This window comes from Antechinus flavipes, chromosome 3 (genome assembly GCF_016432865.1).
Source record: "Antechinus flavipes isolate AdamAnt ecotype Samford, QLD, Australia chromosome 3, AdamAnt_v2, whole genome shotgun sequence".
In the NCBI taxonomy this organism is placed as follows: domain Eukaryota; kingdom Metazoa; phylum Chordata; class Mammalia; order Dasyuromorphia; family Dasyuridae; genus Antechinus; species Antechinus flavipes.
In genome coordinates, this window is record NC_067400.1 from 323,223,661 (window position 1) to 323,292,674 (window position 69,014).

The 69,014-nt window shown below is 35.1% G+C and overlaps 1 protein-coding gene and 1 long non-coding RNA gene across 2 annotated transcripts; both read right to left on the bottom strand.

The window, feature by feature from the left end:
* Positions 1–1,144: 1,144 nt before the first annotated feature.
* Positions 1,145–54,166, bottom strand: UBXN7 (UBX domain protein 7). The gene is made up of 11 exons (XM_051985531.1): positions 54,009–54,166; positions 34,092–34,239; positions 24,477–24,544; positions 22,692–22,757; positions 21,409–21,521; positions 20,065–20,211; positions 18,949–19,039; positions 16,518–16,645; positions 14,936–15,329; positions 12,999–13,078; positions 1,145–9,788 (listed from the first exon to the last, which is right to left on the bottom strand). The coding sequence occupies exons 1-11, from the start codon at positions 54,079–54,081 to the stop codon at positions 9,627–9,629; spliced, it is 1,470 nt and encodes a 489-aa protein (XP_051841491.1). The 5' UTR covers positions 54,082–54,166; the 3' UTR covers positions 1,145–9,626.
* Positions 54,167–57,273: 3,107 nt separating this feature from the next.
* On the bottom strand, positions 57,274–58,852 carry LOC127557945 (uncharacterized). The gene is made up of 2 exons (XR_007952672.1): positions 58,486–58,852; positions 57,274–57,856 (listed from the first exon to the last, which is right to left on the bottom strand). It is a non-coding gene; the product is annotated as an uncharacterized LOC127557945 (long non-coding RNA).
* Positions 58,853–69,014: the final 10,162 nt, after the last annotated feature.

The window sequence follows — 69,014 nt, forward strand, 5'->3', positions numbered from 1 at the left end:
CAGCCAGAGTGAAGTGCAAACTCTGCAGAACCAACAAATAAGCCCTGGGGCAGTTGGGTTGAGAGGCAGCCTTAGAAACTTTCATTTTGCAATAGATATAATTGAGTAGATTGTAATGGGGGGAGTAGAAGTAATAGAGGGACCTTCCACTGTCCACAGCAGATCTGACCAGACACTTCCTGGGCTGTGGCTGCATGGAAAACTAGCATACAGCAAGTGAGCCTCAGAGTGAGGGAAGGGGACTCAGTTGTCTGGGGGCCCTTACAGGAAGGCAAAATTCTTAGTTTCAGGTGCAGGGCAGAGGATAGTTGTGGTTTGCAGCCACCTGAAGGACCTCAGAGAGCAAGATTATCTATGGGTCAGTGTGGCTGGGGGTCCTAATGGTGGCTTAGAAAGAGAGAAGAGAGCCCAGGTTGGGTCCTGAGATAGATCTCTTTCAGAAAATAACAGGAAGTAGTATATGAGACTTGGGGCATCATTCTCCATCCCTTGGGGTTACAACTTAATTACACAAAGAGCTGCTAAAAACAAAAATAAAAATGAGTAAGCAAGGGAGAAAGAATCCAGAGATCTGGATTCATTTTCAAAGGACGATAATGGAACTAAAAACAGCCATTTCTTTTTTTTAATGAGAAATGTCAAATGGATCCTAGCACAAAGAATTCTTGAAAGAACTTTAAAGACTTTTAAAGTTGAATAATGGACACATTAGTAGATGTTACTCATTTTGAAAACTGAGAAACAGAAAATATGTATGACCTTAAACAAATCACTTGACATGTGTAGGTTTTGGCTGGGACGTGACTTTTTTTTTTTTGGCCCAGGATCACACAGCAAGGAAGTGTGTCTGAGAGGAGATTTGAACTCAGGTCCTCCTGACTTCAGGGCTGGTGCTCTTATCTACTGTGACAACTAGCTGCCCCAAACATATGGTTTCTATGATTCCCACTCACCACCAGTTCTGAGGATACATATAAAGTAGATGTGAATTTTGTGGAACAGTCCACATGTTGAGGGTACTCAAAAAATAATATTGCAAATAGTATGTACTAATTCAGAAGCTATATACCCTTGATTCAATTTAAAACTGAATTAATGAAAAAACTCAATAATTTTTATCCCACAAAAACAAAACACAAGTGAATACTGAAAACAGTTTTTGTTTTTATTTCCAAGATCAAATATTACAACAGGACATTTACATGTATTTATAAAAAAAATGCAGCAGTTGTGTTTATAGATCAGAGGTTTCCTTGAGTTTGGTCCCTCTCTCAGCACAGTGAGCTGATGTCTAAAGAAGACTTTCCTACCCCCTCCCCCAACCCCCCCAGCTTCAAGTTGCAGTATCAGTATAAAGCAACTGGGTACAACATAGTAGGAATATTCACAATTTGGTATGGCCAAAGCTAGATCACCACCAACTGGAAAGAGAGCCTAATTTAGAAATTATAGATATAAGCAAACATCCAATAATCTAAAAATTCTGTGGGCTTAAATGTTCCACAACTGGAACTATGAATCGGATTTAAAGATGTCTTAACCAATGTCATCCTTTTCTGCCTCATTAAGATTTCCTGCCACATTCTTGTGCCTTCTCAGTACCTTAAAGACCACTTACTAGAAATATACGAAGTTTTTTTGTTTTGAAAAAATGACACTAACGTTCTTTCCGTGCCCTTCATTCACTAGTCCCAGAACTTTATAGCACTAGGAATAGCCACAAAAAGGAATACCACCACTTAGCACCATGGGATAAAAGGCCCAGAAAAAATCAAATGTTCATCTTAGCATAGGGGACAAGCTAGAAATACTTTTATGAAACTCTTTCTTTCGTCTGCTAACAGGTTGGGTTTAACAATATGACAGGGTTTAACCTAGGAATCAAATCCAGAAGCCTCTCCTTGAACAATGTTGGTAACACTACTGGTAACACAAGTTCCTTTGTTAGAATAATGGAATTTACAACTTCCTAAGAAAATTCTAAATTTTGTTAGTAATTTCTCAATTAAATGTTCATCTTGGTTTTATTATTTTTAAAAAATCAAATTGTTGAAAATTTCCATTTCTTGATTGTGTCAGAATAACATGGAAAGTAGGATAGGGGAAATAAAAACATGAAAATAAATTAAACAACTGGTAAAAAGCATGCTAGAATTTTACACCCCAGATGACTCAACTGAACACAAAGTGTCCATAAGCATGACTTTTCTATGGAACTTACACATATTTATGACAATTTCTTTGTATGATTTTAAAAAAAAATGACTACACAGTATTTTACAAGAGTCAAAGGGTAAGCAGTTAGCTCTAGAAAAAGTCCTTTTAAGGAACTAAATAAGCACTTTATCTAATGAATGAGGACTAAAGCACTAGTTGTCAATCTCTTTGTTCCTCACATTCATAGCTCTTAGAACTGTTAAACTTAACAGATTATCCAGTGCTGTATACCTAAAGGAAAAGGAACCAAATGAAAATTATGACAAAGCATTAACACTTGTTTCCCAGCAAGTATTTTACGTTTTCCTAAACCTATTTACCAACATGGGAAAATGAGGAGGTTTAAGACTCCAAGGCCCTAAACAGATTATATCACAAGCTTTAAAAAGTGAAGGGCACAAATCACTCTCATCCTGATAAATCAAAATATAAAGAAATTCTTTGGTGGTATAAAATTCACTATATGTGGAGTTAATCTATGGGAGAAAAACTCAGAAAAGTCAAAGAGCAGTTAAGAAAACACAGATTAAGGTGACACATCTATTCATGTTTTGAGCCATACCTGTTTATTGAACTGACAGTTTTCCATTTTAAAAACTGAGAAAGGCATATTTGTCTGATCTTGTCACACACTACCAGCAAGGTACCCCAAAAGAATTTAGATTCCAATGCCACTCAAAGACAAATACTCATAACTCACACCAGACACTTTAAATATGAAAAGATGCATGAAGGGATAAAAATAATAACAAATCACATCTATCTCCTGAAAGTTGCTTGCTACTTGATCCCCTGCCCAATGGGAGACTGTCAGAAAGCAAAGAAAGAATTTTGCCATTAGGAGAATTCTATTTCAAGACCACACGGGTATTTGAATTACGAAGTCGATCATATTCACTAAATACTGAATCCCTTTACGTGCAAAGTACTGTGTGAGATAACTTCATTTTTACTTAGCATTGGTTAAATGTGGCAAGGAAAAATAGTCCAATAAACTTTTTTCTTTTTAAAAACCAATTAACATTCATATTTAGTTCTACTTTTTAAAAGACTGAGTCCTCAACAAGGATATCAATTTTTTGGTGGAATTTAGCAAGAATTATTTTTTTTTGCAATAATATTTTTGTAGAAGTGACTAATTGCTGCTCTTAACTATGGCCCAAATTCAACACAGCAAGCTGTAATATTCATAAATTAATATATTAACCTATATTGCATAGGCAAGATCACCATAGATGTTTCTTCTTCTGACTTTATTATTTTAAGTCTTACCATTAGTTCCCAGGTATGATAAACTTCTGACTAAAGTAGATCACCATTAACTCAATTTCACTTCAAACAGTATCATTTGGCAAAAAAAAAAAAAAAAAAAAAAAGCCTGAATCACAAATTATAATAGCTATCACTTTGACTAAGTGAGCCAGGCACTGCAATGGCATTCTGTGACACATACCACACAAGTTTCAGAGTTTATCCCTCCTACATGTAAAGAAAAAATAAGCAAAGATTTTGACAAATGAGTTAAGAGGGAAATGCTAGTCTGCTTATTTTACAGGCTTTCAGTAATGTAGTAATTATAGTATCTGCTTCTCCCTTCTGAGGCCAACAGAACTCTACAGAGCAAAAAAGACCCAACAAGGAGCACAGGGAGGACACTCGCCTCCGATTTGTTTCTGGAAAAAGATTTTCTTAGCTACTTTTCCAAAAGTGACATAAATAGGTCAGATACTAAGTTTTAGAAAATGAGCTCCCTTAAACACAACTCAATGCAACAATCAAATTTTCAAGGAATGTTTTTTTTTTAAATTGACAACAGAGAAAACAGCATGTTTCAAGGAAAGTGTCACAGCAAATATAAACTCTCATAATCAATAAATATGAATTCAATGGCAGAAGACCTTCAAATCATTCATCTTGAAACTGTACTTGACAGCAAGTTATCTTAGCAGTGCTGTCTCACAGGATAGAAAGTTATTGTTGAAAAGGCAAAAAATCCTGTAGGACAGTAGGTCAACACATTCGTTTGTTAAAAATTCAATCAATACCGTTAGCATTGAAAAGCCATTCCTCTGTTGGGGAATGCTAAGGCTTTTATATATAGTTGATAAAAATATAAAAAATAAAAATAAAATAAACTCCACTACTTAAGGAACAGGACAAACCAGAGAATGTGTTCCCAATAGCTGAAGGAATACTTTTCCATTTGTGTTCAACTTTATAAACTTAATCCTTTTTAACACTGAAGGTAATAAAGGAGGTGAACACCTAACATGATAAGTGCTTCTAAGACACAAAGTGCAAAATATGGGGAAAATATGACAAAAACGAACATAGGGAAATGCCTTTATCAGTTTTTCTTTTCACAGGTCAATTTAATAGGATGGGGGGGAAAGAGATGGAGAATAAGTGGGCCTATGATAAAAGGAACTCCTGGAAAAATAAACTCTCTCTACTACTGCAAGTAAGAAATATTTTTATAACTTGTAGCCTAGGGGAATCTTGGAAAGTTTCTTAAAAAAACAAACAAACAAAACACTCAAAAAGACAGATCTAGATTCTAAAAACCAATCTTCACAAAATTACCCAGGCTGTTTCAGCAAAAAGAATAGCCAACAAAACAAAAAAAGTTCAATGTCATTATACCAATGGGGCTTGATTATTTTTTATTTGGAGACAATGTTGATCAGGAATAAAGGACTAAAGCGTTACATCACTGGACCATTATTGAATTTTAGCAGGCAGGGACTGATTATTGGTCAAAAAACCATTTCTTGAACAGAGGGCAAAAAGAAGACTCCAAAGTCTTCTGGGACAACCTATAATAAAATGAGAGGGCGTCTAGGAATGACTTGACATGTGACAAGAAGCTTGATTCCAAGTTGTATTAAGTACTAGAGGTTCTTTCAATTAATCTTAAGTGTCTACATATGGGATATTCACTGAGTAAGCTATAGTCTCACAGCTAAACCTAGAAATCTAATCCAGTTGTTGGCAATCTTGATAAAAGTGACATTAAAATTTAAAAAAGGATCCAATCATGCCATAAACTGTGGCAAGAAAAGGAGTAAAGGAACTTGTCACTGTATTAAAATCTCTAATCACTATAGTCCACACTGCTCTTTATTTTCTCTGAACTTCTAATACATTTTTCAAGCTAATTGCTTCATTGTGTTGTGTCCCCCTAACTAGGTTTCAAGATCTTTGAAAATCAGGATTCTATACTAAGCTTTTTTGTTTATTTTAAATATTCTATTAAGGAGTTCATCATGAGTCTCTCCTGGGTCACAGAACAGTCAGGATTCAACAAACATGGAACAAATGAGAGGCAGAATATAGTAGTGCTGAACCTGGGAGTTAGGAAGATCTGACTATGACACTTGTGTAATCATAAAAATGTTTAGCTTAACTGAGGAAAATAAGATAAGTGATACCCAAATGAGATGTTATAGATAAAAGCCTTAAACAACAGATAGTGAGACTACTGATATTTGAAGACTTAAAGAGACTCTTTCCTTTCCTAAAGATGTAAAAGTACATTGACAAGAGTAATTATGTGTTTTTCTTTTTATTCCTGGCAAACAATTTAATAACTGAAGTATTTTTTTTCCCTTTCAAAAAAACAATTTCTTAATTAGTATTAAAAGCTAGCTCTTCAAAACAGCCAATTAGGAACTTTCTATGCTTAAGCTAAGTTCTTTTCAAAATTTGCTACCATCTTTCCCTTTTTCCTTCCTTTATTTTAATAGAGCCAAATTAAAGTCCAACAATTTTAAACTTTAAGTTTTGTTAATAAAGGGAGAAATGTACCTTTGAAATAGAACTGACTACCATAACTAAAAACAATCTTTTTTCCCAAGTTATAAAAATCTTGTCTTTCAGTGGGTCTTTCCTAGGTCAAATTTTAAAGTAACTCTTTATCTTAAATTCTCCTGAACTCACTTTTCCCTATCAGTTTTCAAATAACTCCTCTGACCTGGCTTATTTCTCAGGTAATGTACCCTTCCCACCATTCCCCCCTCCCCCCAAGCCTTCCCACCTATTAAACACCCTCCCATCTTGCCCTAGTGTACTGAAGAAAATAACCATTGCTGTCAAAGTAGTTGAATTGTTGTGTAAAATTATACTTTTGTGTATATGGATGCTGACCCTAGAGATGTTTTCTCTTGAAGATCAAATCAGGTTAGGAAAAAGCATCGAACTAGAGGAAATAAATACTGTAAGAGGACTGTGCTCACACATTCTTGTCTTCAGATGACAATAGTTTCTTTATCTTTGACTCCCTTACTTCCAGTTACCACTTAGACCAGTAACGCAACCATTTAGTGTAGTTCATTTAAACCATTTCTTCTCAACAATCTTCCTCCTGAAACAGTACTTTCATAAACTAGGGCAAGACAAGGGCTTTTACAATCACAGTATTCTCTCCCTTTACTTAGTCGAGAGAGAGACTCAAATGCAAGAGAAATATTGAAAGAAGCCAAAATGTACAACCAATGTGCTTCTTTCTCAACCTACTTAAAAGAACTCCACCATAGCTAAACCACAGCACTTTGCTCTTTGCCTCCAAAATAGCCAAAAATCACTGTTTAAAGATTTTCTGAAGACAAAAAAGGTATTTAAAAAGGAAGTGAATTAATTTTAAGTAGAGCAGCAACAAAATTTTCTGGGATTGGAGAATGTTAAGATAAAGTACCCACTCCATTGAGAGAATGGTAGCTTACAGGGCCTTAACCACATTAAAATAGTTATATTTCTATTGTGAAATAAAGTAATTCAATAAACACATTCTGAACTTCAAGGCCAAAGCATACTTAGAATGGGAGAATCCTTGCTCTCTTTCCATATGCCTGTTTTTCAGTTTTCAGTCCTCAATCCTCTCTTCTGCCCTCAAGATTCACTATACTAAATAGAAAAATCACCCAATAAAGACTGGGCTTTATCAGAAAGAATGGAATCCACATTTGAAAAGACTACATCTGAATTTGGCTACTTTTCCTAAAAAGGAGACTACCAAAGGAACTGGGCATAGAGTTCAATGAGTGATTTACCAGAGAATATTTCACACACTCAGCTGTCAGATCTGTACCTCACAAGCTGACCTACTTCATTGGTCTTTCCCCTACTCCTAGAAAACACCCTGACCTTATGCCACCTGGAAACTCAAGGTTTCTGAAACCTTCTAATCCAAATCCACCATTTCTTCCTGTGTACTGATAATACACGGTGTTTCTCCTTAATTAAGTGCTCATATCTAAGGCCTTCCAATATTGTTTGCAGAGATTACCAAGAAAGTTGTGTTTTTGCAAGGCATCAGAAGCTGCTGGCAAATCTGTGGACCCTGTGCAAAAACACCAAAGTGATGCTGTTTAGTCACCAATCTGGATAGATAACTCTGACTCAATGCATACAGGAAACTGTAATTATATAAATATATTTATAAATATTTATACAATTATATACTTATACATAAGCACTTACACAGACTTAGGAAAATGTAAGGACATTCATTTGTAAAGATCCATTAAAGAATAAACAGACTTTCCCATGATTTTCCTATAGAAGACATATATTTCATTCTTTAGTGAGGTTACCTCACCAATCAATCATTAGAAATCACATTCCACAATTGTGTACTAACAAAAGATAATCCCCTCCTCCTTTAATTCTTGGGTGCTAAAATGTTAGATCTCTTAAAATAGGAAGCCTAAAAGTCTCTGAAAATATATTTGAATTTGAGTTACAAGTTAAAGTTTTTACTTTATTTCCAACATTAGCAATTTGCTTTTCCTCTAAGGTACAGAAATGAACCAGTCTAAATAGCAATGACAAAACTGGGTATATGCTATATAGTATGATCTCTACATAGTTTTAGTTTTATTGTCATTTTTACCCCAGTCTCTACTTTCCTGCTAGCTCATAATAAGGAAGAGGTAAGTGAATAGTGTTGCTTTTTTCTTTGGAGCTAAAATATCAAATTCTCACTTTACCTACATGTAATTTAAATGAGGTTTTTGGTGGCAGGGAAAAATACAACTGTTGAAGATTACGAAGAGCAGCTTTTCTCACTCCAATTATTAAATGCTGCTTTATGGACTGAGTTTAAAAGTGTTTTCTTAAGATGCTTTCAGTTCTGATGCCACTGCTTTGGCTGCAATAGTGAAGACAGAACCAAAATCTTAAAGTAGCGGTTTATTTAGTCAGGATAAACCTCTTAAAAACTATTTTACCCTGGAGTTAAAATGAATTTGCATTATTTCTAACTAAAGAAATCCACCATTCAGAGTTACTTTTTTCTTTCCTCTGAGGCAGTCCTACAGCACCATAGATAAAAATCAACAGTAAGACCAATTTCTAATTTACAGTTACCACTTTACTGCATGATTGTTAAAACTATAACTTAAAAAAAAAAAAAAAAGACAAAACCAAAAAATCTCCTGCCATTTTTAAACCTTTTGTTGGACCCAGAAAACAAAGAGGCCAGGAAACGCTATGCTGTCCTAAAAGTAAACACATTCCTTTTCCCAAACACAGTAAAAGTTTTTGAAATTATGGAAAATCTTAAAATATCAATAGCTTGAAAATGGATATAAAGGATTCAGTAATTTCACTGAATTATTATTCACTCCTACTATGTTGGTATCAATGGTTTCCATAAAATAATTTTGAATAATAGCAACAGAAAAACTGTCTAAGACGGGAGTGTTGAAAGCCATTCTAATCTATATCATCTCATATTTGACAATCAGTTTCCCAATAGCATATGTACCATGGAACTATTCTTCTACAGGAGAGATGAGGGAAAGAGAAATTTAAATTTTGTGTGTGTGTGACAAACTATCATAAGGAGTGCTTTTCTCCACATAAGCCAAAGCCTGGGTATTTTGTTACATGATATTTCTTACATGAAACTAAAAAATAAAATAAAATAAAATCGAAGAAACCGGTTTGGGTTTTTTTTTTTTTCCCCTCCCAAGAGTAAAGAATAAATTGGGGGTGGGAGGTGGTTCTTTTTTTTCCCTTTTTTGGAGGGGGAATCTGGCCCTTCCTCTGAGGCTACAGGAAAATGAGGTTATGTTATTTTTCTTATTTCTAGAGAATGATGTGCAAGACAGCATCCCTCTTTCCCAAATAGAACAAGCATTTCCTGCTGTCAGTATTAGGACAGATGGTATATACTTAGGTTTTCATTTGGTCACCAGATAAAGGGGCACAAGGAAGAAAGAGGAGAGAGAAGGAAGGACAGAAGAGAGAGGGAAAAATGCTGAGAAGAGCCCAGACAAAGAGGAGAGTGGGTGGGGGCCGCTTGCCCAGTTTGGCTCTGTGGTCCTAGGAGCCAAACTGCATACTCAGGGACGAAGTTATCCCAAGTAAAAGGTCGAGGGGCAGCTGAGAGAGGTCAGGCCACGGTGCTAATTTCTTTCCTGTACAAAGACAGTCTCTTGAGGACAGAGGCCTGCCTCTTGTAATGTAATGTCATAGTCAAGGTGAGAAAGCTTCCTTCGAGGGAAGTTGGTGAGAAGTTCAAAACGTTCATTTGGATATCCTTTTGACTGCACATGCTTCACCAGAGCCTAGAACAGAGTGAGAGAGTGTATAAGCAACTGATGAGGACAGCAACAACATTTAACATGTAGTAAATCAGATACGATAATGTTTTATTTAGATAGTACTATTAAGAAATTTGTTGATGTCCATATAAGGCAATATTCTTGGTAACAAACTATTCTAAGTACCAAAATTACAAAAAAAACAAAAAAACAAAAAAACAAAACTATTACTATTCTGTATTATAATATAAATAATGACTTGACTGGCACTGAGGAATAAGGGTACCTATAGTAAATAATCCCATTCTGCTGTGCATTCAGTTTTTGCATATGTTAGAAAACATTTTATTGTTCTCTTTTCTGTCTGCCCAAAATTTCTTGCTGTTCTCAGTAGGCCACTTTGTAACAGCCGCTCCCCTTTCAAAAAACAAAAAAATCAACCCACTGTTCTAATTATGCGTTCACTATTTAGGCATATATTCTCTAGGGCAGATATACTAAGTGCCAAAGTTATACTGAGGTATCTTAAAAGAGGAGAGTCAATGAAAATTCATTTCTACCGGAACTTCCTAGGATTTATACTTATATCTGAAGATGAAAAAAATCAGTCATATGATCTCTTGACAAATCTATGTACTGGATTACAGTAAACTATGATTGCTTTAGATAAACTAGCTAAAATAGTATTTGGATAATTACTACCTCAGTTTCATGTGCCTCAGCCATTCTTCTATTAGCCATAGAGGTAGCTTAAAAGAAGAGCTAACATCTATGTTCTTTTCTAACAAGTAATGGTATCTGGAGATTGTTTTAAAAGGTATACTGGATAACTGTCAATAAAAGCAAACTGAATTAAGATTCTAGGAAGTAATGAAGTATAGTAGAATACACTGGACTATGAGTCTGAAAATAGGTATTGTGGGTATGGATCTACTATGTACTACTAGTTGGATCTTGAACAGGTCATCAGCTACCTTTGAGTCTCAATAAAAGTAAAAGGATAGTACTTACCTGTCTATCTCATAGAGTTGTTATGAAGATTATGTGAGAATGTATCTGAAAACCATCAAGTTATATCAACACATGGTGTTAAATAGAATTAGGGATTAAAAAGCTGATGCCAAAAATAACTCCCAGAAGAGAACCTCAATTTTATTGTAAAGAAGAGCTAGGTTTCATTTCTCAAAGACTTGAGATAATATGGAGGAAGGCTGTAGTCAGAGATACAAAGATAAAAATAGTTCTGGTCCTCTGAGAGTCTCCCTTATTGAAGATAGTAAATTTAATATTTCTTTTCAGTTTTCCTTCTGTTCTTCTACTTCAAGGGCTACTTGTGATGGTGAAATAATAATAACAATAATAATAAATAACACATTTCAGAAAGTAGGAAGTAGTGATTTTCCTATTGAAAATTGTACAATATATTGTACCTAAACTAAAAGCACCATAAGGAAATCAAAGGGAAGATCATGAGATTTTTAAAAAGATCAAGAGATTTCAGTAGTAATTAATAATAGTTCATGTTTACATAATATTTTACAAAATGCTTTTACATATATTATCTCATTTGAGCCTCACAACCACTTTTTGTAGTAGGTATGGCTGTTTTTAACATTTTCTCCACTTTTAAAGGTTAAGTGTCCTACCAACATCATCAAAAGTTCTTGTGCCATTCTAGGGGTCTGACTCTTCCTCCTGATGTCACTACCACTTGTGTCATCCTCTTCCAGGTCTATCATCACAGTACCAATTTCTTTTTTGCCCATCTTTCTGCTAATATTTTATGTTCCTGCTCCCAAGCTGAGAGATCTCAATAAGAGACCTGAAAGCTTTGATTCTGAATAGGAAAACTCTTAGGATTAACTCTAATTCTCCATCTAACAATAATACTCTACCATTTTCCCAAAGGTATAGTACTCCAAGAGCCTGAGATCCTGATGAATAAGGCAAGGTTCCCAAGTTTCTATTGTAGGTCTCAGAAGTTGCCTTGTCTTTGAGTCAGGAAACTCAAAAAGACACAATACAATCCACCAAAGTTGCTGAAATGGGGATAGGTTGGGATTACATCTGCACCCAACAAAGTATGGGTTTCAATGTGCTTTTATTAGGGAAACTGTACAGAACCATCTGTTCTACCTAAGTTTTCCTTTGTATCAAGAGTTGGGGTCAGGTAAGCTCTTAAAAGCTTCTCTGGAAAAAAAAAAAAAATTAAAAGCTTCTCTGGATTTCGGCTTCAGGGACAATAGGACTATGTGGCAGTAGGAGTGGGGGAAAAAGGGGGAGAGGGAAAGCAACAGAAGGGCCATGGCAGTGTCACAATCTAGAAATGGAAGAAAATAACAAGAGTGGCAGATACTGGAAAGTACCCCAAATTATAAAATGAAAGTCAATGGAAAAGTACCCTTTAACAAATCAGGACATTATGATACCTAAAAAGGAATGTCTTCAGGATTTATTCATGGAACAAAACCTACATAATTTTCACTTTTACAAAATAGATATATTTTAGGAATCTTTAAAATTCCTTGCTAATAATTTCTTATTCTCCACTTGAGAAGTACCTTTTGATGAGCTAAAAGCAACTAAGCTTCCATGTTTCTTAAGTTCATCATTTTGATAAGTAATTTTCATGAAAACCTTACTTCAATTTTAAATTTCCAATCTAAAATCTTTTCTGAGATTCTAATGAGTGAAATAGACTTGGTAAGAGGTTATATACATATATGGTAAAAAAATAAAGTGAACAGAAAGAATGGCTCTCTTTAGATAATTGTAGGTTAGAATGCAAAATATACATAGAAGAAAATAATATAGAAGAAAATAACCCCAGCTCCTCTAGAATGGAAAGAAAAACCTAGATTTGTCCCTAAAATTAGTCTGTTCTTCCCCAACAAGAGATTAAATGAGTGATTTAAGGTTCACTTTTATGAAGGTCTATGTTAACAAGGTGGTGTTGGTTTTGGCTCTTTGATAGGTCAGAAAATGGCACATCAAATGATTTGACACAATTCTTTAGCAACTCAATGGGAATGCCAGAGTTAGGATTTACTATTTCGGCTTTCAGCCCACAGGATAGATTGCTTCAAGTGCCTAGAATAGTACTACGAACATATACCATTTACTATTGCTTCTTTAAATTAGATTAAGGCTATTTCAGAGAAATATCAAAAAACTATTCTTCTCATTATGTAACTTGTGTGTTCCACGTAAAAAGTTCAAGTTAATTCTACTTACTAGAAGTTTAGCTTGTTCTGGAAGAGTGATCTGTTCCCTCTTTCCATCTGGATATCTCAGCATCAGCTGTGCTTTTGGTCCTAAATAAATTTTAAAAAGATATAAAAATTACAGAGGGAGAATTTTTAGATATGAAGACAAATGAATTATTGTCAAAGCTAGCATTTCTAATACAGTATTGAATAGTAATTGTGATAGTGGACAACCTTGTTTCACCCTTGATATTACTGAGAATGTTTCTAGTTAGTCTCTATCACAGATGATGCTTCCTGATGGTTTTAGATAAATGCTACTGATCATTTTAAGAAAAACTCCATTTATTCCTATACACTCTAGGGTTTTTTAATAGGAATGGGGCTGTTGGATTTTATCAAATGTTTTTTCTGCATCTATAGAGATAATCATATGATTTTTGTCAGTTTGGTTATTTGATATAGTCAATTATGCTAACAATTTTCCTAATATTGAATCAGTCTTGCATTCCTGGGTGATGACCTTCTGTAATCTCTTCACTGATATTTTATTTAATATTTTTACATCAAAATTCATTAGGGAAATTGGTCTATAACTCTTTCTCTGTTTTCACACTATTTGGTTTAGGTATCAGCACCATTATCTGTGTCATAAAAGGAATTCCTTAATTCCCTATGTTTTCCCTAATATATTTTATATATTCCCTATTTTTTCAAATAGTTTGTATAGGATTGGAATTAATTGCTCTTTAAATGTTTGATAGAATTCACATGTAAATTCATTTGGGCCCTCGAGATTTTTTCTTAGGGAGCTGATTAATACCTTGTTCTATTTCTTTTTTTTCTAAAATGGGACTATTTAAATAATTTATTTCCTCTTCTGTTAATCTGGACAATCTATATTTTTGTAGACATTCCTCCATTTCACTTATTCAATTTATTGACATATAGTTGGGCAAATAACTTAATTATTGCTCTAATTTTCTCTTCATTGGAGGAAAGTTTCCTCTTTTCATTTTTGAGACTAACAACTTGATTTTCTTCTTTCTTTTCTCTAAAAAAATTAACTACTAAAGGCTTATCTATTTTATTGCTTTTTTCATAGAATCAACTCTTTGGTTTTATTAATTTAATAGTTTTATTACTTTCAATTTTATTAATCTCCCCTTTTATTTCAGAATTTCAAATTTGGTATTTAATTGGGGTTTTAAAATTTGTTCTTTTTCTAGCTTTTTTAGTTGCAAACCCAATTCATTGATCTTCTCTTTCTCTGTTTTATCTAGAGATATAAAAATTTCCATAATGCTTTGGCTGCATCCCACATATTTTGGTATGTTGTCTCATTCTCTTGGATGAAATTACTGATTGTGTCTATGATTTGTTGTTTCACCCATTCATTCTCTAGGGTTAGATTAGTTTCCAATTAATTTTTGGTTTATTTTCCCTTGGCCTTTTATTGCAATATGATCTGGAAAAAAAAAAAAAGCATTTACTATTTCTGCATTTGATTATGAGGTCTTTATGCCCTAAAAATGGTCAATTTTTACATAGTGTTCATGAATTACCAAGAAAGAGAGTAAGTTTGAGATCCCCACTAGTATAATTTTGCTGTCTATTTCTTCTTGCAGCTCTCTTGACTTCTCTAGGAATTTGGATGCTATACCCCTTAGTACATATGCTTAGTATTATTTATGGTATCCTTTACCAAGATAGTTTCCTTCCTTATCTCTTTTAATTAGATCTACTTTGAATACAAATGATTTATCATAAGTTTTTCTTTTTTTAATTTTTAATAACTTTTTATTTACAAGTTATATGCATGGGTAATTTTACAGCATTAACAACTGACAAACCTTTTGTTACAATTTTTCCCCTCCTTCCCCCCACCTCCTCCCCTAGATGTCAGGATGACCAATACATGTTAAATATTTAGCATAAGTTTTTAAGAAAGTTAAATTAACTCACCATTCATTTCTAGCCCTTCTGAAAGTCCATCTGACTTCTCAGGTAACACCTCCAATATTTCAGAATCCATGCCTGACAGTACTTGGTGATTTGTTGCAGTTCCAGGCTCAGTCCTAGCTGAGGGCTCAGTCTGAGGCCTCCGGCTCTCCTCTTTCCTATGCAATAAGTCTTTGTGGGGAGACTTCCTAGATTTGGCAGGATTTTCTACCTCCTCTTCCTCATCAGAACCACAAACTGATATGAACTCCTCACTTCCAGAAAAAAGTTCAGATTCAGATTCTTCATCTGAGCGGTTGTCCTGTTTTGCCTGTGTAGAATCAAAATGTGTCTCTTGCAAAGAGGCTCTGATAGCAGCTTCTAGCTGGCTGTCTTCACTTGCATCTATGAGGCTCTCCTAACAGGTACAGAGATGAGAAATAAGTGAAGGGAAAAACACAATTAGCAAACCCTAAAATAGCCACTCAAACTCAAAAAATATGAAAAATATTTTACTCTAGAACAAGAGAACAACCTTTGCCTATATCCTTTGAATGAGTTCCCATACCAAAGGAACATTTTCATGTCAACATTCCCCTCCCAGATCCTTTTCCCAGTGGAAAGAAACTCGATTACAAAGGGGAAGTTATATATCTTGACAGAAGAGAACACTTAGTTAACTGTCTCAATTCTTGATGCTAGCAAGCCATTCTGTGAGTATTTTTTTTAACAAATTAAAGTTTAATATTCTAAAACAAGACAACTAAATCCTCTGCTTAAATATCAAACTGAATTCCTTAAGCACAATTAAGCTGATCTGAAGAATTGATGTAACTATCCCCACAATTTCTTGTAGCTATTGATTGATCAACTTAAGAACAGTAATTTCCTGGTATTTTGTACCTTCCTCTATGATTTCAACTACAAGGCAAAAAACTCACTACTTTTTGGGGTAATAATCCAGTAAAACTTTTGAAAATCTGGTATGTTAAGGGGATGAAGAGAGCCATTTATTCCAAAAAGGAGTCATTTTTAGGTAGTCACTGAGATAGGAAGTCTTCTAATTTTTCTTCTGAAGTCTTATAATTGAAAAGGAATTAGATTTATAAATTCTTCATTACTGTTTGTCTTAATCTCCACTACACCACCCATATATTTTTTAAGAGGGTGTTGGTTTTGAAGAGGATAACAAACTTCTAACAAGTCTAGTCCCAATGAATATTTGTATTTCTATTATCAGAAATGAAGGTTTCTATAGTTTTGATAGTACTGATGACAGAATTTTTAATATGGCTATGAGTAAAACGTGGTCAACCACCCCCACCCAGCAAAAAAAACCATAAAACAGAACAGACAAAAAACTGAGGTTAGTCACCTCATAGTGACTGGTACCAGTCGTGATCTTTTCCCTAAGACTCACATTGCTTCTTGCTGACAAGGTAAGAATTTTTTTTTTTTAAAGGATAGAATCACTCTGGACACATTACAAAACATTGGTTTAATAGAGCATAATTTCATAATTTCATCTATGGCAACATATGACAATCTTCTTACATATTATATTAAATAGAACTATGCTTAGAATTCCTTGAACCCTTATACTTACCGAGCGGCCACATTTTTTGGGGGGATTGCTGGAGAGTCCATCCAGTTGACCATGCTCACCCAGAAATCCTGTCACTTGATCCAAGAAAGAAGTCACATCTAGCTGGTGCCACTCCACTAGCTTCTGACCTGAAGAAGAAAATGAAACAGCATTTATGTTCAACATCTTTCCATGTGAACAATTTCACAACATTAGATCTTTGCAGAAAATAAACTGATGCTAAAGTATAATTTCTTAGTAGAGCACTATAAAGGGTTACAAAAGTATGAGGCATTAATTACTATTACAACTAGATCATATGGGCCACAGCAGACAGATGCAAGCACTGTATCAGAAACCAGTAGGTATATTAACTGATTGACCACCACTACCACGTCAGATTCATTACCTGCTACCATTTAGCCATCTGGAGCTGGAGACAAAAGACATCACCTTTCCTCCATTCATCTTTAGCCAGGAAAGTGGTCCCCAATGAGTCACACTGACCGAGCTGAGGAAGTATCTATTCATTAATAGGACAAAGACCTATTTGGTTCAAAAATTACTTTTTTCGTTGGGAAAGGAGGAACTGACCTCCACTGACCTTCAGATAGGGCAGAGCTGTGAATGTAGAAAATAAGACATTTGCTTCTAATCTTCCAGGGAAGGAACTGAAGAGCAATGGAATATGTCTGGAGGTCCATATTACCTGCCTAGAGTTTCAAGACACAGGTCTTTTGCTCTCTTTTCTGGATCTTTTGTTCTTACTGATCTTGAATCCTAGCAAGCCAAGTGAGCCAAGCTATTTCTCCCTGTGTCTTCTTTTTTTGATCTTCTGGAGGATGTACCAACTTATTTCGGTGTCTCATTTCTTTGAGGGCTGTAGCAAAGAGAAGGTTGCTCTTCTAGTGGGCAAATCAAGAAGCAGGGATTTTTCTCTCTCAGTTGAAGTTGAAAAGTCTGTGTGGCCTCATGTCAAGGGAGGCTCAATGGGGTCCAGGAAAGGTATTCATTGCCATCTTCCTTTCAAAAGGAATTATGAATTATGTATATATAATGTTTTTAGAATTATTGTTAAGGAGTTTATCTTCACAGGAGCCATTTTTAATGGATTTAATCATTTACACTGAAATAGGAATTTCACACCTGATAGTCATACAAGCATGGTAGTATGTGTTAAATATCTTTCTTGAGCAAAACTATATTTATTTAGACTAGGTAATCTAGCCGTTGCCAGCAAAGACCACAGGTGGAAAAGTACATGCTCTTTATTTATTTAGGATGCTGATGCAGCACTAATAGTTTCTGAAAGAAGAGCGCAGGTAGTTATATTAACTAGTTCAGAAAATGGAGCAGTATGGTAACATAAGACAGTATGTCACACAGAAAACAAATAGGTTTCTAGTAATAAAATTTTAAGTGCACTTTGCAACTAATAAAACTTGTAAGCAGAATGTACAATCTAGCTTCTAATTCCATTAAATTCAAACTGCTCTCTCTCTCAAAGGTCACCATTTACCCCTTTGTTGGCTAAATCTGGGAGCCCTCATCCTTCTTTATCTTTCTGTCACATCTGATTCACTACCCATCAGTATATTTTTCTTAATTTACCCTCTTCTCCAGGTTCTATGACCCTGCTCTTTCTTGGTTCTTCTATCTTATTCCTCCTCTTGAAACTCAAGTATGGTCTCTGTCCTAATCCTTCTCTATGCATTCTCTAATCTTGATGGACGCAAATGCTATCATTATTTGTTATCTTCCTAAATCTATACATCCACTACCACTAAGTATCCTAATTTCCCATCCTATTATTCTACTGTCTAGCAGGACCCTCTACTTGGATATTTTACCGGCACCAGCTTCAGTATGTCGAACACTGAAATTATCATTTTCCTTTTAATGTTTCCTTTCTTTACCTTCATCCTCATTCACTCAGACTCAAAAGCATTATATCCCTGATCTGATTGTTATTTTTTCCTACTTCAACATTATCTAACCAAATATTAATTGTTATCTCTATGTATCTCTTATATCTATCCTCCTTTTCCACTTATATAACCATTTTTCATTACAATTTAAAATCTCATCATTTCCTCTCTGGACTATCACAAGCTTCCTGATGTGTTTAAGAATCATTCCTCAACTTTGAGTCACCTAATGAGTATACACTCCATTCTAATAAATTTCTAAAACTTTCTAATACTTTCTCTGGGGTTGTCTTTTGTATCATCACTGTTCATTTCATATTACACCTGAATACAAGGCATATTCCTCTCTCAGTCCCCAGCCCACTCCCATCACATTCTATAGGACACAAACTACTTAAGGACAGGAACCATATCCATTTTAATCTTTATTTCTGAGCACCTGAGAGTATCATGCATGTACAAGGCATGTAATAAATGTTTGTTGAACTGACCTGAATGACTTGATAAATTTATGTTTATCTTACCTGTCCGTGGATCCAAGATGGAGACATAGGGAAAATCTCCTAATTTATAAAATTGTATATATCTCTGTCCTTCCTCACTGTCATGATATACCTGTCAAGTTATAAGATATTAAACAGCTGACTAATCTCAAAAAACAAATTACCAATTGCTACTTTAACATAAAATGACAATCAGCAATTTTCAAAGAAGGAAAATACAGATAAGATTTAAGATAGAATTGAAAAATTCAAGGTACTCCCAATCAAACTGGGCAAAGGTATGGGGAGGATGATATTAAGTAGCACTAAGACACTCTAAATTAACATTTAGATTAAGGTTAAAAAACTTTTTTATGTAATTTATTTAAAATCAATTAAGGGATTATAAAGCTGGCAAAGACCTTGCTTTTAAGAAAAAGCAGTAGTGTCAAACTCAGATCCTTGCAATCTACATGTTAATATAGAAAACCATAAATTAACATTGCTATTGTTTAGTCTTTCCAGTTGTGTCTGACTGTGACCTCTCTTTGGGGTTATGGCAGACATAAGTAGACTGGTTTGCCATTTCCTTCTTCAACTCATTTTATCCATGAGAAAACTGAGGTAAACAAGGTTAAGTGACTTGCCCAGGGTCACATAGCTAGTGAGGCCACACATGAACTCAGGTTTATGACCAAGGGCCCAGCACTATTTACTGCATTAACTAACTGTCCTGTTAATTTATTAAATTTTTGTATTTACTTCATTATACATTTTTGAATTACATTTTATTCTAGTTCTGGCTGCCCTTAGAAGTGGGGCAGTGGTCTTGAGTCAGACAGCTCTGATCTTGTTTAGTACATATGAAGTGATTGTGCTGGGCCACAAAGTTACTAAAAGAGATGGGACTAGAAATAAAGCTCTCCTGATTTCTGATTTAGTGTTCTTTAAATCAAGAGAGTAAGGCAATTTTAGTGGATAACTTGGTTTTCTCTTTTGTATCCCCTCTCCCAACAGTCTAAATTTTATTTTGATCATAGTAACAGGGTTGGTTTTAGTTTATAAAATGACAACAGTTAATTCAAAATCAATTTTTGCATTTCCTTTCCTCTAAACATAAGGGGCTTTTCTAACTCTTCTTGAGCCTTGTTCTTTTACCTGCCAAAAAATGAAGTGTTCCCGGATAATGTTCTTCACAGCTTCATTGCTCCAGACATCCCGGTTGAGGCACTGGCAAGCAAAGTCTTGCACATTCTGGATGTTGATCATGAGCCACTTGTTCTGCATCTGACCACACTCTTTGGCCTGTGGAGGAAAGAATTCCACAATATAAATTAGAAGTAGAATTCAAACAATATCTGTAATGAGAGCAAGCAGGATATTTTGGCACTTAAGGTCTGGATATTTCCTAGTGTTCCCAATCAGAAGACATCTAGAGAGATTTTTTCAAGAACCATATTTAGGTGAAGGAGATTTTTAAGATTTATTTAATAATCTGAGGGAAGTTTACACCCAACTATAAAACCATGAAATTTGTTTTTTGAAGAATGACTTCTCTACATGTCCCAGTAATGAAGTTTTTTCTCTTATTTACCCATTTATAATAAGCACCATCATCAGAGCAAGGAAAGATTTAGCAATGGTAAATAAATGGAGACAAGGAAAAAGCTCTTGGCAATCTTGGTCTAAGTCACCAAGAGTACATGAGTAAAAGAGAACACTGAGCCCAATCTTCTCCAAACCATCTGCTGGCAATGAGAGGGGAAAAATCCAGACAGTGAAGGGCCTTCAAATCATGAATGGATCATAAGATAGTATCATATGAAGATCAAGTGAAGAAACTAGATGTATTTAGCCTGGAAACAAGAAGATTTAAGGAGAAAGTAGTAATTTGGTTCAGGTATTTGATAATGTGTAAAATCACTCTGAAAAATTAGGCGAAGGCTTGATTTATGGGGAAATCATCTAACTAGAGCTACTAAAAGGTAGAATAGGTGAGCTAAGTTAAGAAAAGATTCTGTCTTCGCAAGAGGTTTTTAAGTAAAGATTGGGCTGACCATTCCCTGCTCAGCTATGTTGTAGAAAGAATTCTTACTTAGGCAGAGATTAAAATGTGTCTTTCCAATTCTGAGATGGTTTTCTTCATTGGAGAAGGAAGATGAATCTACTAGAAAAAATGAGCTTTGGGAACTACTATCTATGGCCTCCTTCCATTATTATTGTTATCTCCTGATGAATTTTTCTACAAAAACAAACAAATAAATAAAATAAAAAACTTCTATAAATGTTGATCTTCAAAAGAATTTGGGTACATCACCTAATAATGATCACTGACAATTACTTCCAAACATATTAACAAAATAATATGTACTCAAAAAAAAAAAAAAAAAAAAAGGCAGAATGGTCTAATAATCAATAGATAAAGGCATTAAAAAAAGATGCTCAAAACTTTCTCCACTGTTTTGAAGCATTTTGTTGAAACTTGGAACTTAAAAAACTTACAGTTTCAAAGCTGCCTTTATGCATAAGATCAATAGGTGGTCGGAAAAGATCTGCAAGGGTAGTGAGCTTCTTATCTATTGCTCCTCCATTTCTCAACTCTTGTTCCTGCCGAACTGAAGAAACAGAGAAATGAATTTAATGAAATAAGAAATGGCATTCTTTAATGGATCTGATTAAACTTTTTGGGCAAAAGCTGATATAATTAAAATATTCACATTATAACTATAAGGCACTACATTTTCAAAAGGTACATATATCAAAAAAAGATATATAAAAAACTTCTCTCAATGAAACAGAAATTTAAAAAGCAAAAAAGCTGTTTTTCTATAAATGAAGGTGGAAATGAAACTAGATGTTAGCTAAATGTACCATCAATACAAAATATTATCTTTAATTTAAAAACTGGATTTTAAGAGAAAAGGGATAAGAAACTGACCAGACACTGTGCTGTACCATTCTCCTCCACCCTTTTCCCCCATTTTTCCTTTGCTATTTATTCATCTCTTAAAGAGATACTGGCTCCCAAATCCTCAGAAGTTCCAAGCTGGTAGCAGCTGTAAAGCTGTCCCATCCTTGACTGTACTTAGTAGTAGTATGAGAAAAAGAGCTCCTTAGAAGAATGTAAGATCCTCTGATTATTCTAAATAAGTAATACCAAGATAAGGTTTGGTCAAAGGGTTCAAAATTAATTCCCTAATCATAATTATTCTTATCCTGAGGTTCCTCATGCACTGCTCTATTCCTTCTAAAATTATATGGACTAAGGCACTTAGTCCACAAAAAAAGCCAGCCACAAAAAAGGGGAAAAAACATCTGTAGAAACAAATGCTACTCGTTAGCTGAAAGAAACTATAACTAAGCCTACTATTCCTACTATAATAGGAAGTATTATCCTGCTGAACTACAGCCAACTCTTTATTTTTGAGATCCTGAAATATCTAATCTGTTGATTAGATCTTGTATATCTCCTTATTTCTCTCAGTGCTAGTATGTAATAGGCCTCCTATAATCTAATGACTTAAAATTTTAAGCTTTTGATCTCAATGAGGATTTTTCACACACACACACACACACACACATTCATTTGAGCCTTGCAATTCTTTTAAGAAGATAGTATACGTATTGTTATCTCAATTTTAAATCCCAATATCTAAGTATCTAAGAACTGAGGTCTACCTGATTTAATTTGGTGCTCTATTCACTATACTACATAGTATATCTAAAAAGCATTGATTGCTAGTGAACAAGACAAAGGTAAGAAAAAAATTTCCACAGATACCTACTAGTTTCAGTCTGAAAATCTCGAAAGCCATCAAATATTGAACGAGCAGGCCGCCGTCTTTTAGGAGCTATAAAAAAAGAGAAGTAAACATTTAGCTCAGAATTTTTTTTATTAAACTCAATCCTAAAATTGTTTGGTCTATAAATTTCTCACATCAATATATTCAACTAGGACATGTTTGATAAATTACATCAAGAAAAAGATCAATGCTAGTTTGGGGGATATAATCAGAATTTCAGTGTTTAAAAAGAAACTAATCTAACTCATACTTAAAAGAATCTAACATGTAATATATCCAACAAAGAAGCATCAGACTAGGCAAATTAGGCATAAAGAAACATCTTATATAATATTTCACAATAAATTCAAAACAGAAAGCTGACCATCAATCCAACTTAATTAGTAGAGAAGTAAATCACATAACTTTCACAGATATGGGTAGCAATATGGATTCTTACCAAACAAAAGATAGAGGCAATTACAAAAATAAAACAATTATTTTAATTACATGAAAGTGATAAATTTTTGCACAAACCAAATTAATGTGCCTAGACTAAGAAGAGAAGTGGCCAATTGGGGGAAAAAAATCTTTATCAGACATAGTTGATGACCATTTGGTATTCAAGACACAGAGACAAAAACAATATATAAAACACGAAAAAGTTATTCCCCAATAGACTAGCTAAAGGATATGAATAAACAGCTCTCAAAAGAACTGAAAGCTATTGAGCATATGAAAGAATGTTCCAATTACTAATAAGAGAAACAGAAATCGAAATAACACGGATTTCACCCCACATTCAATAAAAGAGCAAAAGATGGGAATGGTCAATATTGGACTGGTTATGAAAAAAACAAGAACAATAGTTCAATATTGGTAGAGCTGTGAATCAGTATAGAAATCAGAATTTTAGTGTTTAAAAAGAAACTAACTCAAACCTACAAGAATCTTACAGGTAATATATCCAACAAAGGAGCATCAAAATAGAAAAATTACACATAGAAAAACATCTTATATAATATTCCACAATAAATTCAAAACAAAACCAGTATAGCTATTCTGTAAATAATGGACAATTATAAAAATGAAATATTTAAACCATTCATACCTCCAATGAAAAGGATTGATTGCTATATATTCCAAAGAGGTCAATGACCCCTCCCCACCCCCCACTCCCAAAAAAGATCCAGTATATTTCAATACATTTATAGCAGTACTTTTTGTAGTAAAGAACTGGAAAGCAAGTAGATTCTTATCATGTAGGGAAAAAGTTGGAACAAAAAGGATTTGCAACTGTCAATGCTCAAAAATTACCTATGCATATATCTTGTAAATAAAAAGATATATTAAAAAACACCCTAATATGTGTTAAATGACTATAAAAGAATATTCTTGGGCTCTAAGAAAACAATAAACATAATGAACACAAACTATGGAAAGACTTACTTGAACTAATAATTAGTAAAGTGAAAACATTCTGAGACTGCCAAGTAGCTGTTAATTTTTGATTCAGGTGTCTACTAAATCATAGTATCATGTTCATTAAAGCGTATTAATAATCTTTGAAAACATCTTTTTTTGATACTCAGAAATTAAATACTATCTTTAACACTTTTATTGCTCAAAAAGTTGAATATTACAAAATTTCCAAGCAGATTTCAAAGTATGTAACTGACTACTCAGTTGTCACAAAAACCCTCTAAATAGAGCTTCATATTTTCTACAGTTTTTTATAATATAGAGCAAAACAAAGAAGCCAAATAATTCCTAAGGAAGAAAACTTACCACCAAATAAGGGCTCTGGTTCTACCAATATTTCCTGCTTTTGAGGAATTGGAGCTCGTACTTCATCTCTACAAAAAAAGAAGAGGGAAAAAAAGAAAATGTTAAAACCCAGTGGTTTTATTAAATTGTTTCTCTTAGAAGCAAAAATTACCTATTATATTAAAAGGTAAAATTAAGGCAGGAATTAAAATCCTGGTTTCTGGACTTCCAAGTCAGGGATCTTATACTACTACATTTCTGCCCAGATTGCCAGTGGACTCCACGAACTCCTGTTTCCTATAGGATCATCCCATGATACAAGGCTCTATAACCACAGGAATAGTTTTTGATTTTCTTTTTGTCTAACAAATCAGTTAAGTGAGGCAGGAGATAATGAAACACCCACTCCCTCTCTGCCTTTGCAATGAGAATAGACTAGGACGAAGAAGAAGAAGAAGAAGAAGAAGAAGAAGAAAAGAAAACCACCAGATACAAAGAGGAACAAAGGTACCACCATGGCAAAAATAATGACAAGCTTAATTAAAGAGTTGTTGCCCTTTCCTACTTAGATAGTAACTTAGACACTCATTCCATATGCATAATGAATGAGATCATTAATTTAGACCGAAAAGAAGTCTATTAGACTATTTCTGGGATATGAAAAGTTCTGTTCAAAAATTTCTCACTCCTTTAGGATATTTATAAAAACATTGATAAATATACTCCTCTATTACTATCTAAAATTTAAGAAAGCTGTGATGTGTAATGCAATCAGAAATGAAAATCCATTTGGGAAACCCTTCAACTTCCTCAGGAAAGGAACACGTAGGTATAATTTTTCTATAAAGCTTGACAAGGTTCCTGATAGGTTCCTGAAAGTGTTTATGATAAAAAGTTTTATAAAGTTCATATGGACATTTCCTGTTTGTCAAAGGCCCATGGCACAAACTAAGTCATGAGAAAACAAATGTCAAAAAGCCCAGTTGATGGAGTTGTGAACGAATCCAACCATTGTGGAGAGCAATCTGGAACTATACTCAAAAAGTTATCAAACTGTGCATAGCCTTTGATTCAGCAGTGTTACTACTGAGCTCATACCCCAAAGAGATACTAAAGAAGGGAAAGGGATCTATTTGTATGTGCCAAAGTGTTTGTGGCAACCCTGTTTGTAGTGGCTAAAAACTGGAAAATGAATGGATGCCCATCAACTGGAGAATGGTTGGGTAAATTGTGGTATATCAATGTTATGGAATATTATTGTTCTGTAATAAATGACCAGCAGGATGAATACAGAGAGGCTTGGAGAGACTTACATGAACTGATGCTAAGTGAAATGAGCAGAACCAGGAGATCATTATATACTTCAACAACAATACTGTATGAGGATGTATTCTGATAGAAGTGGATTTCTTTGACAAAGAGAAGATCTAACTCAGTTTCAATTGAACAAAGAACACTGGGAAATGAATGTAAACTGTTTGCATTTTTGTTTTTCTTCCCGGGTAATTTTTACCTTCTGAATCCAATTCTTCCTGTGCAACAAGAGAACTGTTCGGTTCTGCACACATATATTGTATCTAGGATATACTGTGACATATTTGTCATGTATAGGACTGCTTGCCAGCTGGGGGAGGGGGTAGAGGGAGGGAGGGAAAAAGTTGGAACAGAAGTGAGTGCAAGGGATAATATTGTAAAAAAAATTACCCAGGCATGGGTTCTGTCAATAACAAGTTATATTTTTTATATATTAAAAAAAAAAAAGCCTAAGTGAAGAGCTAGAAACAGGAAATACAAAATACAATGACTCATTATCAAAGTCTAAAGTGGAGACTGAAAAAGCAAGAAGCACAATCATTCTAGAAACAATGCAGAATTATCTGAAGAGTGATTAAAATGTTCATGTGCTTTTGACTCAGAGAATCCATGTTAGACACATGATCCAAGGAAATCAATTACAAAATAAAAGCCCCAATGTAGACATAGATACATAAGATAGATAGATAGACAGATATCAGCACTTTTTGTGAAATCAAAGAACTAGAAATAAATAGACAAACACTGAGAAATAGCAATATTATTGTTCTGTAAGAAACAAAGGACATGAAAAATGTAGAGAAGTGTGGAAAGACTTAATTGATGTAAAAGTTAGCATAGTCAAGAAACATACACATCTTATATAACAATGTAAATGAAAAGAACAATGATAACAAAACAATTAAAAATACTGTGAAATTATAAAGAGTAAGCATGGCACCAAAGAAAAGATTTGAAAACATACCTCCCTCCCCACTACTTGTAGAGAGAGGAGATCATCTAAGTATGGCCCACTGCATTTAATATCAGAGGTTTTTTACTAGCTAGTTTCATTTTGCTGTATTTTGTCTTTTTTGTTCTTTTTTCTTCTTCCAAAAACCAAAAGGAATATAAAACAAGAGATAGGCAATTAGATTTGTCTCTCTTCATGAACCCAGTCAGCATATAACTTAACAGGCTCAGGAGAGGAAAATCTTGGGGATTTACACACATATATATGTATGTGTGTGTATGTATATACATATATATGTATATTTATATAAACTATGTATATTTATCTAAACTAAAGCCCGAAATGGGGAAAAGAGAGCTTCAGTAAGGTAAGGAGGCAGGAAGAATTATTAGATGACAGAAAAAAGCTAGAATTACAGTGATCCCACCACTGGCTACAAAGAAGAGATAAGAGACATCTCCCCATACTAATTCTTTACATCAGTCAATGTGAACATGGCATATAACATCTCACTTTTCTTTCTGTTGATTGATTTTGCTAACTTTTTTCCTTCCTCTTTTTAAAAATAAATTCTTAAATATAAGAGAAGGGAGAAGTATACAGTAATGTAGGTGACAAAAATATCAAATATCAATAAAGTTTATTTTTAAAAATAAAAAAAAGGACATTAAAAAATTTAAATATATAGATGCCATGTATTAATTCTCCTCTTTATTGTTCTTTGTATAATGCAATGTCTAAATTTGTGATTTACGTTTTGTAATAATAAAAAATATGTTAATTGTTACGACCCATACTGATTCAGAACAAATTCTTCTAAAATGCAAACATCAAATAGGCTTTGGAGTACCTAATATAGACTGAAAAGTCATTAAGGGGCACAATTTATTTTTTTTTCTCTTGACCATAGGAAAAGATCCATAAAATGCAAGTACTCAAGGAAGAAAATTGTCTCTGAAGATAGACCTTCCCCAGGGAATCTTGGACCAGAACTTTTTTTTTTTTTAAAGCAATTTTCAAGCTTAATTTCATAGAAATTGGAATCCTGATGATTCCAATCACTTTCCCTCCATTTAGATTGTTGTTCAGTTATTTTTTTGTCTTATCTAACTACATTTGGGCTTTCTTGGCAAAGACACTGAAGTGGTTTGCCATTTCCTTCCCTAGCTCATTTTACAGATGAGGAAACTGAGGCAAACAAGGTTAAATGACTTGCCCAAGGCAATACAGCTATTATGTATCTGAAGCTGGATTTGACTTCAGGAAGAAAGTCTTCCTGACTCCAGGAGTAGCACTCTATCATTGTACTACTTAACTGTCCTCTCTCTACTCTACTTCATTAAATACCAAATTTGGCAAACTCTTTCAGAGGAATTTGTTACCTTTTTTGGCAAATGGTTATTATGTAAACTTTTATAATACATCGCTAAATCTGTGTACAAATGTGTATAGTCAAATGCATGTATGTCAATTTGTAGTTTGTATATGTTGAAATATACCAATAAGATTCTCCCAAAATATAATTACAAATATTTCACAGTATAATAATAAGTCCTAAATGGAGATGTATTTTATCTATAATTAAAAGTAAATAATTAAACATATTTAGATTTAAAAGGTCATACCATAAATATCAAATTGAAAAGGTTTTACAGAAACAAAACTGATGGAAGTAGAGTTAACTGAAGGAAAAATCTTTATATCAGGTTTTTCTAATAAAGGTCTCACTTCCAAAATATATGAAGAATTGATTCAAATTTATAATAAGAATAAATGATAAAAAGATATGAAGAGACAGTTTTCAAAGTCAGAAATATGATCAGGAAAAATGCTCCAAACCACTAATAATTAGAAAATTGCAAATTATAACACTTAACACTGATCAGAGATTGGCAAAGATGACAAAAAATGAATGGGAATATGTTGGAGAGGCATTAGGGAAACAGGTATATTAATGCATAGTTGGTAGACCTATAAATTGGTACATCCATTCTAGAAAGCAATTTGGAACTACATCCAAATTAATCAGCGACCTAAAGATACCAGCACTAGTTTGTATACCTCAAATAAATCAGAGAAAGAGGAAAGGGACCAAATGTACAAAGAATTAAAAATAAAGTGGCTGCTGCCCATTAAATTTGATAAAGGCTAAGGAAAAAAGTACAAATATAATAATAAAATATAACTATGCTACAACAAAAGGGAAACAGTCACAGAACCATAGGAAATGGAACTGGTCTGAATCATCTCACTGTTGAAGACAGCCACATCCATCAGAATTGATCGTTGTATAGTCTTTGTTACCGTGTACAATGATCTCCTGGTTCTACTCATTTCACTTAGTATCAATTCATGTAAGTCTCTCCAAACCTCTCCAAAATCATCCTGCTGGTCATTTCTTACAGAACAATAATATTCCATAACATTCATATACCACAATTTACCCAACCATTCTCCAATTGATGGGCATCCACTCAGTTTCCAGTTTCTAGCCACTACAAAAAGGGCTGCCACAAACATTCTTGCATATGTGGATCTCTTTCCCTCCTTTAAGATCTCTTGGGATTTAAGCCCTAGTAGAAACACTGCTGGGTCAAAGGGTATGCATAGTCTGTTAACTCCTAAAACTCTATTATAAAAAAACAGTCATCAAAACTATTTGGTATTGACTAAGAAATGAGTAGGTAATGGAATTGGTTACATTCACAAGACTTGGCTCTTTTCAATAATGAGGTGAATCAGGCCAATTATAATGATCTTATGATGGAGAGATCCATCTTCATCCAGAGAGAGGACTGTGGGAATTGAGTGTGGATTACAACATAGTATTTTCACTGTTTTAGTTGTTGTTTGCTTGCTTTTTTTCTCCCTCTCATTTTTTCCCCTTTTTGATCTGACTTTTGTTGTGCAGCATGATTAATGTGGAAATATGTTTAGAAGAACTATATATGCAATGTACAATCCTAAATTGGATTACTTGCTGTCTAGAGAGGCATAAGGGAAAGGGAGAGAGAAAAATTTGGAGCATAAAATTTTGTGAGGAAGAATGTTGAAAATTATCTTTGTATGTGTTTCAAAAATAAAAGGCTATTACTAAGTTTAAAAAAAAAAAAAACAACAAATTAAGACAACTCTGAGGTACCACCTCATACCTTTCAGATTGGCTAAGATGATTGGAAAAGCTAATGATAAATCTTGGAGGGGATATGGGAAAACTGGAACACTAATATGTGGTTGATGGAATTGTGAAGTGAGCTAACAATTTTGGAGAGCAATTTGGAACTATGCCCAAATGGCTATCAAAGTACTGGGACTACATCCCAGAGAAATCATAAAAAAAAAGGGAATAGGACCCATATGTGTAAAAATGTTTATAGCATTTCTTTTTGTAGTAGCAAGGAAATGGAAATTGAGTAAATGCCCATCAGTTTGGGAATAACTGAATAAGTTATGGTATATGAAGGTAATAGAATATTGTAATAAGAAATGGCAAGAAAGCTGATTTCAGAAAAGACTGTAAAGACTGACTTACCATGAACAGATGCAGAAAACATTGTACACAGTAACAAGAAGATTATGTGATGATCAACTCTAATGGGCCTGGTTATTCTTAACAATGCAGTGATTCAAAATCAATAGTTTTGGAATGGAAAGTCATCCACATCCAAAGAGAGATCTATGGAGACTGTGGATCAAAGCACAGTATTTTTACCTGTTTGTTTTTTTCTTTCTTTTGTTTTATTTTTTCTTTTCAGTCTGATTTTTCTGGCACAAGATGACAAATATGGAAAATATGTTTAAAAGGATAGCACATTTATTTAACCATTGTCAGATTACTTGCTGTCTTGATGAGGGGAAAGGTGAGGGGAAGGAGAAAAATTTGGAATTCTTAAGTTTTGCAAAAATGAATGTTGACAATTATCTTTACATGTATTTGGAGAAATAAAACTGAGAATTTCGAGAAAGAAAAGATGAAAAAAATTAGGAAAAAAGAAAGAAAAAAAAATTAGGAAAAAATTACTGTGAGAAGGAAAACAACTTATAAAGACTTAACTCTCAAAAATAAACTGATATGTATGTATGCTGCCCATATCTTGGAGACAGCTGACAGACTGGTTGCAAGTACAGAAGGGCAGACAAACAGGGCAGTGTGGATATTATGTTTTCATATGTAATTCTTTTCTTTGCACACAGAATTGATGTTAAAAATAATAATAATGCTAAAGGAAAAAAGAAACTGGCATTTCAACAATTTTAACTATATGACAGAATTAACAAGAAAAAATTTGGGAGTCTGAGCTGACTAGAAGATCAGCAAGAGTTACCAGTTATATTCCAAATAACATATCCAATATACTCTTTTAATCAGGCCAGATGTAAAATATACTTTAAAAGAATCACTGAACAAAAGGCATTATATATAAAAGGACTGTGGGAATTAAGTGTGGATCACAACATAGTGTTTTCACCGTTTTAGTTGTTGTTTGCTTGTTTTTTCTCCCCCTCTCATTTTTTCCTCTTTTTGATCTGACTTTTCTTGTGCAGCATGATAAATGTGGAAATATGTTTAGAAGAACACTATATGCAATGTACAATCCTAAATTGGATTACTTGCTGTCTAGAGAAAAGGCATAAGGGAAAGGGAGAGAGAAAAATTTGGAGCATAAAATGCTCCAAGAGATGGCCTCAATAATAAGGAATCTACAAACATGTCAGAAAGTAATAACTGAATAAATATTTGGAGATATTAAGCCTCAAGTTACACAAAACTTTAGATTCACAATAGGTGTTTGTTTCCAGATGCTCTCTCACAACATAAAGGTATAATTAGGCAAGATAAATGCACACAATTGGGTAAAGTCTGAGATTGCATTCTGTACCTACAACCAGTCTGTCAGCTGTCTCCAAGCTATGGACAACATACGTGCATATCAGTTTATTCTTGAGATTAAGTATCATGAGGTTTTGTTATTTTTTGAAGAGGCATTTGAAGAGGGTAAGTGATTTGCTTAGGGTCACACAACTTCTTACTGTTAATTATCTAAGTTCACAATTGAACTCAGTTCCTCCTGACTCCAGGGCCAGTGCTCTATCCCCTGTGCCATCTAGCCTGCCCGCCTCTTTTATTTAGAAAACAGGTCCAGGATAGCAGTTCTCTCATTGCTGCTTCATGAAGAATGAAATGATCATTATGGTAAATCGATTTTTAGTTGCTATGATATTCATAAAGAGGGCTCCAGTAGAATTTCTTTTACTTGACATTCATTTTTGCTACTATTACACCTTATGTTCCAAATTGATGGCTTTTTCTTTGGAGCCGTTACCTGTGTAGTGTTATAACTATGGTGGAGTGATTTTAAAATGCTCAAAAGGACTTCCCTAAGTATCAAAAATTAAGATGGCATAAAATTATGATTTTTTTAAAAACCACATAATTTTAAATTTTGTTATACTCATTCCTCAGAGGCAAAAAAATGAACTCTCAAGAATAGGTAGTTAAACCACAGGAAGCTACCAGATATTATACTTTTCCTTCTCTAACTCATTCCCCAAAGATTACAAGCCAAGTGAGCTCATTCTCAGTTATTGACCTTCCTTTTAGCAGCCTCAAAAGTATCCTAGAATGTCTGTGTTCTATCCCCTCACAATTGATTTGAAAGGCCATGAATGTTTTTTCCTCAGGATGTCAAAACTGCTAGTTATATTTTTCATTTCTTAATTTCCCAAATCTAAGTCAAAACTTGTGTCTTGTTTTCTCCAGTGTATGATTATGTCCACTAATTGGTTGATGGTATATTACATATGGAAAACCAAGTTGATTTGCATATTGTTAATAAACTATAAATTAGATTTTAAAATTTTTTTAATTACTTGGAAAAATTCATATTTAAATTCCCAAGATACAAATCAAAATGGCTTTGAAGTATGACTTCACATCTGACAGGATTAAAAGCAATGAAATTTAATTTTAGTCAGACTGTGGAGAATCAGATACAGTTATCCTTTATTCTCACAAAACATAAACTTGTTCTATTTTTCCATAAGGAGAGTCAGCATGGTGCAATAAAAGTTACAGTAACAATCATTAAGATTTATGGAAATGGAATTATGTCATATTGATTTCCATTATAGAATTATAGACCAGTTTTCTTGGTGAAACCAATTTAAGCCCCCCCAATGACAAAGAGCATACCTTAAAATAAAGCAATCACTTAAAAAATGATTACCTACTTAAAGAAAATTAACTTTATACTGAAACAAATTACAATGACTGGAAACTGGGATTAAAAATGTAAAGACAAGGAGATGGCAGCTATGACCTGGTCCTTTAGATTTAGTCTATGGTTTAGTTCTAACTCAAAATATTTTTAGTAAACTTTAAAATTTTTAACAGTTCCTTTAAAGATAAACTGATAGCTTTTCCATTCACAATGCTGTCAGTTCTCAAGAACCATCATTGAACACTCCCTTATAACAAAAATGTAAAGATACCAGTGTATGCTTCAATCCACACCTATAATTCAAAGACTTTCAGCCTGGGAGTTATAGATCACTATCAGTATTCTGGAATCAAGATTATTCAATACAATCGTTGTGTTATTCAAGTTTGGATTTCCTTTATATCACTGTATTCACTTGGTAAATTTTGCTCATATTTCTCTCTCTCTCTTTTTTTGTCTCAGTTCATCCAAGTCATCCAAAGATCTCTAAAAGTCTTCATATTTGTCCTTTCTAGAGCACATATTGTATTATACGCCAATACAATCTGCTATCCATTCCTCAATTTATGGGCACCTACTTTGTTTCTAGGTTTTTGATAAGAAATGCTGCTATAATATCTATACTATTTTTGACTTTCTTGAGGACATATTTAGCTATTCCTAATGAAGTTATACTTGTATCTCAAGCATTTAACAACCTTTCTTAAGATTATTAGTCACTATAATGAGTATCATTAATATAATGCAATTCTTCCCAGATAGCTAATTTTATAAAAAATGGTCAATCAAATTTATCCAATTAAAAAACAAAGAATCAGATGACCTCAGTTCTTATCCCAACTCTGTAAGTAACAGGCCATGTAACCTCAGACATATCACTTGACCTCTATGTACATATTTCCACATCCATAAAATAAGGACAAACCTGCCCTAGATAATTACTGCAGAAATAAACTCAGTGAAAAAAAATTGTTCCTTAATACATTAATATTTTTACTTGCAAACGTTTTCTTTTGATGTAGGATTTTTAAGATGATTACTTCCTGCCCCCAAAAAAGATGATAGTTTAAGTAATTCTCCTAAAAACACAATGCTTAGGGGGAAAAAAACCACACAACAATGGAGGGTTGGGGGAAAAGGGAAACATACTCTGTATGTGGCCTGACAGAAGATACACTAGCTGAACTGGTACTAGGTTCCTCAGCTATTCCTCCACCATCCAAAAACATTGTGACAGCCATCTCCAGGTTATTGTTGCAGGCTTCAAGCATATGTTTCCCCACACTTTCACTTGCACCTAAAAAAAAAGAAAGCAAAGAGATAAAGTCAAAGACAAATTTTTACAATAAATATATACTGTGTAATAATACTAAAATCACTAGTTACTGTTGGGTTCGTTTAGGTTTTTTTACATTTTGTATGCTTATCTGTACCTCCCCACAATTAAAGTTTAGAAGTTAAGATTTCTAAATTTTACTTGTAGGTAGTTAAATATGAAACAGATTAGGTGATGAGATATATACTAAAACCAAAAACATCATGCTCACGTGTAGAGGGCTGAGACTATTGAATTCAATGCACTGAGGTCAGGACTGCGGAGCGCTTGAGGCTAACTACTAATTGGACAATACTCTATGGGCATATGCTTGGAAAATGGTCCTTTCCACTATACGTACTGGCTCAATGATTGGTGTATAGAGGATTGTAGGAGGGACTAGGGGGTGGAGCAAGAAGACTAGCCAGGGACACACACTCTTGAGGTAGACAAGGGAGAATGTGGTCGCGGAGATTCTGCTTCCCATCCTGTTCAATCCTGCGTCTAAGACTAAGAATAAAGATTGAGGGCTTTTGCTTATCCTGACTCCGGCTGATTCTGAGGTATCCTAGGTGCTAGCGCGGTCATTACACTCATGGAAAGATTTTTTGAACTGATACAAAGTGAAAAAAAAAAAGCAGAACCAACCAAATTATGAATACAGATATAATTCTTAAAAAAATAAAACTGGCACACAAAGACAAGCAAGCCAATTATCAACTGAGAAAAAAAAAAGAACTTTCCTTCAAATCTGCTAGAAAGATAATATCTAACCTAATTTAAATAATGCTAAAATAAAAACAATGAATTTAACAAATGATGAAATGGAAACATAAAAGGATGCATCTGACATATTTCCAATTTGCCTGAACAACTATTTTATTTTTCAAAGAATAAAGAAAACAAAAGGAAGAAATGGCTATTTTGTACTTAATTACAACCAACATGGATGATTGGTCCCTGTGACAAGCAGAGACATTTTATCAGTTTATAACCTATGAGCCGCTGATCTCTATTCTCTAACTCCATTACTGAGTTGATTTGGAACCCCCAAACTCTGCCTGCTATTTTAGTGCCTTCTCTCAAATCCCTCTATAACTTTATTTGAACTGAGAAATTCTATCAGAACAATAATCCTACAAGTCTAAGTGGAAGCACTACCTTAAAAAAATCCTATTTCATTTAAGAAAGAAATCCCAATCACCCAGTAATCCTCAATTCCTTTCTCTCTCCACATATTTAATCAGTTGTCAAGTCTTACTTCAGACCCTTTCTCTCAATTCTCAGAGACCACCCTTGTTCAGGCTTTCATCATCTCATACGAAAGTACTGTTAGGATCCTTCTGGTTGATCTCTCTACTTCAAATAGCTTTCCATTTCATTACTTCATCTACTCAGAAGCCAAAATAATATTCCTAAAGCTCAGAGCTAACCATGTTATTCTACTCTACTCAATAAACTCCAATGTCTCTCTATTCACTCCAGGGTGAAGTCCAAAATTCTCTTCATTCTTAAAACTCTTCAACAATCAACAGCACTCCAAGTCTATTAGAAAGCACTTTTTATCTTTCCACTCTTCTTACATTTTGATTCTCCCACATGAAAGATCCAGCCACATTGACCCACTTGCTGTTTACATAAAGTGCTCCATTCCTATGTCTATTCATTAGCTGCTCTTCCATAACCAAAATGCTTGATCTCTCCTTACCTCTGGTTCTTTTTTTTCCCCCAAGACAATTCAAAATCCCACCTTCTGACTGGAAAATGAATGGATGCCCATCAATTGGAGAATGGCTGGGTAAATTGTGGTATATGAATGTTATGGAATATTATTGTTCTGTAAGAAATGACCAGCAGGATGAATACAGAGAGGACTGGCGAGACTTACATGAACTGATGCTAAGTGAAATGAGCAGAACTAGGAGATCATTATATATTTCAACAACGATATTGTATGAGGACATATTTTGATGGAAGTGGATTTCTTTGACAAAGAGACCTGAGTTTCAATTGATAAATGACGGACAAAAGCAGCTGCACCCAAAGAAAGAACACTGGGAAACAAATGTGAACTATCTACATTTTTGTTTTTCTTCCCGGGTTATTTATACCTTCTGAATCCAATTCTCCCTGTGCAACAAGAGAACTGTTCGGTTCTGCAAACATGTATTTTATCTAGGACATACTGCAACATATCCAACATATATAGGACTGCTTGCCATCTAGGGGAGGGAGTGGAGGGAGGGAGGGGAAAAATCGGAACAGAAATGAGTGCAAGGGATAATGTAAAAAAATTACCCTGGCATGGATTCTGTCAATATAAAGTAATTATTAAATAAAAATTAAAAAAAAAAAATCCCACCTTCTGTACAAGGCATTTCCCAATCTCACCCTCTGCTCACTCAAATGCTAGTAGCCGCTTTCCTTTGAAATTACCTTCCATTAATTGTTTAATTTTTATGCACATCATTGTTTATATGTCTTCCTCAATAGAAAGTGAGCTCCTGGGGGAGAGGGGGAGGGGCGGGAGAAGGGAGAGGAGAAGGAAGAGGAATGAGATCAATAAGAGTAATGGATCAATGGAATAGGTTAGGTTCACAAGAAACAAGTCAATAACTAAAGTAATTCGATGTTTGATAAGCCCAAAGACTCCAGCTTCTAGGATAAGAATTCACTATTTGACAAAAATTGAGTGAGGAAACTTGAAAATAATATGGCAGAAATTAGGCATTCCCCAGCATCTAACACCTTATGTACCAAGATGAGGTCAAAATGGGTTTATAATTTAAACATAAAGGGTGATCTAAGCAAATTAGAAGAGCAAGAAAGGGATAATTTACCTTTCAGATCTGTAGATATGGAAGGAATTTATGGCCAAAGAAGAATTAAAGAACATTAAGATATGCAAAATGGATAATTTTGATCACATTAAATTGTAAAGTTTTTGTACAAATAAAACCAATGCAGCCAAGATTACAAGGGAAGCAGAAAGTTGGAAAAAAATGTTTTACATTCAATATTTCTGATAAAGGCCTCATTTCTTTTTTAATTATAGCTTTTTATTTTCAAAATCTATACATGGATAATTTTTGACATGCACCCTTAACAAAATCCTGTGTTCTAATTTTTCCTTCTCTTCCTCCCATCCTCTATCCCAGTTGTCAAGTGACCCAATATGTTAAACATGTGCAATTCCTCTATACATATTTCCACAAATATAAGATCAAAATCTGATGAAAAGGAAAAAGAAAGAAAAAGAAAACAAAATGCAAGCAAACAACAAAAAGAGCAAAAATACTATGTGATGATTCACATTCAGTTCCTACTGACCTCTCTCTGGGGGCAGATGGGTTCTTCATGACAATATTCACCTCACTGTTGACGAGAGCCAACTTTATCAGAACTGATCATTGCATAATCTTGCTGCCATGTATAATGATCTCCTGATTCTGCTCATTTCACTTAGTATTCACTCAGCATCAGTTCATGTAAGTCTTTCTTAGGCCTCTCTGAAATCATCCTGCTGGTCATTTCTTATAAAACAATAATATTCCAAAACATTCATATGCCATAATTTATTCAGCCATTCCCCAAATGATGGGCATCCACTCAGTTTCCAGTCTCTTACCACTACTAAAAGGGCTGCCACAAATATTTTTGCATATGTGGGACCCTTTCCCTCCTTTATGATCTCTTTAGGATACAAGCCCAATAGAAATATTACTGGATCCAAGGGTATGCACAATTTGATGCATAATTCTAAATTGCTTGCAGAATGGTTGAATCAGTTCACAACTTCGCCAACAATGTATTAGTGTCCCAGTTTTCCCATATTCCCTCCAATATCCATCATTTTCTCTTCCTATCAATTTACCTCTTAATTTGCATTTCTCTGATCAATAATAATTTAGAGCACCTTTTCATATGATTAGAAATGGTTTTAATTTCATCTGAAAATTTCCTGTTCCTATCCTTTGACCATTTATCAATTGGAGAATGGCTTGAATTCTTATAAATTTGAGTCAATTCTCTATATATTTTAGAAATGAGACCTTTATCAAAACCCTTGAATGTAAATTCCCACCCCCCCACCCCCAGTTTATTGCTTCCCTTCTAATTTTGTCTACACAGAAACTTTTCAATTTAATATAATCAAAATTATCCATTTGCTTTCAACAGTGTTCTTCTTTGGCCACAAATTCCTTCCTTTTCCACAGATCTAAGAAGTAAACTATCCTTTGTCTTTCTAATTTGCTAATAATATCATTCTTTATCATGAACCCACTTAGATCTTATCTTAGTATAGGATGTTAGGTATGGATAAATAAAAGGCCTCATTTCTTAAAAAAAAAGAGAGAGAGAGAGAGAATTAGTATGAATATAAGCCATTCTCCAATTGATAAATGGTCAAAGGATAAGAACAGACAATTTTCAGGTGAAAAGATTAAAGTCATTTCTAGTCACATGAAAAAATGCTCTAAATCACTATTGATTAAAGAAATACAATTAAGACAACTTTGAGGTACCATCTCACACCTCTCAGACAGGCTAAAATGACAGGGAAAAAATGACAAATGTCGGAGACAATGTGGGAAAATGAACATTACTGCATTGCTGGTAAAACTGTGAATTGATCCAATCATTCTGGAGAGCAATTTGCTCAAAGGCTATCAAAGTGTGCATACCCTTTGATCCAGCAGTGTGTCTACCGGGCTTATATCCCAAAGAGATAATACAAAAAGGAAAAGGACTTAAATGTGCAAAAGTGTTTGTGGCAGCCCTTTTTGTATGACAAGGAACTGGAAACTAAATGAATGCTCCTCAGCTGGGGAAAGATTGAATAATTATGGTATACGAATATAATCGAATATTATTGATCTATAAGAAATAACAAGCTGACTGGTTTCAAAAAAGCCTGGAGAACCAAGAGAACATTGTACACAGCAACAAGAAGATTATATGAGGATCAATTTTGATGGACTTGGCTCTCTTCAACAATGAATGATTCAAGGTAATTCCCATAGACTTTTGATGGAAAGAGCCATCCACATCCAGAGAGAACTATGGAGACTGAATATAGATCAAAGCATAGTATTTTCATGTTGTTGTTGTTTAGTTTTTTGCATGTTTTTTTTTTTCACTTTTTGATCTTATTTTTCTCGTGCAGCATGACAATAAGGAAATAAGGTTTAGAAGAATTGTACATGTTAAGTTTAACCTATATTGGATTGCTTGCTTTCTAAGGGAGGGGATGGGAAAAAAAAATTTGGAACACAAGGTTTTGCAAAGGTGAATTTTGAAAACTATCTTTGCATACTTTTGAAAAAAATTTAAAACTATTTTAAAAAGAATAGCTATTACTCCAAGGAAATATGAAAAAGTAATTTTCTGGAGCATACTTCAATGCTAGAGATATTGTAGCAATGTTGGAATGGAGTAAGTAAAAAGTTTAAAGCATTAGTTGTTTCAAAGCTCAAAGACAATTATAGTTGAAAATGAAACAAGTCAAATGCCAAGAATTGACAAACTATCACTACAGAATTCTTAGAAAACAAGCAAAGAACTTTGCTTTATATTTGTTTATAATTGGAAGAACAGAAAGAAAACCAGTTAAAAACTACTGCTAATCACTGTTAGAGAAAAAAAAAAAAAAGCTTATTATGGACAAGGCAATGCAAAGACTGGAGTACTGAAGAATGAGAAATGTCAACTTTTACTAGTGAAATTCACTTTTTCATTCAAAGCTATTTCAAAACCACCAAGTTATCAAAATGACCCTGTTAAGATCTGTGCGCTTTCATCAAACTGTAAAACATCTACTATTTTTTTTTTTACTGGGCCTCTAAGTCTTACTCCATTTGTGGGAGGGATATACACACACACGAAGGGAAATATCTATATTATGTCTATATGAAAGAACTGTTCCAGAACTACAAACCTTCCCAAATAAAGATGTAATATTGCAACACAATCTTGTATCATGCTACACATTAAGAAACTTACTCAAACATATTCAAAACAAAAGCACCAAAAGAACACATTACAAATTAAAAGGATTGTTCTTTAATGTAAAACCCTGAAGATTCATTGTAAAAAAATAAAAAATAAAAAAAAAAAAATCAAGAAATTTTTACTTTGTCCCAATAAATTCACGTATTGTTATACTCTATAATGCCCTATCCTTCCCCATCTTTGATGCTAAGTTCCTATATTTTAAGAAGTGAAATTCTATATGTAGACAAAACTTTTCCTTATGTTTCCAAGTTTATATCTACTATTTTACTCTTGTATTTCACACAGCATTTTAAATTGTACCTTATTCATGCAATTGTCATATATATTGTGTACTGTAGTTAAAATTATTGTCACAGATTTATGTGCATTAACTTAGTCCCTTACTATAAGATCCTTGAGCTCCTTGCATCCTAAAAGACTCTGAATAAATATTTGTTGAACTGAGTATTTTAATTCAACATGATATACAAGTATTCCAAATATAAGTATCTCTTGGAATTTGTACATTTTCAGTCCAGTTCAAATTGATAACCCTGTTTTATATATTCCTCCAAAAATGTAGTTCTAGGATATTTCTAATATTAACTTAATATTATTTTTTCTTTAAATTCTGAACTAAAAATATTGGTGCTGTCACAGACAAGGCACTTAATTTTGTGCATCTATCACCAATTCCTATCTATTCCAACAGCTTCTAGGTATCAAAGAAATTCTAAAGGCTTTTTTCTAGTTGCTTATCTTATCAAAATGAAGTATCCCCTGTCACTTAATAGCAAGCTTTAGACTAGCTTCCCTAGACATTTATCTATTACTTTCTTCCCAGAGAATTAAATAGTTCAGTTTCAATTATCTAGATAACTTTTTTGAAGTTCATGCTGCATTAAAATATCCCAGAAAGCAAAAATAGTATGACATTGGGATAAAAATTTCTGCTATCATTATAGCTTCCATTGCTAGTAGTACTGTAACTTGTTTAGTCATTCCCCTATTGACAGACACCCCTCTTTTAATTTCTTGCTACTGCAAAAAGTATTATAAATGTTTTTATGCATCTTTAAAGTTTATTTTGCATTACACTAATCTCTCCTGTAACATACCTTCTATCCATTTAATAAGTTATTCTTTACTTTCCTCCCTTCAGTGAAATGTATGTCTGTATTCAATTTATGTATTCTTCTCTCCTTGCCCATTTGGAATGCCTCATTTTCCACTCCACTTCCTCTTTGTTGTATAGGCTTCTATTTGTATACTATGCAACTATGTGAAATAATTTCTCCACAACCTTCCTCTTCCTGTGTCCCTTTACCATTCCTCTTCTCCCTTTCCATTCTTCTTTTAAGATCATCACAACATAAGTGAAGCACTGTTAGGCCTTGTAGAATTATTTCTTCCAGGAAGCCAGATATTAAGGTTCAGAAAGGATACCCATGTATTCTCCTTGGTTTTGAATGTAAACAATGTAAACAGTTTACTTTCATTTAGTATCTTATGGCTTACTCATATTGATCTTTTAATGTTTCTCTTGACGCCTGTCTGTGCCATATTTCAAAGTTTTTATATAGTTCTGACCTTTTCATCAGGAAAGCTTTATTTCACTTTTTAAAATTTCATTATTTCCTTTATTTCATTAAAAATACATTTTATCCTGTGGAATTATTTTCAGATTTTGTTTGGATAAGTTATTTCTGATAGTAAACCTATATCCTTTTGTACTCAAATTGTATTCAACATAATACTCAAAACTCTCAGCTCTTTTATATAACGGATTAAATCACACGTGACCCTCCCTGTGGATCCTCAGCACTTTTAATTCTTTCCAATTGCTTGCAGCATTTTTTCTTTGCTCAAGATAGACACTCTAGATTTTGGCTATAACTGCTAGTTTTAATTTGGGGAGTTTTTTCAGGAGCTGACAGGTAGATTCTTTCTGATTCCACTTTGCCCTCTGGTTTTAAGAGGTTCATGAAGTTTTTATAAGCTGTCTAGGCTTTTTTTTTTTTTTTTGGGGGGGGGAAGGGGTCCTACTTTTAGGAAGTTCAATGAGTCTTTTAATTCTTTCTCCTGGTTTCTGAAGTCATTAATCTCTAATTTTCAAGGAGTTTTGTTATTTGGACAGGGTTTTATAAATTTGTACCAAGTTATTCCCTTTCAAATTCTTTCTTCTATAGCTCTCATTTCTTTTTCACTTACCCCCTTAAAATACTATCTTTCACTTATAAAAAACATAATAAACTCTTTAAACTCCTTCCTTAAATTTCATATCTTATAGGAATTCTAGTTGAGTCTGTTTTGAAATTAGCTGTATTGTTCTGTGTTATTTATAGATGTTTTTGTGGTCATCCCTGTCACCATAATAGGTTTTTATATAGGAGTTTTGTTTTTGTTTTTGTTTTTTTTTTGACTCATTCCTTCAAACTACTTTCTGCCTTCAGAATTTATGTTAGCTCTAAGTTCTACAGAATTCTAAAGGGAAACTCTGGGCTAATCCTACTGCTGCCTCCTTGGGATATTAAGATTTCATATTATTCTAAGATCTCAGGAATAACTCAGACTGAGGAGATGCAAACTTGTCGATGTTACTAAAACCCTCTAAAACTCAAGACAGGATCTGATTGTTTCTTCCTTGATTTGAGTTTTGCAAATTTCTGACTTTGGTTTGGGTCTGAGCAAGAAGCCCGTGGGCTTGCTCTGGATGGAGTTTCAGTAGACTCCTGTGGCACATAGCTTATCAGCAATATAGAAAGTTCTGCATCTTGCAAATGTTCAGAGAAACTGAAGAGCAGGCTTTCTTTTGACCTGGGATTCCTGCCCTAGTTATTTCTTTGCAGACTTCAGAATTAGATACTCCACCAAACCACAAAGCTGTTTGCTTGTTTCAGATCTTGCCTTTGGGTAGGGAACTTAATTTTCCTAGTCCCCTCTTATTTCCTTATCTATAAAATGAATAGATTGGATTAAAGTAAGAACAACTAGATAATGCAGTAACTAGATAAAAGTGTCAGACCTGGAGTCAAAAAGACCAGAGTTCAAATCTGACCTCATACTCTTAACTATATGACCCCGGGGCAAGTCATTTAACTCAGTTCCCTTATCCATAAAATGAACTAGAGAAGGAAATGTCAAAGCACTACGGTATCTTTGCCAAGAAAATCCTAAATAGGGTCACAAAGAATAACAAATATCCAAAATTTCACAACTGATCTTCACCCAGAAAAACAACCTCTTCTCAGTTTGACCTACATCTATGACTAGGTAGTGTCAATAAACACTTGATGCCTCCTCCACAAGGTTCCTGAAAAGACCACCCTATTGCTCTAATGTGGGTTTCTCCCCGAACACAAAACTCTGCATGTCTGTTACTACCCATGGACTTCTATATCTGTCTCTTTATGTTGACTTGGCCTGGAAAAATGACTCACTGATTATCTTCCTCCTGCATTTCCTAATCACGATTCAAGGTGGTACATTTTTTTCAATCTGAAGCAATTTATTGGAAAAAGGAAGTTACTATATTTCTTTTAGCTACCAGAGTAGCTGATACCAGAATACTGATACTCTTTAATCCTGCCTTTTCCTGAAAAAGTCTTTTTTAAAAAAGAGTCCAATCTGCTCTATTTTACATTTGGAAAAAAGAGAAATAAAAAAGTTAATTTACCTGCCCAAAGTCACACTAGTAATTAAGCAGCAAGTATAGAACTGAACCTAGGCCCTGAATCCATATTAAATCAGTACTGGCTGCATATTGGTTGCCCTTTTTCTTAAATCTAGCTTTTAAAAAATTTGAGTACAGACCTGTATATTTGGTATTTTTTTTTCCAGGACATATCTAATTTTTATTTCTTCCAAAGAACTATCATTTTAAGAGTACATTCTTAATGTGCCTGCAGTGCAAAGTGAAGAGAACCAGTATCAGGCTCAAGAAGATCTGGATTCAAGTCCCTGACACTGTGATACACATTGGCTCTGTGACCCTAAGCAAGTTATTTTCTTAGGGTCCCAGGCGCCTGTCTAAGACAATAAGTTGCAAAGCAGCTGTTGTTCTTTATTCAACACAAGCTCCCTATAAAATCTCAGGTTCAGTAATGGTTGAAGCTTCGAGGGTCCTTTTGAATCAATAGATACAGTACATTCTTAATATAGTATGAAATAAACATTTATTAAGCATGGCATGAGCTAGTTTCTTGGGATAACAAGATTAAAAACAAAACAGATGACAACTTTGGCTAATGCCAAAGGAGTGAACCTAGGTGACTTGGAAGCATGGTAATGCATCCAGATTTCTCTTTTCACAGCAATCTCCAGAGAGTAACTTTCTTGTAGTTATCATATACAAGTAGTATAGACACAGACACAGACACAGACACAGACACACACACACACACACACACACACACACACACACACACATTGCTTAAAGAAAGCAACTGCTAGATGGACAAGGGAGTTGTGAATAACTTTTATGCTGGATTTTTCACTGAACATAATTCACAAAGCAAAATTGTAATGGACTGTATAACTTTATTAAACAAGCATTCTCCAAGAATGAACAGTTTAACTATGGCTATACTTATGCTCTGCTATTAAAGGCTAAAAGAGGAGCAAATCCCAGGATAGGAGCCAATAATCTAATCCTGAATTTAAATTACAACATTGCTCCTTCCTTGCTTTATTTTTAAAATGGGGACAATAATGCAAAACTGTGGTCAAGACCAAGTGAAAACATGGAGCTTTGTAAATTACATTAATACCATAGAAATGTCAGTTATTATAATATAATCACTATCATAATTTATGACATATATGCAAAATATTAAGAACTGATACTGACTCCCAAGGTGAGTTCTAAGGCAAACTGTTAAAGATGAAATTTCTTTGGAATCTCTCTATTAGCAGATCTTTTACCCTGGAGACAATCCTACCACACTTCTGTCCCTCTCCACCAATGAAGTAGTCAGATATGGCATTATTCAAATTCCTACTATATTACTGCCATTGGCTTAAAATCAATGACTATTTTTTAAACTTCAAGTACTATGAATCCTAATTCATTGGGATTCATTATTCCCAAGAATAAAACCTAGCGGTGCAAAAGAAATTATTAAGAGCCTTCTCTATGCCAGGCACTATACTAAGTATTGGAGATACACAGACATAAATCAACAACCCCTCTCCCAGAGGGTGGGGAAATAACCAACCTGCCAGCTGAAAAATCATTTGCTAATACAATTGCAGGCAATGATAAGTTGAAAGCTAGTTACATCTTCTCACTGCTGGAGTTCTAAAAGTTGATAATGTTGTATGGCCCATGAATGATGTTATAAATATCCAAATGGCCCTTGGCAGGAAAAAAAAAGATTTTCCACCTCTGATATACAAGATAAATTACAAGAAAATGGTAAATACAAGATTATTGAGGGAAGGAGGTAAAAACTACAAGAATAACAAAAAGCTTCATCTAAAAAGTGGCTGAGCTTTAAAGAAAATGGTTTAGGAGACAAGGATGAAGAGAATACATTCCAATAGGGCAGGTACAGGCAGAGAATGAGATATAATGAAAGAAATTGCAAAAATGGCTAATTTGGCTAAACTACAGAGTACTTGAAGAGGAATAAGATACACTCAAGCCAGAAATGTAAACTGGTGTCAAATTCTGAAAGGCTTTAAATATCTCAGGAATTGTATTTTGATCATAGACAGTAGTTCTTGACTAGGAGTAAAATTTTAGGTGTCTGGAGTAGGGAAAATCGAATGGGGAAAATTATATATTTATTTCAATAAAATTGGTTTCCTGTGAAATTGTCTTATGGATTTAAAAACATTATTTTGAGAAGGCTCCAAAAGTCTTGTCAAAGGAATCCAACACATAAAAAAATGTTAAGGAATTTTGTCCTAAAAGAAATTGGGTGATTGGAGTTTACTAAACAAGGAAATGATATAGTCAAATCTGTACAGTAAAGAACATCACTGTGGTTACTGAATTGAAGTGGGAAGAAATAAAGTTCTTTGTAATTCTTCATCAAGTAATTCACAATTTCAATACAAGTACTTATTTTAAATAATAACTTATATTTATAAATTTTTGTTTTTAATTTGGAAAACTCTTAACATAACTTCACTTGATCTTTAATTTTGGGGAATAGTTTCTTAAAGAATAGATCTGAGAATTATCACTCCTGTTTAAGAAGTTTCAATGGTACTTTACTGCTTCTAGTATAAAACAAACTTCTCTGAATGGCACATAAAAGCCCTTCACCACAATGTGATTCCAAAAGATCTTTTCAAACTGATCACATGCAATGAAATCACACTGGACTCTTTACAATGTTCCCCATACAGGACATTCTTTCTGTGTCTATATTTCTGGGTGACCACAGAATTTCCTGTGGTCTCTTCCTGAAATGTTCTCTTCTCCTCACCTCTTCCTTTAAAAAGCCTTAGATTTCTTTAAAGCACAATTCAAATGTCACCTACTACAGAAAGACTTTTTTGATGCACTATTCCCTGTCCACCAGTTGTTAGTGCTGTCTTCTCTGCAAAATTACCTTGTATTTACAATACAAATACCTTGTATTTACTCTGAATGTTTTTATGCTATTATAAATGAAGATGATAAAAAATAAATATTTTTGATATATATATTTCCCTCTAATAAAATGTAAGCTTTGTAAATCAGGAACTGTTTTGTTCTGTCTTTGTATTTCCAGAGCCTTAGCATACAGTACACAATTATTACAAACTGAATTAAATGACTTGATGAGGGCTATACAATTAGTAGCCATTGCAAAATTCTTGATTCCAGATTCAATATTCTCTCCACTATTACATACTGTCTCACAGATGCCTACTATGTGTCCAATACTATGCCAGAAGTTGGGAACATAAACAAACAAAAAATAACCCCTATCCTCAAGGAGTTAACACTGTACTGGAAAGCTCCAACATAAAATTCAATAAATGGAAGATTTGGTATACAATCTCTGAAAAGTTGCCAACTTATAGCATAAAGAGTTAGAATAGTATCTAGGAAGAAGATGACAGATCAGCAAGCATTTTCTTTATACAACCACATATTCAAATGAATATAATTCACTTGTGTGTAATGTGTGCGCACACATTACTCCCATTCCATATTAGGGTCAAAGAAAATCAAGATACTAAATAAATAAGCAGGGACTGGTTAAAACATGAGGAGAAAATAGCAGGGATTTAGGCATTTTATGAAGCTTCAAATTAAATTATTGAGGGAATGTCTTTAATTAAAGCCAGAAGCAAAGTCTCATATCATGGAAGCCATTACAATTCAATATATGTATTATTCTTTTCTTCCTACTTTTTCCTTTACTTTTTCAATAAGTTGCTTAGTTTTGCTAAAATTTCTCTCTTTAAAAATTATAATAAGAGATGGCTCTCTGGGAGATTACGAGGGAGAAAAGATACATTGAAAAAAGACATTAAAAAGTGACCTAGGAGCAGCTAAGTAGTGTCGTGGATAGAGCACCAGCCCTCCAGTCAGGAGGACACAAGTTCAAAACTTATCTCAGGCAATTAACACTTCCTAGCTGTATGACCTTTGGCAAATCACTTAACCCCAACTGCCTCAGGGACAAAAAAAGTGACCTAAACACAAAACATATCAATAAAAATTTATTTTAAAAAAAAAGGTGGCCTGAAGCTCTAAGGTCACATCAGGGGGGTCCAGACCAATACTAATTTATCTTGGGAGTTAAAATGATTTCTAATATATTATTGTAATCTAAATGAAGACTACATATATGTGGAATGGGATCAAAGTAAGACCTATACAAAGATTCCAAGATATTTCATCAATAACAAAACAATACAAAAAAAGGAAAATTGCAAATAAGGAGAAGAAAAGTTTTGCTTTTATTCCAAACAGTCATATCAACTGGAAAGAAATCTTTCTATCTATGCAGTTAGTTTCTTTTATTTAGAATGGAGTCTAATCTCACTGATGTGGAAGGATGCTGGGGGAAAATGCCAGACCAATACTACACTGCATCTCTGCTTTTTTTCTAAAATGAAAAAAATTACCATTTCATTATTGAATTAACTTTTACTATAAAACTCCACAAGGGGCATATGGGATACAACTGATAAAATCACAACAGACAGCTCCTCTTTACAGCTATCACATATTACCTCAGAAAGAGAAAAAAAATTAATATCTAATTTTTACAAAAAAAAAAAGAAGAAGAAGAAGAAGAATAGAATGAGGCATTCTGAGTAATTTAAACTTTTTGGATGGAAAACTTACAAAATATATTACATGCTTTCTTGCCTTAGTAAGCAGTATATTAAATACTTTTTAGTGATAAGAGGTTCTTTACTATGATCGGTTATTGGGGAAGAAAGAAAGTACTTTACAAATATTCAGTCATTTGACTTCAACAACACTAGCAAGTAGGTATTATTATAATCCCTATTTTATAACTGAGGAAACTCAGGTAGAGATTAAATAACCAATCTAGAGTCACAAACACCAGTGTGAGTATTTGTGACTATATAGTCTGGTATATTGAACATCCTGAAATCTAGATCAACTCATACCTTAAAACTTGTTTAATAAATTCCATTACATCTGATTTTTTTCTTTTACTTTTTTTTCATAAAAGTACATAAAATGTACAGCAGCTAATCAAAAGGATTGTATGGCAGAAGTTGCACTTCTGCAAAGTAATTTATTGAATCAAAGATGAAGCAGCCATTTTATAAGTTATTTTCTTGCCCTCAACCAAATCACTGACACCTTTATTATCAAAAATCTCTAATTTTTTGGCACCATCCAAATATTCTCTTATTTTTAAGTTTCAAAGAATATCTCAATTCACTCCAGTACTCATTTTTAACTTCATGAAGAAATATCATCTTGACTGGCTATAACAAAATAGGATAAGAGCCACACTGAATTTTTGTACTTACAATTCAATGAATAAGTACAGACGTGATTTGTCACAATTGTTCAGTATTTGAGGGTGCTAAATATTTAGGTTCAGGCAATTGCTCTTACTCAAAAGCTTTCATTTGATGTGTTGATTAATAGGGCTTTTCTCAAAATGGCTCCAAAAATAACTACCAAAAAATAAGTTTTTGTTACTGTTTTCTCAGTTCTACAAAAATTTAATTCCTTTATAAACTATTAATAATTCATAGCCAATTTTAATTCCAAAATGCCTTTCTTCCCTGACCATAAATTATTTGCTCTAGCCAAGGAGATCTAGTCTAATACTGGCCTAAACATAACACAATTAGAAAGATAAATCTGAAAAGGATTACTCAATACCCTCCAAAATAATAGTTTTATTGTTGTTTTCCCTCTGGGATCCATAAGAATTGGAAGAGATATTTAAAAATCATCTAGCCCAACCTCTAAATCTGTACTGAACCTAAGAAATCAAGACAAGCCTCTGGGTGATCACCACCAGTGACTAGAAATTCCTATCTTCATGGAAGAAACCAAATCTATTTTTGGATGTCACTGATTGTTAGGAAGTTTTATATTGTGAATTTCTGAAATATGCCCATCATATATGTCATATATATTAATCCTAGTTTTTCCTGGAGGCAAGCAGAATAAAGTTAATTTTCCTTATCATAATACTTATTTAACAGATTCACAAATACACTGAGGTGCATACTGTCACCAATAGTACAAATTATTAACCCAGCCACACCCACTTCTGTCCAATTCTGGTGAATACAAGGGATTTACCCAACATGCTGGGGACTTACTGGTAAATGATAGACACCAATGGAATATCTGGGCTATGCAATGCTATTCCTCACTCACTATTTAACTGGTTTATTTTCTTCCCCCTCATCATAGCTCTCTAATAATATCCTTTACCTTGCTTCTCCTATGAAATTCTTCTTTAATAATGTTACCAGTCTTTTATGCCCACCATGTCCCTTTCTTCATTGAGCTTTTAGAGGCCTGTAAATTTAATTCTTCAGAGATTAAGGCAATCTGTAAATTCAATTACAAGTCCTTTGTCATAAAGGATAACTCCCTATAGAGGAGTCAAGAAAAGATACTTTTGGAAATGAGGGTGATCATTAATAAAAATTTGAAAACAAAAAAAGTATGAACCTTGCTTGGTTTCATGGAGAGGCTTGAAATGCCTTCCTTAAGTTTCCAAATGAAATCCAGTTCTTTTCCATATAGACTGTCTACCCAATATGTAGATATGTGTACACATACACATATACACACATGTGCGCACATATGCAAGCTCAATTGGCTGTTCCAACTTCAGAGCCTAAAATAACAGTTTTTTTACATAATTATTAATAACAGCTGATATAATAACATTTTATTATAGGCCAAGTTTTCTTCACAACAATTCTGTGAGGTCCATTTACAAATGAGGAAATTTATACTTTATCAAGTCTTTTCTTTCTAGACTACATACAAATATTCTCAATTCCTTCATATGATCATATGGTTTTAAAATTCCTCACAACTGTCATCATCTTCCTCTAAACACAATCCATCTCAAAACCTCTCATACAAGTTGATACCCAGAATTCACTATAACACTCTAAACATACTCCAGCACAAAGTACAAAGGGACTATTACTTCACATATATATTTAATATATTTCTAATCAATTTTTTGGCAGCCATATCATGTTGACTCATATTAAGTTTGTAATCATCTAAAATCTACAGATCTTTTTCATACGAAATGTCTCACATTCTCTATTTTATACTTGTACAGCTGATTTCTTTTATCTTAAGCATACAACTTCAAGAAAATTTTTACAAATCACAAAAGACTATGCATTGTCATTAGGTCATTTTCTTGACAATAAATAAGGACCAATTTTTAATGGTTAAGGAAAAGGTAACTACAATGTGAACAACCCAGATATATAAGCCTACTTAAGTGATAATATAAGGAAAATGGTTTCTAAAGTTAAATAAAAATGTTTTCTTCTTTTGGATATAATCACTACAAATTAAGAAGCCTTTAAAAAGAAATACTAGCTATTCAGTTTTTTTCAGCAGCAAGAAAAGACTAAGATACAAAAATTAATATTTTAAGTTTTGAGGGGGAATTTATTTTCTTACTATCTAATGGAAATTATTGCTTTATTAAAATAAATGCATATATATTTATTTTTTTAAAATCATACCTCTAATACATACAGGATCAAAGTAAATTGAAATATACAATTTATTGTTAAATACAACTATTTATGTCAACTTCTTGGTAATATCTAAATGTAAAAAAGGATCTAACAATCACAGTTGGGAAATAAAATAACGAAATATTACAGTTTTACAACATTAAGTTAGCAGAGTATTTCTGACTTTTCAAAGTCCTTTCACATCTATATTGTTTCTTATATTTATTAGACATTAGAGAATACTGGAAAAAGAACCAGGACAACAGATGTCAATGCTATAGCCTTTTAGGAAATTACTATGTGTTGTAACTTATCTGTAACTAAAACTGTGCTAGAAATGATGAGAAAGAACACCTATAACTCCCCAGGAAATAAAAACACCTAAAATTATCTAGGTAACATCTACAATTGACTACTACTCTTTAAGTTCTGAAAAGCGCTTTTCTAAAACAAAACTAAACAAAACCTAGAAGAATATACATTCAGTTTTTACAGATGAGGAATATATAGTCAAATGACTTGCCTAAGGCCACAATTAAGTTACAGGGCCTGATGTCCAACAAAGTCTAACCATCACTCTTTCTACTATAGCACATAGTCTTAATAAATAAATGACTAATAATAGATCATTCCTGGACCTCATAACAGCTAGCATTTATATATAGTTCTGTAAATTCTTCAAAGAGTTGTACAAATGATTACCTCACTTTATCCTCACAACTCTAGGAGGTAGGTGCTATTATCCCCATTTTGTGGATGAGGAAACAGAAAGGTTGCCCCATCACAACCCTAGCATGTAGCTGAGGCTGGATTTAAATTCAAATCTTCTAGATTTCAAGTCTATCCATTTTTTAACCCATTGTTCTATTTAGCTGAATAACATTAATTCTGACTTGACACACACAATATAGTCTGCAAACCCTTAAGATGCATTTTAGTCTCAAAATATTTTTCTAATAATATTTTATTTTTCCAAAAAAAGGTAATTTCCAATATTCATTTTTGTAAGACATTTTGTGTTCTAAATTTTTCTCCTTCCCTACCTCCCTTATCTCCCCAAGACAGCAAGCAATTCTGATATACGTTAAGTATGTACAATCCTTCAAAATATTAAAAAAAAACAATACCTACCTGAAAATGCATTTCACTTTTCTCAAATATTGATTACAGTACACTTATACATAACTTCTCATTCTTAGCCTTGCTTCATTTATAAATTCTACGAAACAAATGATAGCACAAAACACAATCTACAACTTTCTATAACTACATCAATAATGTGAAAAAAAAATTTAAACACTCAAAAGTTTATTATAAACACCAGTTTGATAATTTCCAAATTTCAAAACAATGGGCATTTTTTCTTAGCAGTAAAAATTTCCTGTTTGACAGTTAAAGCTTCAACACAGGTGTCCTGAAGAAACACATTTTCGATACTGCAAATATCTTTTTAGCCGGTTCACGGATAATATATACACTTAAGTCTGACCTTCTTCCAAAATGGGAAAAAAAAAAAAAATCACTAGAACTGTTAAATTACACTTAGGCACATGGAGTCACTCTTCCCTCAAATCACTTTACAGAGAACTTCCTCGTTGGCTCCGCCCCTCTAATAACTCATGCAAAAAAAAAAAAAAAAAGTTCAGCACCATTTAGAAAAGCACAGGACAGGGACGGTAGGCAGGATGGCAAATGGCTCTTAACCCCCGGGGAAAGAGGACTCGAATGTGTCCTTTTCTGAGGTGCAGCCCCACAGCAGAACCCAGGATAAGGGGCTGCGGATACTGTCACTGCAAAAGGTTCCCTTGCTGCAGACGCTTCTGCGGCCATGCCTTCCCAGAGCAGCACAAGGCCGCATCACCATCATCCCTATCCTTACATCGCTATGTTGGGGGGTTCATGGCACCCCAACATTGCTCAGGATCCCACGCGGAAAGGTTGTTAGCTGCTGCCTCTCTACTCCCAAGTCCGTGAGAGCTACCTGCCTCTCCGGTCGTCGCCCCCCCCCCCGCCCCCTTCACGCCGCTGCCCCTCCCCCACTACCTTCTCGGCGGAGGCCTGCGCCAGCCGGGGTCGGGAATGTGGGCGCAGGGGCCCGGCCCCCCCCAAGTCTGGGGGGCCGCTCTGGGGAGCCGCTGGGGGAGGACGGCCGCCGCCGCCCTCCTGGTGTGGAACGGCCGTGGCGGGGCATGGGGTGGGGGCAGACCCCTCTGCGAGGCCAGAAGAGTCTGAGGGCGGCGGCCGGCAGGGTGCGGGGCCCGATCCCTCCCTCCACCCCCGGGGCCCCGGCTCGCCGAGTGCGGCCAGGCCCCATCCGCCGGCTCCCCGGGGCGAGAGGCAAGTCCCCGCGTCCTCGTCCCGCGGCGGGGAAGGACGGGGGGAGGGGGGCGCGAGGCTGGGGAGGGGCTGCGCCCGCGCCCTCACCCCGGGACCCCGTCACTGCCGCCGCCGCCGCCTCGGAGGGAGGGCGGGAGCCGAAAGGGAAGCTCGGAGTGGGAGCAGGAGGACGGAGGGGGGAAGCCCGGGTCTTCTCGGCTGCCCGCTTCCGAGCCTGCTCTCCGCCTTTCCGTGCCCGCGTCTCTTACCCGTGATGGCGGTGAACTGCTGGATTAACCCTTTCAGCGCCGAGGAGGCCGCAGAGCCCCCGTGCGCCGCCATCTTACCGCCACCGCCGCCGCCGCCGCCGCCGCCGAACAACAACACAGACACACAAGTCCTCCCTCCCCGCCGCACGCTCCGCGCAAGCGCGCTACCCGCCCCGCCTCCCGCTCCTTCTGCAGGTGCCCCGCCCCTCTCCGCCCCACCGTGTGCTCTGCGCAGGCGTCCTACCCAGCCCTTCCCACTCCCTCCCCCCTTCTCGCCTCAGTCCGTAAGTACGCTATTCTGCCAGCCTCCTTAGCGACCGGACCCGCCCTCTCTGGGCCGGACTGCTTTCGGTAACCCCGCCGCCGGTTCTTTCCGTTTCAAATTCAAAAAGCTTTATTGGTTGCCTCCGGCACGGACACTAAACTGCGGAGGTGGACTTTTCTCTTTTTTCTTTTTTTTTTTAAGCGCGGGGTGATTTGCATCTGTGGCTACATGGGGTGATTTGCATTTGTGGCTACCCGTCGTGCTCCGCGTAGTATCCTAACGGGAGTCTGGCGTCTCCCGGCACGGGAGCCCAGGCCGATCCCGGCAGGATGGGCAAAGGCAAAACGGGCGCCCCTCCCATTTCCCTTTTGGATGCTGCCTCTGCCGCGCACTTGGAACACTAGTCTCCCTTCCTGCCAACCCCTGTGCAGGGCCCCATGCTACCTCCCCTCTCTCCCCTAACCGGTGTAGTCTCCATTCCTTTTGAGCCTTTTTCTTCTCGAAGAATTGGACTGATGTTAATAGGGAAAAAACAAAACAAGACGTGCCTTCTATTCCTTCTTCATTCTTTACTGCATGCATATCCGGCATCCTTTATTTCTTCTTTCACTTCTCCATCCATCCACTCAAATTGACTCAGATTCCTCATCTGTCATTTGTTGGGGAATAGGAGAGCAGTGGGGGATTGAGCCCGAAGAAGGGAAGGTGACTTCTAGGTCCCTTCCCACCCTGACATTCTATACTAATGTGACCCGAGGGGTGGGAGAGAGTGGGGAGAGTGGAGAAGAAGAAATCCTAAATGCCTCTGCTTCACTTCCTCAGGAGGATCCCAGAAATAGGGGTGCCCTGGGAAGAGGTGTGTCAGAACCCACTCATGCCAAATTTTAACCGATGTAAGAAGTACCCAGTAGGTGGGGAAAAGGAAAAAGAGCAGAGGGGGCATGGAGTGGGATCGGGAGGTAAAGGAGAGCCAGAACCTGAGAGAGTAAGGAGGAGCTCTGGTATTCCAATAGGAAAATCCCAAAATAAAAGCCCAGGGAAGCTGATTGGAGACCAGGACGCCGCCCCCCACCCCCACCCAGAGAAGGCCACTGGTGTATAACCGAGCATTATACCAGCTCTCTAGGGATACCCCAGGAGCCTTTGGTTTAGGGTTCTTTGGATTTGGGCTGGACCCGAGAGGGCCTGCTATAGCCAGCCTTTTGTGGGCTTCCTTTGTTCTCTTTACAATGTTGCTTCTGTCTTAAGCTGCCTCTTGATGTGTGTTCAGGGCAAGGAGCCTTTGTTTGGGACATTGGATGAGCAACTCAGGCCCTTTAGTAGTGTGCTGAGCAATGATCTTTTCAGATTCGTGTCAAGAACAGCCAAACTAATTGGCTGGTTTGAGGCTGTTCCGAGATGAATGAAGTGATTATGAAGCCCTTACTAGGTGCAAAGTTTGGTGTTAAGCATTGGGTAGGCAAATGGAAAAGTAAGACTGTTCTTGTTCTCAAGATGCTCCCATTCTAAAGGATGAAACAATGCATCTGGAAGATTTCAGCTTCGAGGCAGATGGAAAGATCCTACGGTACTTTGGTGCAGCTGCAAAGCAGATGGTAATGTTTCTTTTTTTAATGTAATTTCCACTGAAAGAATCACATCTGAGGTTGGACTATAGGACTTTGGTAACAAGAATTCTGTTTTCTGGGTCTTCAGTGGCTGTGGCTGCAGACCCTTCACTAGTAGTTGCCAGGCTACATCTTCTCAGAGATTGGTTTCTTCCCAGGATGATGGGTGTGAGGTCCAGGCTAGTAGCACTGCTATTCCCAAAGTTCTGGGCTTACTCTTACATCTGAGGGGAGATGATTGTTGTCAAGGTTTGTTGTCATAGTTTTATGTTAAGTGCCTGACACATGCTGCTGATCTTTTCTTCGTTCTTTTCTTTCTTCTCCTTCATCTTCTCTCCCCCAATCTTTCTCTTTCCTCTCTTCTTTCATTTTTGGATTAGTTGGCTCCTTCCAGGAATTTCTTCCCTGGATGATTGGGGAGGCTAGGTTAGAAGCAGGACCAGTGGTCTCAGTTGGTCAGCAATTGTTGTGGCAGTATTGAAAAAAAAAAAAAAAAGGGAATTGCTTCACAGTGATTTCTTCCCCTCAATGATGACTGTATAGGGACTGAGTTGGAGGCAGGCCTGGTGCTATTCTTGAGACTCTTAGAGGTCCTAGGCTATTTCCATTGGAGACTGAGGGGAGATGATGGTCAAGCTGATAGTAGTGTTTCAACTTACCTAGCAATATACTCTCTTCTCTCTCTCCCTTAAGAGATGAGCTTTAGTAATGGCTCTGCCTCGTCCCACACCCACCCCATTCATTTGGTTGGCTAGTACTTTTGAGAAGAAAAATTCTTGTCATTCCTCTAGACTGTCCTGTGAGGAAGACCAGAGTTCTACAGAACTTACCTGGATTCTTTTAGGGGGAAGTAATGTTTTATATCCCACCCCTTTGTTCTCAGTCTCTCATCCCCCCATACCAGAATCTGATAATAGCGGCTTTGGGGAAGAATCATATGAACCTAAATGAATTCACTCACAAAGTCAGGAGAGTTCCTGACCTTTTGCCTTTCTGTTTCCCTTCATCAGACACCAGAGAATTGAATGTGGTCTTTTTAGATCCAAGAGATAGTAGTAGCTTCAATAAATATTGATTTTCAAGAGTTCCTATAGGTGTATGTGGCAGAAACAGACACAAGTTTATCCACACAGATCTGAGAGAGAAGTTTGTGTTGAGTGTTCCTAAATTCCCAACTATTGTGTAAAGGAGTATAATTTCCTAAGAAGAATGACCCTACAAATAACCTAGCTATGAAGGGAGATATCCTGGAGAGCATCTGGAGATTGCCTCAAGTAACTCCAGGTTCAAAAATTTGGGAACCTGGCCCAGAGAGAGAAGAGTTTCTAAAGCAGTATACCTCTTGGAAAGAGAATAGGGTTATCCCCTGAACTAATAAGGGACTAATGCTACATTATATAAGATAGCAGCAGATTTGTGCTTTACTGGTGAGTGTTTCAAAAAGTGTACATCTAATGGGAAGGAATTGCTAGAGTAGAAGCTACAAAGTATGTTGTCTTCTGGGAGCTGGAAGAGAAGTCCATACTAAAGAATCACATTATGAGTCTTGGAATACCTATATAGGAACTTGTGTATTAGCTAAGGATCCAATGGTATGTTGGTGATAGGACCAAGGATTTCTTGACAAAATTTCCCTGACTTCCCTAAAACAGTTTTCTCCACTCTTGAAATCTCTTTGGACCCAGATTCCCTAATGCAACTAGTCTGGAGAATACACCTAACTCAGCCACATGTAGTCACCATCTCTCAGACTTGGAGAGTGCTAGAGGGTGGATGCTCTACTCTATAGAGCGTCCACCCTAATGACTGACTGATGAAGTGAGTTCTGAATGGAGATGAGGAGGGGTTCCTTGTCCAGAGAATCTTAATTCCCCTGTATCCTTGATGTATATACATCCTGTGTTAGGGCAAAGTAAACTTCTCCTCTGTTAAATGTTCAGTCCCATGCAGTGACTTATTTCATTACAACATCAGATCTGAAAATGAAAAAGGAGCTGGTTTTAGAACTTTGCCTACAACAACTAGCAATCCCCAGTTCAATTTCTCTCTGAAAGATGCTTACAGATCTCTGCAAATGCCTCATCTGTTTATGAATTCTTTTTGCCTTTTGCATTTCTGTATGCCAAGACAAATAGTCCCCTACTCAACAAGCATTTGTTACTTGGAGTATTTGTGTAGAAGCTGTACACCTTGTTTGTTGTATTTCTGGAAATCATTCACAGATTGTTTCAGTTCTTGAATGGCCCAGTCTGCACAGTTAAATGGCACAGAGAAGAGAGTACTGAGCCTGGAGTCAGGAAGACTCATTTTCAGGAGTTCAAAACTGACCTCCTATCTGTGTGACCCTAGGCAAATCATTTCACCCTGTCTGCCTCAGTTTCCTCATCTGTTAAATGAACTGGAGAAAGAAATGGCAAGCCACTCCAGTATCTTTGCCAAGAAAACTCATATAGGGTCATAAAGAGACAGATATAACTGAAAGAACTGAATAACAATAAGCCCAGTCACACCAAATTCCATGCCTGAAATCCTCCTTGAGCTCAAGTCCCAGGCTTCTCAATGCTTCCTTGTTAGTCTGACAGCAACATCTAATCTGAAATCCTACCTCCAAGGTCAATGTGATCTGACCCTAGGTCAGGTGGAAATACCATTGCTGGCAGCTGAAAAGGACAAACAGACCGAACTAAAAGCCCAACTCCATTTTTCAGGGCTCCAGGACTTGAAAGGGGTGGAAGGAAGGGGAGTATTTTCCCTTATTCAGTTCAGTTCACAGTGTCCATAATGTGGGTGACAAGACAGGATCTCTACCCTTCCTGGACATAGCTGGAAAGACAATGACTGTCCCAATCTCCTGGTTTTAAAAATGTCACCTATTTCAGCCACACAGACAATGGAAAGCAGCTCCTTCTACCCATAGGACAGGGAAATGCAGATTGTCTTCAGGGCCCCAGTGTTTCCCATGTCGGTCCCTCCATTTTGATGATCTGGACATTACAAAGCCCTATTTTAGAGTTAAGTATTGGGGTTTCAAACTCTGAAATTCCTTTATTTGATCATAATCTGTTGTCATTCCACCTGTGCTTTGCAACTCCAAACACTGTTCTTTGGCCTTACCAGGCCAAAGGTACCTTTCTCAGTATCTCAGGTAGGCCATCACCTTTGTCCTGCCAACTATTTCTTTCCTTTCCCATCTCATCTCTTTGGAAACCAGTTCACCTCTACGCTGTCCCATTCTCTGAAGTCCTTTACCTCTTTTTTCTGTCATAGATCTTGTTCTGTCACACCCCCAGCCTTGGGTTACTCCCACCATCTATTGCCTTCATTCTTACTCAAGGGATACTGAATGAAACTAAAGAAAATTATGAAACCATAACCCCCCATCATTTCCCACCTGGATGATTTCTAGAAATTAATATTCTGCAAAATGAAGTCAACTCTGTAATTAACATGTTCTTAGATCACTTTCCACTCCATGGCAGGTCTTCATCATGTCCTTTCACTTTCAGCTTCTTTATATGTGTTGTCTTCCCTAATTAGATTGTGAGCTTTTTATGCTTTTTTCTTATGCTTTTTCTCTGTATTTCCTGTGTCTGGCACATAGTAGGCACTTAACAAATGTTTGTTGAGACTCTGAAATAAGTTTATGTTATATAATTTTAACTAGTACCTCACTGCAATAAGGTGATCATTTTACAGCTCCCTAATCAATCCACTATTCTACTCACCACAATAAATTTTTCAAATGTGTTCATCTCTCCTCAAGCCTCTTACATATCTCCCTTAGCTTGCTTCATGTTTTACTGAAAAAACTGAAACTACTCACAAAGAGCTCTACTTCTCTCCAGTCCCTTATCTCATCTTACCCTAATTTTGATTGCTACAATTTCCTCCTTCATTCCTGTTTCCCATGAAAAGATAATCTTCTCTTTGTCAAAGCAAACTCAACAAACACAAGGAACTCCATTCCATCCTATCTTCTCTAACAAATTGCTCCCTCTGCATTCCCTCTCTTTTATTTATATTCAACCTTTTTTGTTTACTAGCTTCTTCCCTACTGTCTAAAAACATGCCCATTTCTCCTCCATGCCCCAAAACCTTCACTTGATTCATCTATCCATCCATTCCTACTAACTATTGTTGGAATCCTTACAAACTGCTAATTAGAGTTGATCTAATCTTACAAGAAGATGTTTTGGGCAGAACCTGAAACAAGGTACTAAGTAGGACTAATTAGTACTCATTGGAGTTCACAAGTTTGCTAGCTTCACAAAGTAAACTTTGTACCTTTATGAGTTCACACCTCCCTTGAAGCTCTTTGGGCCAGAGAGCACTATGGGAGAAAACCCATAATCCCTTCTCTCGTATCCCACAATTCCTCCCTCTTGGATAAAAGAAACAGACAGAGGCTCTTGGTCAGATTTCACCGGAATGACATGAAGAGTGGAGCTGGCTGGAGGCTGAAGAAAGCAGAGGCAGAGGCTGAAGGACAGAATCCTTGGATTTGGCGACATTCGGAGGGAGCTCTTGGAACCAAGCAGAGAGATAGCCCTTTAAGCTAACCGGGCTATATTGGAGACAATAAAAGATCTGAACTTTTATCACCTGGCTGCGTTTTGGGAAGATCACCACAAACTATTGTCCTATATTTCTCCTGCCCTTTGCGGCTAAACTCCTTGAGAAAGCCATCTACAATTGGTGCCTCCACTTGCTTTCTTCTCCCTTTTTAACTCTGCAGTCTCTCTTCAAAAGTTAACAGTGGATTCTTAATTGACAAATCCAATGGTCTTTTCTCAATCCTCATCCTTTACCTCTTCACAGCTTTTAACAGTGTCAAATACCCTTTTCTCCTCAATATTCTCTTCTTTCTAGGTTTCCATGACATTACTCTGCTAGTTCTCCTACATGTCTGATCCACCTTTATGGAATCTTCATCCACATATGTTAACCATGGAGATCCCACAAGGCTTTGTCCCGGACCCTATTCTTTTCTCTCTTTATGCTATTTCACTGGTGAACTCATCAGCTCCCATTGCTTCAGTTCTCATTTCTATGCAGATCTACTTGACCATTCCTACCTAACCTAATCTACCTAACACATTTTCAATGGTCTATTAGACATCTTGAACCAGATGTCTCATTTACATTGTAAACTCAATGTGTCCCAAACTGAACTTCTCTACATCCTCTAAATATCCTACTATGGTGATCTCCATAACGACTCCTCTCTCTTACCCAATCTTAATCAATTATTAAGTCCTGTCATTTCTACCTTGGGCCTTCTATCATAGTGAATGCTTTTTTCCTCTAACTCTGCAACTACCATGATGCATGCCCTTTACACCTTAAGCCTCTTTGCATTTTAAGACTACTGCAACAGTCTCCTAGTTGGTCTCTCATCTCTCCCTACTCCAATCCATTCTCCACTCAGCTTAATAGTCTTCCGATAATACTAACTACATCAGACATTATAGGTCTTATTCTTCACTCACAGTCTGCCACCTTCACTAAGGAGAGACATGTTTTATCTTCAGTGCTCTGAGATCAACAATAGTCACTGTAAAACAAAGAATTTTGATGTATTTTAATGTTTTTTCTTTATATGAATGTGATCATTATATTGTTCTCTTAGTTCTTATAGCATTCTCTATTAGGCAATTTTTTTCTCTGAATTCCTCAAATTCATTATTTCCTGTTGTACAATCATTTCAGCCATATCTGCTTCTGTTTCCCCATTTAGGGTTTTCTTGTCAGGGATACTGGAGTAATTTGCCATTTCCTTCTCTCTTATTTAACAGATGAGGAAACTGAGTTGTTACTTGGCCAAGGTCACACACAGCTATTAAAGTGTCTCAGGCCTGATTTGAACTCAGGAACATGAGTCTTCCTGACATCAAGCCTGACATTACCTGACATTTTACTAATTGTGCCACCCAACTGCCCACAATTATTTCTTACAGTGCAAAAATTGATTACACATATATCATAATTCATTAAGCATTTCCACAGGGCAACTCACTTGGTTTCTAAGGTTAGTTTGTTTTTTTTTAATGTTGCTATTACAAAAAGTTCTGTTTTAAATACATAGGTATATATAAGATCTTTTTTCCCCCACATTTGACCTCTTTGAAGTATGTAGCTAACAGGAGTCAACAGCTATGAACAATTTAGATGCCTTTTTTTGCCTGGTTTCAAATTGTTTCTTTAAATAATGTGATTAAATCAGCTCCACCAATCAATCCACAAGCATTTATTAAGCACCAACTGTATACCAGATGATAGTAGAGATACAAAGATAAAAAAGAAACAATCTCTTCTCTCAAGGAACTTAGACTGTTGTCACCAACATTGTGTAAATAAGTTGTTTCCCTGCAACATTAACTCTTTCTGGTTATTATAATTTTTCTAATTTTCTGGATAAAGGCAAAATATCAGAAAGGTTTTGATTTATGGTTTGTATTCTTGGATTTATTTAACACTTGGTTGTATATGTATATGTATATGTATATATATGTGTATGCATGTACTATTTATGTATGTAGTCCCACTAATTGAAACAGTGGAGAAAGCACTGGGCTTGGAATCATAAAGACTCTTCAAGAAGATGAGTTCAAATCTAAAACTCAGACATTTACTAGATAAATATGATCCTGGACAAGTCATTTAACCCTGTATGCCTCTATGAAATGAATTGAAAAAGGAAATAGTTAACCACTCTAGTATCTTTACCAAGAAAATCCCAAATGGGATCAAGAAGAGTCAGCTATGACTGAAACAACTGAATAGCTTCAATAAAAATAAATGTAGGTACATAAAGGATTCAATCTTTCTTCATTATCAATAGATCTTAGCTATTATGTTTTGGTACTTTGGGGTCTTCTTGGCCTACTCTGTTTCCCAGTGCCTTTTTCCTTACTATACACTGGTTAGGGATCTCTTAGGAATTAGAGTATTTTTTAATACTCTTTTGACAATTTATAATTTTGAAAACTTTTGATCATATGCTTTGACTACTCATCTATTGGAAAATGTTGCTTGTTCTGTATGTGTATATAAATTCTCCATATATCATGGATATCAGATCTTTATCAAATATACTTGCTGCAATGATTTTTTTTTCTAATTACATTTCCTTATTCTGTTTATATTGCCTTTGTTGATTAAATGTTTTTAAATTTTTTTATAATCAATGTCTGTTAAGATTCTCCTCTACTGCTCATTTGGTTACAAATTTTCCCTAGAATCATGGATGTGAAAAATGTAGGTTTTCTTAACAATGTGACTTTATTGTCAAAGATCATTTACGTGTGTCATTAAGTTTGAAACTTATTTTGGAATGTAAGATGTTTATTTAAACTTAATTTCTACTAAAATGCTTTTCAGCATTCTCAGCATTTCTTATCAAAGAGCCATTGCTTGGGTTTATTTGTTTTCTTGGGTTTATTGAATACTGGACTAATGATGTCTCTGACCTTTAGGTCTCATTTAGCTAGTCAGTTCCCCAAAACTCTATTTTTCCTATATCATACTAATAGGATTTAAAAATAGAATAGCGAGGAAGGTTATAAATATTTTTCTTGCGTGGAGAGATAACAAAGGCTTCAACAAAAGATAGTGACAATAAGAATAGAAAGGGATGAAAGAATTAATGTCTCAGAATAAAGATGGTTACATCAGCAAAAATATAGAAGCTAGGAAGAAGAGTCGTTTTTGAGAGAAGGTGACACTTTTAATTCTGGCCAAGTTAAATTTTTAGTTCTCTGGGGCATCTGGGTAAAAATGTCCAAAAGTCAGTTAATTTTAGGGATTTGAAGCTGAGGAGAAAGGGACAGGATTTGAGAAAGAAAACTGGAAGCTCTCTATATAGAGGTGCTCATTAAAGCCCAAAGAACAGATGAATGCACAGTAATAACAGATTTGTATGGTGCTTTAGGGTGGGCAAAATACTTTCCTTGCCACAGCCCTGTGAGCTAGGTATGCAAATATTATCTCCTTTTTACAGTTGAAGAAATTGATGCTTTGAGAGGTTGACTCAAACAATAATTAATATTAACACTTAACGAGTGGTAGAGTACCAAGGTCTCTTTATTCTGGGTCCGATATGCTTTCCATTACAACATATATAAATATTTTTCATAGGAACACATTGAAAATACTTATGTATGGTCATTTTACCTTTTGTATACTGGCAGCAAATCTGGAACAGCTGAGTGCCTGGTCTACATCAGAAGTGTAAATTCACAGTTCTATAAAGAGCTCTGGAAAGACACTATATCATAACAAAAACTACTGGTATTTATATAGTTTTAACATTTACAAAGCATTTTACAAATATTAAGTCACTTAATCCACAATACCATAAGGGAATTTCGTGAGCACCTCACAGTGAGGATAAAAATACTTCTTGCAAGCAAGAACTTTGTTACTCTTTGTCACATAAGAGTCTCTAAACATGAACCTACTTTCCCTGTACGTGTAGGAGAGTTTATTACAAGACTTTTTGGGAGAAATGTTTAGTATCAATTGTTCCTACTGTACAACCTTAGTAAATGTACCTTTTTAAAAAATAATTATGATTAATGATTCTCAATTGAAATTCATGGCAGAAATGGAGCCATTGGCTCAAGAGACAATATTACTGCAAATTGCACTTCCAAATTCCTTAGGATTACCCTTTAATGGAATCTAGGAGATAGGTTCTGAAGACTTGACTTATCAGTCACAAAAATAAATCAGCTCAGATAATATGCTATAGTTATAAAAACTTTTCTCTGAACTTTGCTCTTTAGGGTGAGACTGTCCAAATTTCAGTCTTGGATTTCTTTCTTTTACAATATTGCACTAAATAATTTTCTTGATAGAAATTAAATATTATAGTTATTTCCTTAACAGTTTTCCAATGGAAAATTATCTTTACCAATTTAAAAAAATCTTTTAGATGGTTGTAATTGCTTTGAGATATTGCCCAAAATATGTAAACAACTCCATTTATGTCCATGATGATAATTTCCATTTACATAATTCTTTACAACAAAACAAAAATCCCTCAATTTAGGAATGTAGGAAGTAAATTATACAGTGTCCCAAAAATCTTGGTGCAGCCTGAAACCTTAATACCTTCCAAGACTATTGGGATGTTCTCTTTAGTAATCAGAAAAAAAAAAAAAAAACCTTTCATTTCTATTATGCATTTTAATTGATTTATTGGCGAATATAACCCTTCCTACTACTCAGTAAGCTTCCCTTATAACAAGATTTTTAATAGTAATTTATTTTTCCAATTATATGTAAGTCAAATTTTACCATTCACTTTTTAAAAATTTTGAGTTCCAAATTTTTCCCTCTCTTCTTCAATACCTCATCCCCAAGAAAATTAAACTATTTGATATAAGTAAATTTGTACAATCATGTAAAACATATTTTGGTCATTTTGTGAAAGAAGCAGCAAAGCAATAGAAAACATACACACAAAAGTAAAAATAGTATGGTTAAGTCTGCATTCAGACTCCATCAATTCTTTCTCTGGATGTGAATAACATTTTTCCTAATGAGTTCTTTGGAACTGTCTTGGATCATTGTATGGCTGAATTAGCATTGTATAAGTGAGAATTGTCTGTCATAGTTAACCATCACATACTATTGCTATTACTGTGTATGATGTTTTTCTGGTTCTACTCACTTCACTTTGCATCAGTTCATGTAAGCCTTTCTAGGTTTTTCTGAAATTAGTCTACTTGTTATTATTTCTTTTTGGCTAAGGCAATTGGGATGAAGTGACTTGCCCAGGGTCACACAGCTAGGAAGTGTTAAGTGTCTGAGATCAGATTTGAACTCAGGTCCTCCTGACTTCAGGACTGGTGCTCTATCCACTGTGCCACCTAACTGCCCCTGCTTGTTATTTCTTAAAGCACAATAGTATTCCATTATATTTATATAATACAGCTTGTTTAGGTATTCCCCAATTAATGGATGTCCCTTCAATTTTCACCACCACAAAAAGAGCTACTATGTGTCAGAATTTTTTAAAGAGGAAAAAAATTAGGTCAATCATTACCTCACTTCATCATCACTTCTCACCATGTAGTAAATATTCCATGCCATAGTCAATCACTTTATAATGAACCAAGGGAGGTTTTTTTCCCATTCTGCTTTGGGTCTGTACTTGGTCATCACAACCATGGAGCATTCCGTTTTATTTTATCGTTCTTTGTTTATGGTGTTATAGACATGTATTATTTTCCTGACTCTACTTACTTCATCCTACAATAAATATTCTTTCTATGTTTCTTTAAATTCTTCATCTTCATCTTCACCTATTCTTGTGGCATGGAAATATTCCATTACATTGTTGTACCATAATTGTTTAGCTTTTCCCCAATCAACAATGATCACTTATTTTCTTTCTATATCATCACTACCACAAAAAAGTATTGCAATTAATTTTTTTTAATTTTTAAAATTTATTTATTTTATTCTGAACTTAAGAAATCAAACCAGCATTTCCATAATAAAATGGGATACCAAAAGAAAGGATAGTACATGAAATTGCAGATCCATTATGTGCAATTTGTTGTTCCTTTCAAGTATACCATATGACTTTCTTTTTTCCCCCTTCCTCCCCAAAGTTGGAGATGGTTACTAACAGACACAAATCTATGTGTGTGCATGTGTGCATACATATACACACACATATATATATATGCATGTGAGTTCTTTTTCTGGATGTAAACAGATTGACTTGGTTGCTCAAAGTAGCTCTTAAAATAATACTGCCATTATTGTATACAATGATCTGCTGATTTGGCCTTTTTCCCACTATATTCTTTCATGGAGGTCTTTCCATGCTTTTCTAAAATCATTGCGTGCATCACTTCTTTTTTATGCATATAATAATAGCTTTTTGTTTTTCAAAATACTTGCAAAGATAATTTTCAACATTCACCATTACAAAATCTTGTATTCCAAATTTTTCTCCCTCCTTCCTTAACTACCCCCTCTCCTAGACGCTAAATAATCCAATATATATTAAATATGTGCAGATCTTCTAAACATATTTCACATTTATCATTCTGCACAAGAAAAATCAGATCAAAAGGAAAAAATGAGAAAGAACAAACAAGCAAACAACAAAAATGGTGAAAATACTATATTGTGATCCACACTCAGTCCCCAATTCCTTCCTCTGGGTGCAGATAGTTTTCTCCATCATAAGTCTATTGGAAATAGCCTGAATCATCTCATTGTTAAAAAGAACCAAGTCCATCAAAATTGATCATCACACAATCTTGCTGTTGTTATATACAGTGCTCTTTTGGTTCTACTCATTTCACTCAGCATCAGTTCATGTAAGTCTCTCCAGGCCTCTCTGAAATTACCTTGTTGATTGTTTCTTATAGAACAATAATATTCCATAGCATTCATATACCATAATTTATTCAACCATTCCCCAACTGATGGGCATCTACTCAATTTCCAGTTCCTTGCCACAAAAGACTGCCACAAACATTTTTGCACATATGGGTCCCTTGCCCTCCTTTATGGTCTCTTTGGGATACAAGACTGGTATAGAAACACTACTGGATCAAAAGGTATGCTCAATTTGACAGCCCTTTGGGCATAGTTTCAAATTGCTCTTCAGAATGGTTGGATCAATTCACAACTCCACCAACAATGTATCAGTGTCCCAGTTTTCCCACATCCTCTCTAACATTTTTCATTATCTTTTCCTATCATCTTAGCTAATCTGAAAATTGTGTGGTTGTACCTCAGAGTTGTCTGAATTGCAATTCATTTAAAAAAATTATTTTCCATGACAAATTTTCACTCTTTCTTCACCCCTTCCATACCCATTCAGGAGGCAAGAAATGCAATACTTATGTCACATGAAATTATGCAAAAACATTTCCACATTGGCCATGTTTTTAAAAAAAATTGAAAAGAAAGTGAAAAAATTTGCTTTAGAATGCACTCATAATTTATTTGTTTTCTCTCTGAAAATGGATAGCATTTTTCACCATAAGTCCTTTGAAATTGTTGTGAATCACTGAATTACAATATTGCTGTTACTGTGTACAATATTCTCCTAATTCAACTTACTTCACTTTATACCATTAATCTTCCCAGGTTTTCTGAAACCTTTGTCATTTTTTAAATAGTAAATAGTATTCCATTACAATCATATATCACAACTTGTTCAGCCATTCCTCAACTGATAAGCATACCCTATATTTCTAATTCTTTGCCACCAAAAAAAGAGTTGCTATATGTATTTGTACAAATAGGTTCTTTTCTCCTTTTATTTGATTCCTTTAGACCTAATAGTATTTTTGAGTAAAAGGGTATGCATATTTTTATAGCATTTTGGGCACAGTTCCAAACTATTCTCCAGAAACTTTGGACTAGGTTGAAACTCCATTAACAATACATTATTATACCTCTTTTTTCACATCCCTGCCAACATTTATCACTTTCATTTTCTATCATCCACACAATCTGCTAGGTGTGAGGTGGTACTTCAGAGTTGTTATAATTTGCATTTCTCTTATTCTTAGTGATTTATAGCATTTTCTATGACTATTGATAGCTTTGATTTATCTGAAAACCTCCTGTTCATATTCTTTGACCATTTATCAGTTGGGGAATGGTCTCTTATTTTTATAAATTTGACTCGGTTGCCTATATATTTGAGAAATAAGACCTTTATCAGAGAAACTTACTACTTACCCAGATACTACCTAAATAGTATTCTGAGGTGAAAGTAGAATATGTGCTCAATAGTCCTACAAATTTCACTTTGCCTCCCAGGAAAGTATAATTGGTATGATGTATAGTATAATTGGTCTTTGAGTCATTTCTGTTTTAAGCATTTCTTTTGTGGAGGTGAAAATAAATAGCTGTCCTATAATTGATAATTATTTTGTATATAATATGCTTTTTCCATGAAGAGATCTTATTAATCTCTTTTGGGAAGATCCTAGATATAATACATAAGCTATACTTGAGCTTTGATTAAGAGATTTTCCCTGGAATCCCATTCTAGAATAGAGGTATAAAGAGCTATAGAGAACAAAAAGCAGCATGATCCTTTCTAGGGTCAAGCTGCTCCCACAACAAATCTACATAAGATGATAGAGAAAT

Coding starts and splice junctions, on each gene's coding strand:
- UBXN7 (XM_051985531.1), bottom strand. CDS start 54,081: ATGGCGGCGCACGGGGGCTCTGCGGCCTCCTCGGCGCTGAAAGGGTTA. Junction 20,212..21,408: donor ATAAAGGCAGCTTTGAAACT/GTAAGTTTTTTA, acceptor TTTCCTCCACAG/GCCAAAGAGTGTGGTCAGAT. Junction 13,079..14,935: donor AGAAGGGCTAGAAATGAATG/GTGAGTTAATTT, acceptor AAATTTATTTAG/GACCAAAAGCACAGCTGATG.